The 72,089-nt window shown below is 38.0% G+C and overlaps 1 protein-coding gene and 1 long non-coding RNA gene across 3 annotated transcripts; both read left to right on the top strand.

Annotated features, from left to right (window-relative positions):
* Positions 1-2,457: 2,457 nt before the first annotated feature.
* On the top strand, positions 2,458-6,424 carry tdgf1.3.L (teratocarcinoma-derived growth factor 1, member 3 L homeolog). Of its 2 annotated transcripts, none has more exons than XM_018235219.2 (6): positions 2,458-2,634; positions 2,967-3,019; positions 3,336-3,494; positions 4,160-4,274; positions 4,858-4,961; positions 5,352-6,424. In XM_018235219.2, exons 1-6 carry the CDS (start codon positions 2,621-2,623, stop codon positions 5,474-5,476), a joined length of 570 nt encoding a protein of 189 aa, XP_018090708.1. In that variant the 5' UTR covers positions 2,458-2,620; the 3' UTR covers positions 5,477-6,424.
* A 12,074-nt stretch (positions 6,425-18,498) lies between these two features.
* Positions 18,499-36,151, top strand: LOC121394243. Its single transcript, XR_005961578.1, has 3 exons — positions 18,499-19,598; positions 19,715-19,972; positions 36,012-36,151. It is a non-coding gene; the product is annotated as an uncharacterized LOC121394243 (long non-coding RNA).
* The last annotated feature ends 35,938 nt before the right edge of the window (positions 36,152-72,089 follow it).

Genomic DNA, 72,089 nt, shown 5'->3' with positions numbered 1-72,089 from the left:
GATTTTCTCCCCTTAAATGGGCTGTTCACCTTCCAAACACTTTTTTCAGTTCAGTTGTTTTCAGATTGTTCCCCAGAAATAAGACCTTTTTCAATTACTTTCCATTATTTATTTTTTTTACTGTTTTTCCAAAATCTAAGTTCAAAGTTGATGTTCCTGTCTGTGGTGTTTGCGTCTGGCAGCTCATTAATTTGGGTGCAGACTCTAAACTCCATTTCTCAGCAGCATCTCTGGAGTATAAGCAACTATTGTATCAATTCTAACAGCTGCCTTTAATAAAACTCAGAGATTCTGCTCAGCAGGGACAAAGATAAGAAATGTATCATCTAAATGTATCCATTTAGAACAGTTTACAGGGTCGGCGACCCCCCCTCCCAGAGCTGCTTTAGAAGGTGAAAATTTATACTTATACAGTGACACATGGAAAATAGAAAGTAATTGGAAAAAGTTGTTAATTCTGTTGATCTATCTAAAACAACTAGTTGTTTGAAGGTGAAAAACCCCTTTTAATATATAAATAAATGAATAAAAGTTCAGAAAGATGAATATCAAGCCAATGCAGTGCTTAAAGCTGGACTAGGGTTGGTCTAGGCATATTACATGCCAAGCAAAATTCAGTGGTTGCACAGTTACCCCTATGGACTGTGAGACTGCATGTAAGTTCTATACCATGGGCTTGATAAGTACAAGGATTGTAAAACACAGGAGGACATTAAGTACAAGACATCTGCACCTTTGAAAGATAAGAGTCAGATGTAAAAAAAATCTATCTTATGGCTATTTCTATTATTTACACTCAGGGGTGACTTTAACAGAACCATGTTCGTGGGTACAGTATGTAACAGGGTCTGGTAGGCAGCAGTCTGTTATTATAAACATAGGAATGCCCTAGAAAACAAGTGCTGAGAGATTCTGAACGTCACATTCATGAAGGTCTTTATGTTCTTTATGCACATTTTCTATTACAGAATCGTTTGGATGATGAAAGAATAAGTTGCAACACTCAATGTGAGCTCTCCGGCACAAAACTTTCAAGCTTTCAGAAGTATTAGCATGTCCTATATTGTACTGAATTAGTGACACTCCAGACTTCCTGAAATTGCTTCAATGTTTACCCTTAATTATTAAGATAAACTTTGTAAGCGCACTGAAAGCCTGGCCCTGACAAGGTTTCAAATAATCTGCATAATTCTTCTTATGTTGAAGATTTCATTAAATATCTTTATGTATACTTGACATTCTCTTTAATGTACTGAAAAACCAGCCAAAATACTAATCTTCAAACAAAATGGTAAATTTATAGTAAGTGAGGCTTAAGGATAACAGCTTACCTAGACACTCAGAGCATTATTTACAAAAAGGATTTGCACAATAGGGGGAATTTGAATTCCATGTGTGATATTAACCCTATATATACCTCTCAGAGAAACAACAATATTGATAAAGACATATTAAAGACATATAAAGAAATATTAAAGACATATAAAGACATATTATGACTAAAACGGTTAATTGCACTAAACTTTTAGAGCTCCGTTTTCTATTCTGAAGTCTCTTTTCTGATACAGTTATGGGACCTGTTATCCAGAATGCTCTAGACCAGGGCTAGATTTCCTGTGCGTGCACCCCTAGGCCACTTGGTCCTAGCACCCACCAGCCCGCACTCCCCACCCCCTCGAGAGTGTGTGCGCAAGCGCCAGAGCACTGGGGAGCTGCATGTTCCCAGTGCTCCTCAGAAAGCGCCTGTGAGGCATGCCGCCCCTAATATTTTGCTGCTCGCCACAAATCAGGGCCCACTTTGGACCATGGGTTTTCTGGATTTAAACATTATATAATAGGAATAGGCTGGTTCTGCTTCCAATAAGGATTCATTATATCTTAGTTTAGATCAATTACAGTGTACTGTTTTATTATCACAAAGAAAAGGGAAATTGTTTTAAAAAACTTGGATTATTTGGATAAAATGGAGTCTATAGGAGACGGCCGTCCCGTAATTCATAACCAAATCTTCAAATTTACATTAAGCAAAATAACTGTAAAATAAAAACAACTCAAGTAACTGTATAATTATTATGTTACTATTACTTGCAATATAATAATAATAGTAATTGGCAATTTTTCTCTAGTCTGAACAAATGAATAATTGGTTTATAATTCCGAAGTGACAGATTCCATATCTCCCAGCAATTAGCTATGTTGCATCATATTTATGGGAACCATAACTTTTCATGTAAACTAAGATTAAACAGAATAATGATAGAGGGTTCACATAATTCCAAATTCTTTGTTATATCTAGTTCTTCTCTAAAAAATTAGATGCTGGCTCATGAATAGAAGACTTGTATTTAGCATATGTAAAAGCCCACCAGGGTCCCTTTGCATAAAACTGTGGGTGTGTCAGGGAATGGAACAAAAAGGAACTATAAAGATGCAAATGATTGTTAAATACCTTGCACTTGGTAGGTGTGGCTCCTGAAGGTCTTTCCAGTATTCAAGTGTAACTAAGCAGAAACTAATTTAGTTTACTTGCTCTGTGGACCGACCGTTACACCTGGTTTTTGCTAAGGACACATTCAATACAAGAACTAAAAGTGGGAAACTGGGGCCTTTGCAGAAAACAATGCAGTTTTTAAGGTAAGGTGTTGCAGATTTGGTTAGTTTTTCTTAAAAACATGAATGTTTAGTGGCCTACAGTATTTTCCAAAAGTCTATACATTCTAGCTATTGTTTTTATTAATGTATTTGCTATGCTATAAAATTTATATATTGTTTTAAAGCCAGTATGTCTAACTTGCATCCCTCCAACTGCTATTGAACGTAATCTTTGGAAGCCATTGGCAGCTGCTGGGAACTGTAGTTCAGCAACAGTAGGAGAACTGCAAGTTGGGCTAGTTTAGACAATGCAATTGCATAATTTGAGTATACATTTCAGCTTTCCAACCAAATATATTTTTCTTGTTTTACAGATTTCTTGCCATCCTTATTTTCTCTGCTAAACATTTTATCAAGCATTGCAAAGGTAAGCACAAACAGATTTTTGGTATATCTTGGCAACAGATGGGCAGTAATTAGTTTCACCTGTAGTTATCCACTGATGGGGGTCAACTCTGCCAATTAGTTTAAAAGTCTAACCCTATAACTAACCCTAACCAAGACCTGTGACGTGCGAGTAGATTGGGTATCGTTTACAGCCCATGGTTAGTTTTAATTGTTTTCTATATGACTTGCCACACAGACCACAAATTACACAATAGACTGGCCTAATGGGGAAACAACTGGTCCAAAATGTATAGGGTAGGGGCAAATTAATTTTAACACCTCCTTTCTTTTAACAGGTGAAACTTGCATGGGACTGAACTGTAATGACCCAAGGTTATTGGAGGCAATTAAGAGCAACACAATCAATCAGCTCTTGCATGATACAATTAATGCCACCCATGGAAAGAGTCCAGCAAAATCCACTAAAACCTTGCCCTTCTTGGGTATCACAGACAGTAAGTAGATTATTAATGTTCATTGCCTTGCTGTTGTTGTCTAGTGCATGTGAAAGTTATAATTCGCAAGTATACAGAATTGTCTGTGTGTTCCATGAATTTGTGATAGATCTTGGATGGAATTCATGAAATATATTTCATTTAATTAGTATTCGAACTTGAAACCAAAAACATGCTAAGTTAATTAACTCTTGCTGAGTGTGAGCTTAGTGGTTCTGTGATAGGAAAAATGGATTCCTTGTCTGTGCTTAAATGGGATGTTCACTTTTAAAGTAAATTTTTAGTAGGTTATTGAATGGGCAATTCCAATTTTTCCAGTTTTCAAAAGGGGGTTACTGAGCCTATTTAAAAACATGCTATTCAGGCCCTCCCCTGTTTATATGTCAGACTCTAATTCAAATCAATGCATGGTTGCTAGGGTAATTTGGATCCTAGCAACCAGATTGCTAAAACTGCAACTGAGCTGCTGAATAAAAGGTATATAACCAAAAAGAATAAAAAAAGAGAACCAGTTGCAAACTGTCTTCAGAATATCACTCTGTACATTTTAAAGGTGAACAACCCATTTAAGTAATGGCCAATTTTAATTGTGATGCTACATTAACAAACCACTATACATTCATGCTTGGGTCTTTTTTATAAAAGTATATTGTTTTGTTTTTTAGGTAAGAAATTGAATAGAAAATGCTGTCAGAATGGAGGCACTTGTTTCTTGGGGACCTTTTGCATCTGCCCTAAGCAATTTACTGGTCGGCACTGTGAACATGAAAGGAGGCCAGCGTAAGTATATCATTGCCACCAAGGAAATGAATAGATGATGCTACTCTTAGCATCCACTGACACCTGCATTAGGGTGGCTGGGAGTAGTAGTAGTTTAACAGCTCTGCAGGTTTGACATCACTGGGTTTTTTTTTTCTTTAGATTTTGGACTTTTATTCTACCTTATTTTTGATTTCAGCATGGGACCCAAGGCATTTTGCATTAAAAAAATGATTTTAGATTCCAATGTCTGTATTTGATGAGGATATATGTTATATTGCCCTAAACTCAGAGGATACCACCGCAGGCCTTTGGCTATGATAGAATGCTGACTTAATATAGAAAGCACTATCAAGGGAATGGAGACAATTGGAAATAAATTGCAGATAGTTTAATTAGTGAAGTTAATCATTTGAACTTTTAATTGACTAATCATATAAGAAATATCATTAGTGGTGCCTGTGCTGTCTTACTCTTTAAAACCGGGCTTCTGAAAAGATTCTGTATCAAGCTGAAATTCTGTATGTTGTTCTCAGCATTCATTGCTTTGTAAGTCTTATTCAATTATTCTAGACTTTAGAATATTCCTTGTGTGTTTCAGAAGCTGCTCCGGTGTTCCCCATGGAGACTGGATCCGTCAGGGCTGCTTGCTGTGTAGATGTGTGTCTGGTGTCCTACACTGCTTCAAGCCCGAGTCTGAGGACTGTGGTAAGCACATATTTCTGTCCAGCCTAAAGCATCAGCCATAAATCTACTACAGGCATCAACTACTGTTATTCTTTTTCTTTTTTTTCCCTCAACTCCATAGCCATAAATTGCATGGGCTGTCTATGGCTTTTTTTATGCCTTCAAACTCTATTCATAGGGACATATTCTTTAGCTGTAAGTCTGTATGTGGTCTCTGGAAAACTAAAGAATTAACTTAGACTCCAGTATCCATGATAATGCATTCATTTGAATATGACCAGGAGAAGCCACCTTTTATTGTCATTGATAATAGGCTACACCAAACTAGCAGCACAGGGAAGTGAGTATCAGTTGGAAGTATCAGTACATTATGTATAATGTTGCTTTTGTTTCTTTCTCTCTTTCTTTTAGATGTTGTGCATGAAAAAAACATGAGATCGGGGGTCCCGAGAATGCAGCTCAGCTTAATCATCTATTGCTTCCTTACTGCAAACTTGTTTTACCACATAGTTTGGCATCTGAATATTGGACTTTAACAGAGTAACTTGAGTCTGCCAGTCAGGTTCAGATTGCAGACGTCTGTGTCTACACTGCACTTTCAATTTGTGAACCCATTTTGCCAGGATTATGCTTGAAGTATATGGCTATCTTCCACCCCTGGAATCCTGAAAATATGCAGAAACTATACAATGCCTTATTTCTATTGGTTGTTTCATAAAATAACTTTTTTTATAGGATGATGTGTATAGTGGCCAGAATGGGTTTACAGTACTTCCAAGCACTGGCGTTGGTTCAAAATAGCTACTGGGTTCTTGCTCTTTGCTGCATGTTGAGATCAGGAAGCTAGTCTTATACTTACCCAGTGCATTCTGTATATATGTAAATTTTATTAACTTATTAGACACGTTGTACATTAACAGCATCCTTCACAAACTTTTATTTTTTTTTAATTTTTTTATTAATTGACAAAGAGAACAAAGTATCTAGGAACATTTTACAAATATTGTCCTACTACATTGCATGTTGTGGTTCTTGTTTGTATGTTTGTCCTGATCTTCTACAATGTATCCCTAGCCATAAAACGATTTTGTGAGTGTGTGTGTGACTGCATCCCATTTTATTCATTATGCAAACACTTTGCAAATGATTGTGCAGCAATGTAAGTGCTAGCCTGTGGTCAACAGTGCTGAATGTAAATCTTTGGAGCGGTGATATCAGCATGCTTATGGAGGCTCAATAACCTTGGTCTTGCCCCTTTAAATTCTATTTTTCTACGGGCAAGTAAATCTAAACTGGTAAAGTACCTTCTTTTAAGGAAATGAATCACTGAATGTTATAATTCCAGTTTCAGGCCACAGACAATTAATGACAGCTCAGGGAATAATACAATTGCCCATGTTTGATGCACCTAATGTACTGTATGTATTACAGGGTGTCTGCTTGATGTTTGCAATGAAGACATTAAATACTGTACCTAAAAGAAATACTTTTTTTCTTGCAAAATAGTTCTTGCTTTTAACCTATAATCAGTTTGTGCTGAAGAGGCTTTAATGATTTGTTGCTCAAAAGGGAGCCCAACAAGGCAGGTGTTTAGTGTTGATAAAATTCCTCTATTTGGAGCAAGAGAAAAAAAATTGAATTTCAAGGAGTGTATAATAGGTTTTTTGCAACAAATGGCCATTGCTTTGACTGTATTTGACTATAAAATGCTTTCTTTTCCTTTCCCATTTTTATTTTCCTTCTCCTTTTTAAATCAAAGTTGACCTTTTGAGTCACCGGAAATTGCTGTTTACTTTTTTTCCATTGGGGATGCTGTCTAATAAATGTGCATGAAGCTTTGTTTTTATGCATCTGATCCCCAGTGGCTGCAGAAAGCTAATTTTTACTGTGATAATATTAACAATAATATGGCAGCATTTTTAGTGAAGTTAATTGTACAGATATACTATCCAGTTTTTAAAACCAGTAATATTTCATTGCCTCTTTAGACAAGATCTGTCATTTAGCTGTTAAAGGGATACTGTCATGGGAAAAAAAATGTTTTCAAAATGAATCGGTTAATAGTGCTGCTCCAGCAGAATTCTGCACTGAAATCCATTTCTCAAAAGAGCAAACAGATTTTTTTTATATTCAACTTTGAAATCTCACATGGGGCTAGACATTTTGTCAATTTCCCAGCTGCCCCTGGTCATGTGACTTTTGCCTGCACTTGAAGAGAGAAATGCTTTTTGGCAGGCTGCTGTTTTTCCTTCTCAATGTAACTGAATGTGTCTCTGTGGGACATGGGTTTTTACTATTGAGTGTTGTTCTTAGATCTACCAGGCAGCTGTTATCTTGTGTTAAGGTGGCCATACACGGGCAGATAAAGCTGCCGATATCGGTCGTTTGGACGGATTTGTCAGCTTATCTGCCCGTGTATGGGGGCTTCTGACGGGTCTTCCCGATCGATATCTGGCCACGATATTGATCAGGAAGGTTTGATTTTTCACCGACCGACCCGTCGGAGCCCCTTGGCGCATCGTAATTCGATTGTTCGCCATACGGCCGAACGTTCGAATTACCCCCGATATAGCCATGCCGTTAGTGGCATATCGGGAAAAGATCCGCTCGTTTGGCGATGTCGCCAAACGAGCGGATCTTTGAGTCTATGGCCACCTTTAGGGAGCTGTTATCTGGTTACCTTCCCATTGTTCTTTTGTTTGGCTGCTGGGGGAAAAAGGGAGGGGTGATATCACTCCAACTTGCAGTAAAGAGTGATTGAAGTTTATCAGAGCACAAGTCACATAACTTGGGGCAGCTGGGAAATTGACACGATGTCTAGCCCCATGTCAGATTTCAAAATTGAATATAAAAAAATCTGTTTGCTCTTTTGAGAAATGGATTTCAGTGCTGCATTCTGCTGGAGCAGCACTATTAATTGATTCATTTTGAAAAAAAAATTTTTCCCATGACAGTATCCCTTTAAGGTACTATGACTGAGCAACCTTCTCACCTGGAAAGCAGCATATGTAGATTGAAAAAACATTCAAAAAGGTTGCGTCTCTCTGGCATACAATATGGCTGTGCCATCCCAAGTATGGCTTTCTTCTACTTTGCTAGAGTAGTAGAAGCTGTGGGAACTGTTATCCAGAAACCCATTTACCCAAAAGCTCTGCTTTATGGGAAGGCCATCTCACAGACACCATTTTAATCAAATAATTCATATTTAAAAAAATAACCTCATCCTCTGTATTAATAGAACGATACCTCGTACTTGACCTTAACAAAGATATTTTTAATCCTTATTGGTTGCAAATGAACCTTATTGGGTTTAATGATTTTTCAGTAGATTTAAAGTATAGCAATCCAAATTAAGGAAAGACCCCGTATCCGGAGAACCCAAGGTCACAAGCATAAAGGCACTACCAGCAGAATAGCATTAGAAATTACCCCAAGCACATTCCCACACCTATCCGTTTTATTCCATATGGGGCTACACATATATCCAAACCACAGTCCTAAAAATGCTTTGTAGACAGACTCTGGCTGGAGGTGTATACATGGATTGTAGGATCTGATAATAGATGTGCTTCTCTCTGATGGACATGCCTGGAATAAATTCAAGTATTAAAAAAACATAAACTGGACTCCTTGCAACACATCACTACTGACAGTAATGTATGCTTATTATCGGTCTGCTGCTCTGTGCTATGGGTATAATATAAACAGTAAATAACACATTTAACTATACTGTATGTGTATATAATACACAAAAGCCATGAATATCCTGTAAATTATATTCTTATAAACGGTGAGTTCTGATGTCATCAGTTATAAACGGTGAGTTCTGATGTCATTTCTGTCACATGACTCATTGAAATTTGTGTATTATAATAAATAAAGTACCCCCGGTTGTAAAATATGTGGATATTAGAAGTTATCTCGGAGTTCCATGACCTGTATAAAAACACTCGGCCTTCGGCCTCGTGTTTTTATATGGTCATGAAACTCCTCGTTAACTTATAATATCCCTATATTTTACAAAAGGGGGTACTTTATTCACTATATAATCTACAGTCTAGTCATTTCCCTATGGGAAGAGACTTTAAATTATATCCTTATAAACGTCACATTCTGATGTCAGAACGTGCTGTTTATAACAGGGGGTCGCGGCGCATCCGAATTTGACACGGCCGTGCCCGAATTGGACGCCGTTGCGCCCGATTTGGACGCCGACCCATCCGACCCCCCCACCCGACATTTCACACAAAATGTAGATTATAATGCATAATGTACCCCCTACTGAAATTTATAAAGATATTAGAAGTCACCTTGGAGTTATGTGACCTGTATAAAGGCACTCGGCCTTCGGCCTTTTATATGGTCACATAACTGCTCGGTGTCATATCTTTATAAATTACAGTAGGGGGTACATTATCCACTATATATTTCAAAAGCTACTTTGCCCAGCTTACTGAGCTGTACAGTGCAAATGTGGCTACATTGCACTCAGTTGTACATTAATAGCACAGTTTTCACTCAGTGCAGGTATGGGCTCAGTAAATTGTACATATGCTATTTAATACTATATAAAGAGCCTGTTTTGCGCTTCCAATAAAATATTTCCCAATATGCTTTGCAAAAAAGGGGGTTGTGGGTGCGGAGGTGTATTAAGCTTTAAACCCACCCCCACCTTGACAAAGGTTACCCCCTAGAAGATTTGATTTATAAAACCCATATAAAATGCATTTGCCAATTCTTTTCCAAACAATGCGTAGGAGGTATGATTATAATAGACTGGTAGGGGTAAATATATCTGAGGGAGAATACTTGAAAATGTTATAGGTATAGGATTGTAATGGCAGAAAGCAACTAAAACACACAATTAAATGGCTTATACTGAAACTCTATTTTTTTTTCATTTGCTATTCTGCTTCATTTCTTTTTAACTTTTGTCTACCTTACTGATTACCATGCATCTCTTTAAAAAAAAAAAACAAGACTTCATTAAAATTAACAAAATAAATCTAGGGCCTTTTGTATAGGCAGCCTATGCTTTGTTTGCAGGGAGTCTCGCATATCCTGCCCTTAGTTCTAAGCTGTTGCTAACAATGGGGGAGCTGGCTTGCTTTACATTTAAAAAAAAATGCAGAACAGGCAGCAATGGAAAATGACTTTCTATTTAAGAAAAAAATAGACATCTGAACTAGAGCTGCAAGCATATTCATTCCAATTAACAGGAAGTTCTATGTATAGTCTCTTCTAGTGTACTTAAATCAATGGGTTTGGAAAGTAAAGCTAAGGCAAGCATTCATATGTGCATTTTGTTTATCTCTACAGAATTTGTACTGAAAGCTGTGCTTTAGAAAAGGTTACCGGTAGTCAGGCAATTCTAATACAAGAACTAATATGATAATTAAAAATGAGTTTAATGTTTTATTGTAACAGCAAGAAAATGAAAGGGCTTCACATACAGTACATATAAATAGGTATGGGATCCCTTTTTCCAGAAAGCTCTGTATTACAGGAAGGCCCTCTGCTATAAAGTCAGTTTTAATCGAATCATTCTAAACTTTAAAATTATTTAAAATTATTATTTATTTTTCTCTTTAATAAAACAATACCTTGTACATAATGGTAACTAAGCTGCATGAATCCATATTGGAGGCAAAATAATTATTTTTCTCCTATTACCTATTACCTTTGCACACTGGTACTCAAATACCAACTGAAAAATGATTATGTGTATTGTCATTTGTACTAATGAATATTTTCACCAGCCATGGATTTGCGGTGAAAGTGCACATTTCGCCATCTGCCAATTTTTTTGGAGAAACTGCGGCAAAAATTCACAGCTCAAAAATATGTCACGACAAAAAGGTCACCAAGACATAAATGTCACAGAGACAAAAAAGTTGCCATAAGAAAAAACGGCCATTGACTTTAATGCATTTTGGACAAATAAATCAGCGAGACAAAAAAAAGTTGCCAAAAGAAAATAAAAAACGCTCATTGAATTTAATGCATTTGGGCTGAGAAAAATTGTCATGCATAAAACAAAATTTGATGCCCATTGACTTGAATGCGTTTTTGGCAAAACGGGACAGATTCACTCATTAATTTACACCATGTACAGTAATAAAACATCTTACTGAAATTAAGTTATTTGGTGTTTTACCTTGAAGCAGGTCTCAAAAATTTGCAAAGCACTTTTAAAATTTGCAATCTAATAAACTGCTTAGGGAAAATTATTACATTGTGAAATGCATCTATTTAATTCTTGTTTTTGCACATTTTCATTCCTTGCAGTTTATTACATATTTCTCTTTAGAGCAGACCTGCAGCAGCTCCTGCTCTGTTTTTTCTGTAGTTTGTTTGGCCTGGATGTTATGCTATTAATGTCTTTTAGAAGGGCTTTTAAATTAAAAAAAAAAAAAGAAAAAGTTAAATTTGACTCCTAATTATTCCCTTCTCTTTGCCAACAATGTCATAATACTTCCAGCCAAGTATATAGTCTGTGCCTTCAGCTGTCATTCCTGTCAGCACGTGGCATGGCATTGCATATTCCAGTGTCAGAGGAGAAATATCCATCAACAAATGGGAGACACTATTGTTTCTGCAATTAATGATCTTATGATATGCCTTACACATTCATATATATAGAATGCAGTGACTGGCCGGTCTTTGTTTAAAAATAATTGAGTTAGTGAGTTCAGATTTGGGGGATATTTAGCCCTTTAGATTTTAATGAATAAAAGTAGGGCCTTAATAAAAAATAAAAAATCACATTACAGAGAGGCACAGAAGACTAAAATAACAATTGAAAGCTGTAGTCCATCAAATGTGGCCACATGAAAAGATGTAGGATGGAACATCAGAAATCTGTTGAAGCTTTGCTGCACTTATCATGCTCACTAGTGATTTTTGAATAAATGTTCAGCTGCAATAAAGGTGAGCTCTGACTTCATTGACAGCCATGCTCTTGTTGTTGAATATTTGAAGGGGACAAGCCCTTGCCGTGGGCACCCCATATGCAGCTATTTAAGAGATTATTTGGATTACTGTTTTGCATTAAAGTACGGAATCTGCTACAGTGACTGGGAATTTGCATTTACTTGAGTGCTAACCAAGTCACTAGGCAAGACTAGGGCTTATAGTCAGCACAGCAACACAATTTGAGATAGATGTAATATGGAAGCACACAGTAAAAACCCTTGAACTAGGTTTAAGTGGGTTGTCATCTTGCATTCCACAGCTACTTGTTATCCTTTGCTTTCTTGTTCCCTTCAAATCATCATCGTTATGCATGGTAATGATTTTGACTATTTCGCCTTTCAGTGACCCTAAAACAAGTGAACAGATGATGTGCCTTTACACACAAAGATATAAAACAGAAGCCTCCAACCATCTCTGGGATATACTTTCAAACATTTAATATTGCACATTAGAAGCCTTTATGAGGAATGGACGACTATCTGTTTATGCAGCTAGGGTGGCATATAAAAGTGATTTGAGCATGTTTATAAAAGTAAATGCACTGTAACCAGAGCAATTCCAAGCCATATTTATTGCTATTTTCTTCTACAACAGGTGAAGAAGAGAGAAATGGGACTTTTTAAATAACTAATGTTCGCACAAGATGTTGTTGGGGATGAAAAATGCTTCTTTTTCTGCAAACAAATAAAAGTATTAGCTGCATCAGCTGCGTCTTTGGATGTTTCGTGAGTGTATAAAATATTTTCAAATGAATTTTTGATTTCCCAGCCAAGTTTGACATTGAAAGTGAGTGGAAAAAATTCATGTAAAAAGCTGCATTGTAAAGATACATGGAAAAGCGTTTTCACCTGGCTGCTTCCATCATCTACAAGCTGCATTTCACAACATCCTGACACAGCTAACACCTCACACAATGAAATGATGTTTCTATCAGATCAAATTCCATGTGAGGAATGTGAGGAGTAGAATACTAAAAAGCAGCACAGGTCGGTGAAGCAGCTGCTTCACTCATTGCCTCTTATATGTGCAAGAATAACCATTTTGCCTAGGGGCATACGTACAGAGAACTGCTGGGGGTTGTGGACGATAAAAGCAGCCCAGTGGGCTTGTGATTAATAAGCAGTTTCAGAATATGCTTATAGAAAAGCTTACGTTCTCAAAGTTTAGTTAATATGATTTTGACGTGGAGCCCTATTTAGTTAAACCACATATATTGCCTAATGGTGTTAATAAAAGGGTTATTTGAATTAGAACTTAAACCACAAAAGAATAGCATCTCAGGATGTACATCCCCCTCCACTGCCCATGAATTTCCTGTAACCACCTGGTCTTGCTGGTATAAGGAATACCCCATGCTGGGCCAGAACTGAACAGATGAATTAAAATCAGCTGCACATATACAGTAGTTTGTCATACCAACAACTGATTTGCTGTCCGTAACCCTGTTTATAACTTGCTTAAAGAGACATGGATGGGGTTTAAAAATTTTTGTTGACCTGCTTTTTACCTTGTTCCAGTCTATAGAATAATGAAATATCATGCTCTAACCCCTGATAAGAATGTACCGAGTGATTGACCCATGCTTTTTAACTTTCTTTAGAGGCATTCTGCATTCCTTGCAGAACCTGACATCACCAGACAGTTGGTAACCATCCCATATGTAAGGTATGTTCAGTTGATAGCACACCACTTTTTTGCCTTTTCTTTTGCTATTTCTTTCCTAACTGCTAGAAAGATTGAGGATCATTTACATTTGCAAGCACAAGTGCAACAATTAAACTTGCATTGTTACCTTTTATAGAAGGTATTCGGGCCCATACAGGCTCCTAGCATTGTACTTTTGAGGAGCAACAAGGTACCCACAAAGGCAGCTCTGATGAATATTCCATGGGGCAAATTCACTAAGCACCGAAGCGCCGAACGCTAGCGTTAATTCGCTAGCGTTTGGCATTTTCATTACTGTGCAAATTCACTAACGAACGCTGGCGTAGTTTAGCTAGTGTTACTTCGCACCCTTACGCCAGGCGAATTTTCGCTAGCGACGTAACTACGCAAATTCACTAACTTGCGCAGTGTACTGAACGCTACCTTTTACGCTAGACTTCCTTCGCCACCTCAGACCTGGCGAAGCGCAATAGAGTAGATAGGGATTGTTTAAAAAAAAGTCAAATTTTTTTTCTAAGTCCCAAAAAACGCTGGCGTGTTTTTTACATTATGGGTGATAGGCTGAAAAAGATCGAAATTTTTTTTGGGGCTCCCCTCCTTCCCCCCTACATTTCCTGACTCATGGCAACTTACCTAGACAGTGGGCACATGTGTAGGGCAAAATAAAAATTTTATTTGATGATTTGAAGGTTTTCTTGGCATTTGTAGTGCTGATACGTATTCCTCCATTGAAATTTGGATTTGGCGCCGTATGCAAATTAGCCTTCGCTAGCGTGACTTCGCTTTACATAGCGAATCAACGCTAGCACAACTTCGCAACCTTACGCTACCCCTGAGCGCAACTTCGGATTTTAGTGAATTTGCGGAACGCTGGCGAAACTACGCCTGGCGAAGTGCGGCAAAGTGCGGCGAAGTTGCGCCTGGCGCAACTTCGAATCTTAGTGAATTTGCCCCCATAAGTGCACTGCCAGTCTGGATGTGGCAGTAGTTCAATGGTTGCACTAGTGCAGTGGTATCCAACTGGTGGCCCGCAAGCCACATCTGACCTTCGACCCACCCTTGTTTCAACCTCACATGAAAGTCTGCCTGCCGTGACTGCTTACTTGTGTAAGCTTTAAATGGTATTGTCACGATCGCCGCCTGGAGCAGGTCCTGGAGCTCCGGGCGGAGCGTCCTCTCCTGCCGGCGTTGCTCCCAAAATGGCGGCGCCCATGGCCGCCACGTGAGTAGCGGCGTCGGCGCGATGACGTCAGCGCTCCAACGTCGGCGCAAGGACGTCAATGACATCACAATGGCGCCAAATTCAAAATAAAAACGCCATCTAGACGCCAGAATGGCGCCCAAGTATAGGAATACTTTCCCTAAGTGTATCCTGGGTTTCCTGTGAGCTTAACTGCTAAATCTTGTTCCTGATACATATCCTGACCCTTTGCCTGGACTTTGGACTTTGCTGATTTCTGCCTACCTGTGAACTCTTGCCTGGATCCCGACTACTCTTTTGATTAGCCCTTTGGACACCGCGACCTTGCTCCCTCAAGAGGGCTTCCTCCTCGATCCTGACTACCTCCCTGGAGGGACCTCCCGGCTCCCTGACATTATACTTGGGCCATGGATCCTACTGAGGAAGCTACGCCTGATGTCGGACGAGCACTCCGCGGACTGGCATCCCGCATGGAGGAATATGAAGCCCAGCAGTACCGCATAGGACAGGCACTCGATACCCTTCTCTCCCGAGTGCCTCCAGCGCCTCCTGCTTCCCAAGCGGCTGTAAATCCTCCCATGGCGGACATCTCGTCTAGCACAGGTTTCTCATCTGGTGAGCCTCGTATTCCGCCTCCTCCTCGCTTCAGTGGGGACCCACAGGCCTGCAGAGGTTTCGCTACACAGTGCCAGATCCAGTTCGAGTTTCAACCCTCGCACTTCCCCAATGAACGTTCCAAGGTGGGGTATGTGATGTCTCGTTTGGTGGGCAAACCGCTTGAGTGGGCAACATCTCTTTGGAAGAAGAATTCTCCACTGACTTTTGATGCCAAGGCTTTTCTTCAAGCATTTCGTACTGTGTTTGATGTCCCGGGTCGGGTCACAAATGCCCCTTCTCGTCTTCTGCAACTCTGACAGGGAAACCGCAGTGTCAGTGACTATGCTATTGACTTTAGAACTTTGATGGCTGAGACTTCCTGGAATGACGATGCCTATAAGGCCGTATTCTATCAAGGTCTGTCTATTCGCGTTAAAGATGATCTTGTCTCCAGGGAGTTCCCTGATCTACTGGAAGATCTGATTGCACTATCCATTAAGGTGGACACTCGTCTCAGAGAGCATCAAGTAGAGAGGGAGCGTTGTAAACGATTTCAACCCTTGTTGGCGACTCGCTTCCAGAGACCTCTCTTGCAAACTCCAGCTGCTCAAGCTTCTCCTTCTCCTCCGGAGGAACCGATGCAAGTTGGAAGGGCTCGTCTCTCCGAACAAGAAAGACTCCGTAGACGAATGGCTGGCTTATGTCTGTATTGTGGCGGACAGTCTCATTTTGCGAACTCTTGTCCGGTGAAGCCCACGAGTTCTGTTCCCCGAGGTATATCTAGGGTAACTCATGTAGGGGGCACTACTCTGAAGTCTCAAGAGAACACTCACAGGTTTCTCCTTCCTTTACAGATTCGCCTAGCCACTAAGACCATTGTCGGCTCAGCTTTCATTGACTCTGGAGCTGCTGGGAACTTCATGGACGCTCTTTTCGCCAAACACATGGAAGTTCCCTTATTCCCATTGTCCACTTCGCTTCGTGTCACTGCCATTGACGACAGACCCCTGGAGGCTGAATTTATCTCTAAGACGACTGGGGAATTGCCTGTGCAGGTTGGGACGCTGCATAAAGAAAGACTATCGTTCCTAATTATTTCCTGCCCATCCGTTCCTGTTGTTTTGGGTCTCCCTTGCCTGCGCCTGCATAATCCCACCATTGATTGGTCCGCAGGACAGATTTCCCGTTGGAGCCCATTTTGCCAGCAGCATTGTCTTCCTGCTGAACCCCTCCAGAGGGTGACTATCTCTATGTCTGATCTGAAGACTCTACCCTCCTTCTACAGGGAATTCTCTGATGTATTCTGTAAGAAATCCGCAGAATTCCTTCCTCCACATCGACCATATGATTGTCCTGTCAATCTCCTGCCAGGAACCATGCCCCCTAGGGGTCGCACCTATCCTCTTTCTCCGGCTGAGACTTCCGCTATGAAAGACTATATTCAGGAAAATCTCCAGCGGGGGTTTATCTGCCCCTTTACTTCTCCTTCGTGGAAAAGAAGGATGGAGGCCTACGTCCTTGCATTGACTACCGGGGCCTTAATAAGATCACTGTTAAAAACCGGTACCCCTTGCCTTTGATTGCTGAACTCTTTGACCAATTGAAAGGGGCTAAGATTTTCACTAAATTAGATCTCCGTGGGGCGTACAACCTCATCCGCATCCGTGAAGGGGACGAGTGGAAGACGGCATTCAACACTCGGGATGGGCACTATGAATATCTCGTGATGCCCTTGTCAGGGAGCCGGGAGTTCCCTCTGGGGGAGTAGTCCGGATTTAGGAGGAAGCCCCTCAGGAGGGATCAGGATCGCTGTATCCAGGGATTCGGCAGAAGGGGTAATGGAGTACAGGCAACAGGTCACAAGGCAGGCAGAATACAAACAGAGTCCAAAGTCCAGGCAGGGGGTCAATAACAAGAGATCAAAACAGGAATATCTTCAGGGATAACAGGAATAGAAGCAGGAAACCCAGGAATCTTCTCAGGATGGAACGGGATCCTATTTTCGGGCGCCATCTTGGCGCCTCAGGCGTCCTTTTAAAGGGGTTTTTTGGCGCCCTTGCGTCGGCGTCAGCACGTCTGCGACCGACGCGCTGCGCCTGTGTCCGTCGCGCCGTTGTGACGTCTTCGCCCCTGCGCACTTGCGCGCAGGCGTCTCTGCGCCGGCGCTGCTACCCACGTGGCGGCCATGGGCGCCGCCATTTTGGGAGCGGCGTCGGAAGTGGTAGCTGCGCCGCCCGGAGCTCCTGGTCCTGCTCCGGGCGGCGATCGTGACAGCCCTTTGGCCTCTGTAATGCCCCCGCTGTCTTTCAGGAGCTCGTGAATGACATTTTCCGGGATCGCTTGGGAAAGTCTGTGGTCGTGTACCTGGATGACATCCTAATCTTCTCGAAAGACCTTGAATCTCATCGCTCTCCAGAAAGTTTTCCCTCCCGGCTCCCTGACAGGTATCACTACAGATATTAACTGACCTCTGCTTTATTTACAACTCAAATTCAGACTGTAAGCTCAGCACCAGATTTGCAAAAAAGGCGCCCCTAGGCGCGGGTGAATCTTGTTCCTCCTACCCCTGGCGCGGCTACCTGATGCGCGAATGCACACTACCACTACGCGCATCACTGATGCATGCACGTCCCTCCTACCCCAGCTTACATGAAAACGCACTGCTTGTTCCGCTGATTCCCACTGTAACTCCGCTCCGGGTGTCCTGCTGGAACCCAGAAATATAGATGCGGCTGGGCAGCATGCCGCCCTACAAATGTGCCATCTTAAACCCAGGCCTTTTTGGCCTTGCCACAAATCCGGACCTGTGTAAGCTCCTGTATAGTTCACATCTGTATCATCTCTATTGTTAACACCCCTAAAACCCTGTACTGTTCACCCCTCAGACCCAGACTGAACGTTCGGTACTCTGCCTGCCCTATGCTCCCTGTGTGTGCCATACTCTGCCTGCCCTATGCTACCTGTGGAACTTCAGCCTGGTAGGGTTTGTTCTGGGTGTGTAAGCATTTGAAAATTGTTGTTAGGGGCCCCTAAATTGTTTAATCATGTGCTGGGAGTGCTGTGCTATCCACAGGGGAGGAGGAGGAATGTGGATTTATGGGTATGTTTTAATATGACTTTTCACATATGAGTGACGAGTGATATCCCTGCAGTGAGCACCAACCATTTGGTTTTTTGGTGTGATACCAACATTAATGTGGATATGGCCTTAAAAGTTCTTGTGGTAACATTGCTGTGGATTAAAGTGGATGTGGGTTAATTGTGGAAGTGGTCAACACTGGCTTTGATTATTGGCCCTCCACCATGTAGACCAAAAAAATTCTGGCCCCCAGTACTACAAAAGTTGGACAGCACTACACTACTGACTTGCACCAAGTAAATTGATGGACACAAGGGTTACCCTGGAATTTGGGGAAAAAAGCTGCATTGTGGGTAAAAAAAACATGGCAATTTGCATCATTTTTAGATGAGGGCAGTGTTTAAGGGGCACGCAGGTCACTGGTAGTCTTTACTACAATGTTTAGCTCTTGGTCCTCAAGCTGTTGCTGTTTGGCTGTCATGTTGCAAGTTACAGTATAGTGCAAAAATAGCCTGATTAAGCATTTTTCCACATGCCTATTTTAAGTTATTTTTACTCACTTTAGAGGATCTACTCTTTCTCTATTGCCCTGAACTTTTCTCCAGCTTGACCCTATTAGGGAGACTATGGTTTTGGTTTGTATTAAAAAACACATTATATGAGGCTTGCTTAAAAACAAGAACGTTGGTTTACTCTTCCTTCCAACATTTGCTCACAAAAATAGATAATATATCATTATAATCTTCAGTGTATTGTGGGCGAAAACAGTGCCTTTATGCCCCAGGGCTTAGATGCATGATTTTATCATCACACCAACCCCAGCTGTCCCATTCCTTTGGGACAGTTAAGATATAAGAGGCTGAAAATGCAGAAGGGGTTGTCCTGGGCTGGGTTTGTGTGGCTTATGGCCATTGGCCAAGGGTGGCTACATTGGAGGCGTGACCAGAAAGTCTTTGTTCTTATATGATGTGGAGCAGTATATGTTAGATGCAAGCAACTAACCCTGTATCATGGTAGTTATAGCTCATGCTCAGCTATTATGGATCTCTCATTTTATTTTCTATTTACATAACACTTCCACAGTTTCTAAGTGCAGGTTGTAAAACTGTAATTTCAGGCTTTTGTTGGATTTTAACTGGCTGTGAGTATCCAAAATTGTTTAAAGCTTGTGCCTTGCTCTTTGCATTCTCTATAAGCATTGTATTTAGTCTCACTTATACACTTTTCCCTGGTAACAAAATCATGATGACATTGAAGACAGCTGTTTTGAAAAACTCCGGTTGCATACAAACGTTCAAGGGTAGGTCTGGCTCATCTACTAACAGTGGAATGGACCAAGTATGTTTCTTTAAAATAGTCCTTGTCATTCAATCTCCTGTAGACAGAGGTGGCAGATGAACTAAATAGAGGTCACTCCCACAGGCTTCGTTAGACATATAGCAGAGAAGAAAATCATTCCACCTTTCACATCTACTTAGCAGGCTCAGGAATTAAGCAGGAACAACCACTCAAAAAGTAAGATCAATATTTTAATACATCTCTGTAGAGCTAGATATACAATATACTGTGTATTGTTTCTGTTGAACCATGATAACTATAGAATTTCCACAGACCAAGGTAATGTTTAAGGAGCTTGGGCTTTGTTGGCATCTTACATTTTCTGATATAATGTTCATACTATTATATAAATGCCGGCACTTTATTAACAAGTTCTTTGACATTTTCTGTTTAGAGCAATCTTAATTAAGATGATACATAATTATGATAAAACAGATGTTGCACCTTACCTGACACCTTTAGTACTTGTTTACATAGATTTCATGTCTACACGTCAGGGTTTTAAAGTGTTTTTAGAAATAACATGGATTCACCAATTAAAAGAGTATCATCCTGTTGAAGAAGTGCCTACATTTCTACTTATATACTAATCGGTGTAATTTGTTTAAACATTGATGGAATTAGTGGGTTTCCTCTAATATAAGCTATAAAATACTGTATGTGTGAAACATCTACTATTTCTTGGAATAAAAGAAATTAACTATTCCTCCCCATCTGGGGTGACAATATCACCTTGTTTTTTGGTGTTTATAATGCCCCGTAGTACAAATGGTAAAATATTTGTTTTATTTTGGGCATTTTTTTTTGCTCTACAAATTTATTATATATCAAAATAGATGAAATTAGTGCTTTTGTGGGGTGGGGGGGGCATCAAAATAGGTTAAAATTGGCGGCATAGTGTTTTTTGCCCTTTAGAAAGTGCACATCACACAGAATCGCATCAGTCCAGGTGAATTTTAGTTTGTATTTATTATTATTTATTCACTCAGTATGAGTTTCAAGGTTTCAAAGATTTATTGTGTTCTATACATCATGACTCATTAAATAAGCTCATGCTGAGAGAGATTCAAGTATAATTACATCATTCACTTCCATAATTGAGTTAAATCAGTGTTGTACTAGGACTTTTCAAACAATATTAATGATAATGTGGGTTAATTTCCCTCAAAAGGTGACCTGATATTAGGTGAAGGTATGGTACACCACAGTACAGGGCTGATATAGCTTATCTTTAGATCAGTTATCCGTAAAACCCCAGGTCCCCAGCATTCTGATTAACAGGTCCAATACCTTTAATTGACCCTGAAGCTTCTTCTTGTAATGCTTTCTAATAAGAAATATATATGATAATAAGCTAAATGGTACAGTAAGTTCTTAATAGTTTTATGGCTAAATTATTGCATATTTTTCATGTAATAAAAATAGTAAGTTGGTGGGAGGAGCTGGGAGTTATAGTCTAACAACAGCTTGAGGGACACAGATTGGATATTGACAATATGCAGAGTTTCTCCCTGACGTTTGGGGCCCAGATATGTAGATTTCCCTTTTCTCTAACACCACCCCTGTAGATCATGATTCCGGGTGAAATCTAGTAGGATCAAATAACCTGTAAATGAGGAGGCATTTCAATTTATTAGTATAATCCACTGATTATGACATACGGTACATCACAACATTTGTATAAAGACTATTTCTGGATAATATATGAGACACAATTATTACAAAGTTATGGGACAGTCTTCAGCTACTCTCAGCAAATGACAGAGCATAGACATGTCAGATATGTAGCTAGTACAGGACCTTTTATACAGCACACCTGGCACCTGCGGTTTTCGGGATAATGGGTCTTTTAGTAATTTGGATCTCCATACCTTGTCTACTAAAAAAAAATTATTTAAACATTAAGTAAACCCAGCAGAATTGTTTACCTCCAGTAAAGATTAAGGAGGTTAATTATCAAAGTCCGATTTTATCTCAACATTTTCTGCTGCAAACTCTGAACAAATCTGATCGTTTTTTTACGCTTATTTATAATTACATTTTACCGAAAATTTGCTTTGCAGGAAAAAATCAGATTTTCAAGATTTTTTCAGATTTTTCACCTGAATGCTTTTTTGCCCGAAAACTCAGAAAACTTAGGGGCATTGCACGAAACCCAGCGCACATCAAAAAATCATTGGGACTTCTTCCATTGACTCATATACATCCTCGGCAGGTCTGAGATGCCTGATTTTCTAATTCTGAGTTTTTCATCCTCGGGGTTTAATAAAGATTTTTTTAAAAGTCTGATTTCATTAAAAAAAATCACAAATTATTTTGCATTCGGAGTTTAGTAAATAACCCCCTAATTGTATCTTATTTGGGATCAAGTACAAGCTACTGTTTTATTATTTCATAGAAAAAGGAAATCATTTTTAAAAATTTAAATTATTTGATTAAAATCGAGTCGATGGGAGCTTTCTGGATAACGGGTTTTCAGATAATGGATCTGTACCCTCTGTACAGTGCAAATAAATTTCTTGCATTCCAGCAGAAAGATAATGCACAATTATTCTAGTATGGTAACTGCATGTGATGTACACAGTAGAATCCATAGGCTGAGGTTACATATATACAGTATGCCTTATGCAACAGGTTCACAAACCCCAGAAAACACCTTAGTGTGGTGTGGTCCCTCAGAGGAGAACTAAAGCCTAACTAAAGAAGTAGCTAGAAATGTTGTACATTATGTTTTGTGCTTCTGTACCAGCCCAAGGCAACTACAGCCCTTTAGCAGTAAAGATCTGTGTCTCAAAATAATCCCCAGTAGTGATGGGCGAATTTGGGGCGTTTTGCCTGGCAAATAAATTCACCCATCACTAATCCCTAATCCCTAATAAATAGCTCCCCATCTTCTTTTCTGCTGATTCACTGCACACGCTCTGTGCTGCTGTCACTTACTGAGCTTAGGGACCCACTCATAATATACAGTAGACAATATAAGGCTGATAAGTAATTAATATAGATAATTACTACATGGAAGCACAGAAACCAGTGCAATTAGCATCATAATGTAATAATCAGACTTGTAGCATCATCTTATATTACAGACAACCCTCTTTTTTTGCTTGATAATTTGCTTCTCAGAGATCATTGAGCATGTGAGTGTCACAGACACTTTCCAAGATGGTGACCCCCTGTGACAAGTTTGAAGTCCTGGATCATTGCTGCTATTGACAAGCTGAAACTTTAGGCTGGTGCAATAAATTCACTATTTAAAATATGGCATTTTTATCCATATTCATTTTTATGGTTTAGTTCTCCTTTAAATATGACTGCAGTGCACCTGCACCTACTGAATGTCAGCTGCCTCATCAGTCTGTTACTAAAGGAATTCATGGCATCAGTTAGCCTTATATAAATTGTGTTCATGCATTCAGACATCAAAATGTGTCACTATTATCCCCCATACACACACCTGCATTGATGAAACATTGGCATTTCTTTATTATTCTAAAACTACAATGGAAAAACATTCTTTTACACTGCATTTTTCAAACATCAACTGCTTTTTATGCCAGCTATTCGATTGCCTAAAATCAATACACAGATTGATAAATGGGCCAGGATTTTACAGAGGGGTGTCTGGAATTCAGATGGTGTGGTTTATTTTATATTCATTTATACGCAGCTTGATACATATGCCCCTAAACTGCAAGTTAATTTCAATAACAGGTATTAACTATTGATTAATATCATTATTACTTGTTTAGAAAGGAACGGACCAATATACTTAGCACAAGACACAGAGAGCAAGTGCTTAGGAGCTTAAAGGGTGGTTCTCTTTTACATTAGCTTTAAGTATGTTATAGAATGGCTAATTCAAAGCAACCTTTCAATTGTTCTTCATTTTTTCTTTTTTATACTTTTTGAAGCATCTGCCATCTTCTTCTGTCTCTTTCCAGCTATCAAATAGGGGTCACTCATATAAAAACAAATTCTCTGTAAGGCTACACATGTATAAATAGGGGCAAATTTTTTCGCTTTGTTTTTCCGTGGAAATGACGCCCATAGACTTGTATGGCAGCGTGCGGCAAAAAAATTTAGCAGCGCAACAAATTTTTTTTGGACACCCATAGACTTTAATGGGCGTCACAAGTCACCGGCGGCAAATTTTTGCCAAAACGGCTCAAATTTGCCAATCCCTTAATTATGTGCTCTCCTATTCATATTCCTGTCTTTTATTCAAATCAATGCATGGTTGCTAGGGTAATTTGGACCCTCGCAGCCAGATTGCTAAAACTACAAACTGGAGAGCTGCTGAATTAAAAGCTAAATAACTTAAAAAACACAAATAATAAAAAATGAAAACCAATTGCAAATTGTCTCAGAATATCACTCTCTACATCATATTAAAACATGGCAGATGCCAGTTGTGCTATTCCACTAACATAAGTATTGCCGCTCTTTACTGATCTGTATGAATTCCATGGCTAAAGTGAAAAATGCTGTGCCTCACGATTAGGGATGTCGCGGACTGTTTGCCGGCGAACTTGTTCGCGCGAACATCGGCTGTTCGCGTCCGCCGCAAGTTCGCGAACGTCGCGCGACGTTCGCCAATAGGCGTTCGCGTCAAAATCGTTCGACCATTCGACCATTCGATCGGTAAAATCGAACGATTTTCGTTCGATTCGAACGAAAATCGTTCGATCGAACGATTAAAATCCTTCGATCGTTCGAATCGAACGATTTTCGGATGTTCGAAGTTCGCGAACTGTTCGCGAACTGTTCGCATTTTTTGCCGGTGTTCGCGAACGGCGTTCGCGAACACATTATCGGCGGTTCGCTACATCCCTACTCACGATCATGCTCATTGAATTACATATTTGCTCTGATAAATTTTCATTATTTTAATTAGTAAGTACATTTCAGATTGATATTTTGTTTCTGAAATACAAATCCCATCATCAACCAGCAGCACCCAGTACATGCTGGAAGTTCTAGTCCAACAACAGGCTTGCTGTTCCTTATTGAGAAGAAAAAGAAGCCAGCAGTAATGCCTTTTTTTTTTATAAATAACAGGTTTACTGGGAGGCAAAAAGAGTGTTATTTTGAAATGCACCTCCTTCACAAGTGTGGCTGTTCACACGGCACATTTCTATTATATAAGCTTTGTGATAACATTCACAAAAAAACATTCAAGTCATTCTGATTTATGCATAAAAAACAAGAAGAAAAAAATCATCACGTTCTATGTGATGCTTAGTCTTCTGGTTGTAAAAATGTCTACTGTATTTACAGCCAAATGACCAGGCAACTGGCGACAGACATAAATTTGATTTACACTGAGACATTTAATGGCCTCACAAGATACTACTCCCCAGCTGGCATGCCTCAGAAGGCAAATCTCCAGAAATTTTACACTCGGCACTCTACATAGTATACAGCTCAGCCATAGGATGTGATCTTTTACAGTCACGTTAGCAGTAAACCCAAGTCCTTAAACAACACCAGTGGCCCTATCAGCATTAGGTAATGTTGCAGCAGAGGCCATTTAAATAAAAGGGCAAATGACTTAATATTCACAGCTCTGATGGATTGCCAATCAATTTCACAGCCCTTTTGCTTTGCGGTGCATTGCCTTTTATATTGTGGAAGTAAAGAAAGCAAATGAAATTACACAACTTGATCTTTATGCTCCACCGTTCATTTTTTTCAAGAAATGAATGCATTTGTTTGAATAAAACTTGAAATGAGACATTAGACAAAAGATGTTATTTTTTTTAGATGTATCTGCAGTTAAGTCATAGTTTTCATTTGCAAACAATGCAGTGTTTATATTTGTATTCTGCACTAATGCCCGCACCATATGCCATACTTATAGTTTTCACAGTTGGCTAAGTATACATTAACGAGTTTTAATTACTAACTTACAGTAAGTGGATTGGTTTCATTGGGTTCTAACTAGGAGCAGGTTGCTAAGATGCAATATAAAGCGGTGATAATGAAATCAGCTCACATTAGGAAATATATGCTTAGAACTTATGCAATGTCACCCAATAAGCTCAAGGATCTACAGTATGTTTTGTTGAAGCTGTAAGTAAATTCTTTGAGGTTTTTGCTACATTTTTTATATAAATAAGAAGAATCTCTTCTATATTGAACTACATTCTTCTGCCAACAAAGGAGTAGTAACTTTGGGCCTTTGGAGCTTTGGCAACATTTGACATTGGCAGATAAACGAAAATATCTCCCAGTAATTGCAAGGATGGGAAGGGTGAAAGCTGTCCCTTTCTGCTCACACTCTGTTGCACACACACACATTTATATATATATATAATCAAAAAGAAAACCGCACCAACAGTATGAAATAAACAAAAAGGTTTTATTTGATCAAATAAAACCTTTTTGTTTATTTCATATGAAGACCTGTTGGTGCGGTTTTCTTTTTGATTATTACTATTGCTGTCTTTAACCAGCACACAGGCATTGCTTTTTGTTTGTCTGTGTGCACCATGTCTAAGCTTACTATATATATATATATATATATATATATATATATATATATATATATATATATATATATATATATATATATATATATGATGTATCTTATATTATAGTTATCAGGTCCGGACTGAGAATTAAAATAGGCCCTGGCATTTCAGGTACACAAAGGCCCAATCAGCCCACAAAGAGGCCCAGACAGCCCCCACCAGCCCACTAAATACTGACTTTCTATGGCACCTTACAGCAGCCCCTCTGGCATTTGCCAGAACCCACAGATTGCCAGTCCGGGCCTGATAGTTATAATTGCTCAAAATTGCTCAATTGCTGAAAAATCAGGTAAGGCAGAAAAATTCTTTGCAGATTTACAGCGGTGAGCTGTTCCAAGTTTTTTGTCAATGCAGTGAATGCACTTGAAGGAGTGATAGGCCTATATATATATATATATATATATATATATATATATATATATATATATATATATATATATATATATATATATATACTGTATATATATATATATACACACACATCATATACATATATATATATATATATATATATATACACAGATCATATATATCTATATATATCTATATATCTATATATCTATATATATATATATATCCACCATTAAGGTCCGCACTCGTCGTTAAGGACTGAACTCGGGTGCTGTGTGTAGATCGTGAAATCCAAAAGTCCAAAGGTTTACACGCACACCGATGTTGATATAAATGTTACTTTATTAGGAAGTACTTTAGGGAGTAAGTAAGTTTTAAATTTTGTAACTGGAACACATCCTGTTAGAGGGAAAAGCATCTTGAGAAAGGTTCTAGATTCCGAACCGAAACGTTGATGCAATAAATTAATGACTTCCTAATAAAGTAACATTTATATCAACATCGGTGTGCGTGTAAACCTTTGGACTTTTATATATATATATATATATATATATATATATATATATATATATATATATATATATATATATATATATACATACATACAGTATATGGATGACACAGGATGACAACATCCTTATGCCTCATCTATGTGCTGTTATTTTTTATTGTGGGCCAGGCTTATTGATCATGTGGCAAGTATTGGACTCCTAAATTCAGTTCTCAATCCAGATTCTAATCTGCTCAATGGATAAAACAAAGGTTACGCATTCCATCCCTACTATCCAACACATTCCAGACTTCTGACACTGTAGTCCCTCACTAACAATTTATTGCACAGCAAACTAGGTGCAGTGTCCAAATGGTAACTCCCAGGAAGACCTTCCTCGATCAATACTAAAGGTGCTTGTTACTGTTTAGCAACAACGACTAGTGATTCGCCCATCGCTAACACTAAGTTGTGTGTGCCAAAGCTTGCAGTATGCCAGTAAATTGTATTATACAATCTGGTTGCAGTCCATATCTCAAGAACTATCTAAAAACTATTTTGGGGGTCATTTATCAACAATGGGCAAATTTGTCAGCGAGCAGTAACCCACAAAACACTTCTGCATTCATTGTTCTACCTGCAGCTGGCTGCAAAAAGCTGACCACTGATTGGTTGCTACGGGTTACTACACACATGAAAATGTGCCCAGTGTTGATAAATGAGTCCCACTAATATCTCTACTTTAAGAGATTTATAATGACTTTTAAAGGGATACTGTCATGGGAAAACATGTTGTTTTCAAAATGCATCAGTTAATAGTGCTGCTCCAGCAGACTTCTGCACTGAAATCCAATTTTCAAAAGAGCAAACAGATTTTGTTATATTCAATTATGAAATCTGACATGGGGCTAGGCATGATATTGTCAATTTCCCAGCTGCCCCCAGTCATGTGACTTGTGCTCTGAAAAACTTCAGTCACTCTTTACTTCTGTACTGCAAGTTGGAGTGATAAATAATGAAATCAATCATGAAATAATGAGTGATAAATTTATGAAATCAAGTGAAAAAAAGTTTTGGAAGTGGACCAACCCCTTTAAGTGCTTTATTACACTTCTTTGTAATAAATTATCTCATAAGCTTAAACCAATATATTTAATGGTTAGCAAACTGGCGTTGTTTTGGAGAAAAGTTTTTACTTAAGTTTTTAAAAACTGGTTATTGTGTCGCAGGGTTGATCCGACACGACACGACTGTCAGATGCAGACGCATCGGATCACTGCTGCGACTTCATCCGACATTTCCATTACGTACCTTACTTCTGTCGCATCCGATGTGTGACACCTGCATTTTTGCGCAGCGCGTCGGATCGCATGGAAATCGCCCATGTAGTCCTACCCTTATTCCCACAATGCAGTAAGGGGCTGATGCACTTGACTTGCATTTCACCTGGCATAATTGTGTCTCATTTGCCGAAACTGTGCACACATTTTGTTGCACACAGACACAATTGCACGAAAGCCACCTGCTGTAATCTTGGGTTAGGCACTTGTGCTGCGCCTATTGACTGTTCAAGAGGTGGCAGCAGCTCCAGGGTTCTCCTGTGTCATTAGGAACAGCTCAGCAATGAGTTGCCTATTGATCATAAGGCAAGAAGGATGGAGCAGCACCAAGATAAACGCTAGAGAAGTGCAAGAAGTAGATTTTGACACAAATACCTAATGAAAGTGGCTCTAGATAGAGCAGGAAGCACTCACTGACCTTTGAAGGACACACTGCTGTGCTGCTAAGTGTATCCGTTTCCGAAGCTTGTACATTCCAACAAGAAAATCCTCAATCAAGGAGCACCAGCGATGTTATGGTTTTAACACTGCTGGTGCTCCATGATTGAGGATTTTCTCACTAGTTAGATGTAAAATAATGAAATAGAAATATTTGTTTCATAAGAAAAGAAAAAAACATGTCAAACCTGGCAAAATACTTTTTGGAAACTTTAAGCATCATTTATCGCTGTTTTTGCACTGAAACGGAAAATATACAAAAAAAAAATACAGAACAAATGGTAATTTGGACCCTTACACAAAAGGATACACTCAAAATTCACTGCACGTCACTGTCTTTGCTGAAGTGGTTAAAGTTAATTCCTTCCAATAATAAGTATTGAATTACAGCAAATAATAATTAAATGTAAACCATGACAATCATTAACAGTGACATTTTTCATGCAGGTCAGTTTCAGCATTATAACATAAAACAGATTAATCATTCTGTTAGCCCAATTAAGCCATGTATCTCTACAATGTCTCTTTCTAATTAGACCCTTCTGCGTGTTTTAAAGGTCAACCCAGAAAAGTAAACATGCACTTTTCAAACATTAAGAATATAAAATGCTGTAATTTTACATGTCTGGTGGAACAGTTACAAGGCTCTGTGACAGGGTCATCGCAACCTAGAAATACTTTATCTTTGAGAAAAATGTAGATTTTTTCCGCTTTGAGTTTAGTGTTTTAAAGTAGGAGTCTAGAAGACTAAGGGACAGTCTGAATTAAGAGTTTTTAACCGTTATTTGCAGGCTTTTTTTTTTTGAGGCAAAAATTGGAGATTCACATTGCAGTTTCCAAAACTTGAATTTAGCAAATACGTTGAAAATGAATGGTAGAATGTGATTTCACATTCAGTTCCCATAGACTTATACAGTATAAAAACTAAAGAATTATCAGGAAGTCTCTAGCATAGTCAAATAAAGTAATATATATCAATGCAAAACCATGCCAATTTTGGGTACTAGCTTGACGATATATTTTGACCTTTGAGCTCCTGAAATTTTGATAAATAGAAAAAAGACCTAGTACTGGGGAAGAAATTTGCCCCTGTAGCTTCATCTCCTCTCATTCTCATCTGACAGCATTATTGTGTGACCACCCATGTGCTGTCTGTTATCAGTAAATAATGCAATGATTGCATTCAAGTCAGAACTCTGTTAAAAGTTTGTTAAGTTTTTAAAACTCTAAATACAGGTATGAAATCCGTTATCCGGAAACCCATTATCCATAAAGCTCCGAATTACGGAAAGATTGTCTCCCATGGACTCCATTTTATCCAAATAATCCAATTTTTTTTTAAATGGTTTCCTTTTTCTCTGTAATAATAAAGTAGTACCATGTACTTGATCCAAACTAAGATATAATTCATCTTTATTGGAAACAAAACCAGCCCAAAGGTTTATCCAAATTACATAAAGATCCCTTATCTGGAAAACCCCAGGTCCCGAGCATTCTGGATCCCATACCTGTACTTCTCTTTCTTAATCTGACACTAGTATAATATTGTTTTTGAAACAATATGATGTAGAGATCTTCCAGATGATTTTTATTTTATTTATACGTTACACTACATTTACACTATATTGGTATGCAACACATGGCAGTTTCATCCTTGCTAAATGTTTTTGGAAAGTAGGGGCAATCAAAACAGTAGGTATATGGCTCACTGTCAGCGGAATCAACCTCAAGAGTGAGGGTTTTTTAGCAACAATCACTGTGCTATAGCAGTCAGAGAGAAGGATCCAACAGAGAAAATCCAATAGCTACCCATGAAAGTAAATGTCAGCCTCAGAGTGCCCTCAATAATAATTGCTCCCATTTGTCACTGAAATTTTGATGAATACTTTTTTCTAAGTCGAGACTAGAGACAATTACAGTCTTGACTTCTAAATCATTTCGGTATTTGGAGCAAAAGTTCTTTGTTCCAAAAAAAAAACCAACATCTAAGATAAAGCATAACCAACAAGGAAAAGTGTGTTTTAATTTTCACCAGCATTTTCAAAGCGCTTATGCTACCATAATGGAAGTCTATATGACGCTTCTTCAATTGGTACAGATTTTATTTCCCTGGCTTGTAAATTCTATTACACTGGAAATAAATGTTTCATACAGTTTGGTCATTTTCAACTGAATCATTGGTTAGTGTGTAAGCTGTCTCTAACAACTATTTGGCCAATCCGATGTGGGGGTAAATGTACTGTAAAATTGGACCAACCAATGATTTTGGCCCAGTTCAATGACTCTATGCATATATGGGGCATTGACTAACCTGGAAGAGCATGGGTTGTTATTTGTTAGCTTTACAGGCAAAGCATATCTATCAGTGCCAAAATTATAACAATAACCAGAAATAAAAAAAGCTGTGTAATACTGTAAGTAGACAGATACATTGCCATTATAAATACTAGATCATTTATACACCGGTAAAATAATTGTCTATGTATTTATGCTATATATCGATGGGCGAATCTGTGCCGTTGCGCTTCGACGAAAAATTTGCAAAATGCAATGAAGTTAATGGACATCAAAATAATTTTGATGCACAGCAATTTTGACGTGGGACAATTTTTATATGGGCGACTGTTTTGTCCAAATGCATTAAAGTCAATGGGCGTCAGAATAATTTTGACGCACGTAAATTTTTTGCGTGTGACAATTTTGACGCGTGACAATTGTTTAATTTTAGCTGCAGTTTCATGACTTTATTCGCTGGCGGAAAAATGCGGAAATTCACTGCAAATTTGTGCCTGTATAATTTATTCGCCGATCACTAATGCTATAGAATTTTAAGCCATTAAAAAAGGCTTATAAAAACTGCAAATTCACGACATCTCTTTTTCGTTCTATGTGTGGTCAAAAATATATAATACAAGGACATGTATTTAAAACATTTAATTCAGTATTAATAGATTGTTTTCCATATTAGTAGTCAACATTTATGTATTATTTTTAGAAAATGGATAAGAAAAATCTCAACGGCCGCCGTGAGATAATGACCCATGATGCTGATGGCTTGAAATATTTTTGGGAGAAAAAAATAGAAAAGCAAACAACAGATTACAAGTGTGAACATGAGCGGAAAAATAAAAGTGCCCTTTCAAAGTGAGTATAATGCCAGCTTAGTGTTAATGATGTGACAAAGACTATTGAAGGTTGCGAAGAAACTATTTTCATGTAGTGAAACTATAATGATTGATCAGTGCTTCAATTAAACATCCAAATAAATGATGACAGACTAGATGGATGAACACAGTGTATAATGCATCCATTGTATAACTGCTTAAGTTGTGAAATTTTTTAGATGCGTTTGTTATTCATTTGCTAAAAAGAAATTGTATTGTCAGCTCACTGAAGATTGATGCAGCCTCGATACACATTTTGAACATTATAAAGCATGCGCTGATGCACTTAAAGAACCTAAAGAACGAATTGGTTGCCTCAGAAGCATGATTAGGTTGGCTTACAGCAATGCTAGCTGAGTAGTGGCTCATATAGTTGCTAAATGAGATGACTGTATGTGCAGCTGCCAAATGCCTTTAAAGACTCTTCCATGCCAGCTTCACAGACCAGCAACGCTTCTCCTACTGTATATAGATTTCTTCTGCTTTAGTAGTATATTTGCCGTACAGTCTAGTAATCACATGATGGTAGTAGTACTCAACCACATTGCATTATAATTACATTTATTTCATAATTGTTTTTTATTGTTATATTGTGAGTCATTCTGCAATTTATATATATATAATACACAAAAGCCATGAATATCTTGTAAATTATATCCTTATAAACGGTGAGTTCTGATGTCATCAGTTATAAACGGTGAGTTCTGATGTCATTTCTGTCACATGACTCACCGAAATTTGTGTATTATAATAAATAAAGTACCCCCAGTTGCAAAATATGAGGATATTAGAAGTTACCTTGGAGTTCCATGACCTGTATAAAAACACTCGGCCTTCGGCCTCGTGTTTTTATATGGTCATGAAACTCCTCGGTAACTTATAATATCCTTATATTTTACAAAAGGGGGTACTTTATTCACTATATATATATATATATATATATATATATATATATATATATATATATATATATATATATATATATATATATATATATATATATACTGTATACATGACTGACACAGGGTACATTGAACAAGGCAATAAATGAGAACGAGCATGGCTCTTATAAATAATTTAAGTATGGTTCCTTCATAGAGCAGCAACATTTTCCACAGCACAGTTCATTACAGTTTCATATAGAACAATACAACAGAAAGAAATTAAAAACATGTAGACAAGGAATCAGATTTTCCCACTTATGATAGTCTAAAGAGGATTATAGACATACAGTATATAAAGTATAGGTTAATATCTTTATTTAAAATTGAATTATAGAAACTCAATGATGATTGGTCACTGCCATGATTCTTAATGAAGTGGTTTAAAAAAAATCAATAAATGCCAGTCATTCAGTATGCAGGTATATAGCAGAGCTTATACTGCTAGGGACTACCATATTTACTGAATCATTATCTGGGAGAAAAGTGTGTTTTATACAATAAAACAATGCTGCTTGTTTAACTCAGCCTATCAACTTACATTTTCTTTATAAATACAGAACATGATGAATACATGTGATGCAGTGCTGTGGTCTTTTCCTAATCACTGTAAATAGTGAGCTTGGAGCAAAATTTAAATATAATGCAAACATATCACTTTTATTTCTCAACCAGTCCAGGGAAAATAAATAAATATGTATATGTAATAAATAAATATTCATGTGGCAAATACTGCTTTCAGTTTCCAATACATTTACGGTACAAATAAAAGTAAAGGCAAAGATAAATTTTGGTCCTGTATTAACAATATATATGTCAAAGCTGCTTAGAATTTAACTTTTATTATTCAATAAGCTTTTTTTTTTCATTGTTTGGGTGTGGTTCCCTTTTTAACATAATAAATGTCATGTCATAAGCATTACTATAACATGATGTAATTTATTAAAATAGTAGATTTGCTTTAGATAAGAATTTGCTTAGTGTGTTGTAATGTGTCTGGCTTTATCACATTGCTACAGTTTTCCTCATTGTCACGCTGTAGTATAAGCCAATTGATTTGCTCATATCCAGAGTCAATAATCACTATCTCTATAGCATTTCTGCATAGATTATACAAACATATTCATAACGTTCCCTACTTATTTTGACTTCCTTCTTAAATGTGATCAGATCATATAGCTCATAAACATGAGGATAACCAGCTGCTACTTTCATGATGTAGAGTGATATAGTATTACTAAGTGAACTACTATAAAATTACACAGTAATGGGATAGGTTACATAGTTAGATAGTTAAGATGGGTTGTAAAAAGACCAAAGTCTATCAAGTTTAACCTCTCCAAATGAACCTTATTGCACATATTGTATGTACACATACTTACACCCACCTATCTATACACTCACATATACAACACAATATTATACTTGTTCAATAAATATATTGAAGTCACAGGCATTATTAAAATCTGCCATCACAACATCACCCCGCAGGGCATTCCACAACCTCAGTGCCCTTATTGTGAAGAACTACCTACACTGCTTCAAATGAAAGTTTGCTCCTCTAGTCTAGATGGGTGGCCTCTGGTGCGTTGAACATGCGTGCGTTATTGTCCTGCAAGACCGTACTTTATTTGCAAGTACTTTAGTAGCCACTAAATGACACTGTCTGAAATAAGACAACTTTTTATCTATAAAAATACCCAGATCCTTCTCAATTAAGGATACCCCCAACACACTACTCTTTAGTGTATAACTCCCTTTCATATTATTTCTACGTGACTGAATAATTTTCAAAATTTCACAGTTTCAAAATTTTGTCAAATCATGCATGGATCTTATAGTTTTGCATAATTTAGTATCATTAGCAAAAATATAAACAGTACTTTCAATGCCCACCTCCAGGTCATTAATAAACAAGTTAAAAAGCAAAGGTCCAAGGACAGGTTCCTGTGGTAATTCACTTACAACACTGGTCCAATTAGAAAAATTTCAATTTGTCACCGCTCTTTGTGAGCTATCCTTCAGCCAGTTTTCTATCCAAGTACAAATACTATTCCTTATTTCTTAATTTAACCATTCTTCTATGTAGGACTATATAAAATGCTATAGTAAAGTCTAAGTAGATTACATCCATTGTCATCCCAGAGACGAGTGTTCTGCTCACTTCTTCATAAAAGGTATCTTATCCCTTATTACCCCTTCCAAAACTTTCCTTTTTGAATAGCAGCACCACATTTTTAATTCACCAATACCTATGCACAATTTAGACCTCAATGAATTTCATCCTGAGTCACACATGAATCAATAGTTATTATTGGAAATAGATTTATTTAAAAGGAAGCCTTCATTAGCCTGTTCCTTAGACAGATGAAAAATAACAGTTTAGAATTTCTGCTTTTTCCCTGCTCTCATCAACCAACTGACCTCCCTCTGATAAAAGGGGCCCACAAACCTGCTGGTTTCTCAAAACATTATTATGCATAAGGTCTTTGCTTTTTTGACTTTATATCCCCTTTAATAGCAAATGTATGTACACCAAGGACTACTGTTTACAGTTTGATTTTCAGTTACTTAAGTTACAAGTGGACACCTCAGACATCAGAGTATTTGTAAGATGGAGAGTTGAAAAACTGACCAATTCTTTGACAAATTTGTGTATGTGGTCAGCTTAACTTTATGGTTAAACTAGTTAGATCTCAAGTGTATTCTTTGATTTTAGTGTGTTATGTTCCAGAAAGAAAATCTTTTCCACACTGACAAATAGAATTCAAACCATATGTTATCAATATATATCCCTTCTAAACCAAATTAGAGTTGATGACTTTTTTTAGAAACTTATTTTCTAGTAAAACATCCAATTGGGAACCAGACTTTGCCCTTTGGAAAAACACTAACATCTAAATCTGCTGGTATTTACTAGCAAATTATAATGTTTTACACAATTTTCTTGTCACAGGCTACGGGAAGAATGGACACAGAGGCTGGAATCCAGGATCAGACTGCTACAGTCTTTCCATGAGGACCAAAAGAAGCAGCTTTGTGGAGGATCAAAGGAAGCCCAACAGCACAATGCAAACACTGCAGCCTAAAATCCACATTTACAAATGCTAATCTTGACTTTTAAATAAATATTTTGTGCCTGAAAAATAAATTTTTTAAATTATAGTGAGCCTATAAAAATGCAATAATCCGAAGTCTTTCAGATTGCTGTTTAATCCTAATAATCATCGACTTCTGGTTAAAATGTGCAGTTTAGTCATGGTTTATTGCATTATGCTTTATTTTAGAGCAGTAAAAGGTAAATTGAAGGTGTAATCTTAAAAACATGGAGTGAAAGAGAAGATATGACACTTAAAAGAAGGGGAGATCATGTAATAACAAGGAACAATAGAGTTATCTAGCAACCAATAAGCAGGTGTCATTTACTGGTCTGCAGTTTAAAAACAAAAATCTGATCAGATGTTTTGGGTTTATTCCCATGTTATTACATTGACACTAGTCTAATCAGTGGTATGCAAAAGAAAATATATCAGCAGTAGGGTGCAGTGCAAAAAAGGTAGCAGATAAGTAAGTAGCAGATGGGTAATTAGCAACTGGTAGGTATTTGAGGATGTGCCATTTTTGTTGATACAGAGAAGTGATTATTGGAGCAATCACTAAAACGGGTAATGGATCCATGTACATTATATCATTTGCTTATACACTTGTTAATTTACAGACTTAGCAAGTTTGCCTGTGGAAATGCAGAATGTTATACAGAAAAATTAAACGAAATGAAACAAAACCGTATATTTTTTACTAAAGCAGTATAAATCTAGTATAGAAAAGGAATACATTACAATTTAGCAAGTTTTTACTGCTTAGACCAGGGGTGTCCAAACTTTTGGCTTGCCGGGCCACATTGGAAAAAGAAAATTTGTCTGGGGCCACACATAAAATACACTTTTAATTGTAAAAGTAAAGGAAATACACAGAAAAGAACTACAATGCCAGTTGGATAACCAGATAGAGCTATACACTGGAATATGGGACACCTGGATAATAAATAGACGTATTATTATATTATTATTACTAACTGGGCAATGGGCAGAGACCCCCCTCCTGCTATTTCCTCTGGAACCAAGAGTTTCAAGCTGGGCCGCATTCATATGCATCCTGGGCCGCATGTGGCCCTCGGGCCACAGTTTGGACACCCCTGGCTTAGACTGTAAGATACTCTGTGCAAGGAACACCTTCATAATTTGAATGAATGAAACTATATTTCGCTGTGCTTTATTAAATACATTGTATATTTTAACCTGCTGCTCCTTCTTGGAAAGCATTGTGTACTCTAACAGAATAAATACATTCATAAATTGTTTTGCTTGACAGTTTGCTGATAGTGATTGGTGTTATACGAAGAGGATTCAGTATACATTGGACTACCATGAATGCAAGGATTATTTGTTTGGTATAAGCCTTATACTGTAGGAGAAGCATGGTATTTAAAGGAATAGGGTCTTAAAGATACACACCCTTTAATTAAGAGCAGAGGTTGCAATAAGGGAGCAAGGCTGCTCTGTTACTCACCGATTGCTCACTGCTGCTGAACCAGCAAACTAGAACAAAGGGGCTGATTCTTATGAATAAAGGGGTGGTTCACCTTTATGTACATTTTTAGTATATTATAGAATGACTAATTCTAAACAACTTTTCAACTGACCTTGATTTTTTCTTTTTTTATAGTTTTTGAATTATTTAACTTCTTTTTCTGACTCTTTCCAGCTTTCAAATGGGGTCTCTGACCCCTTCTAAAAACAAATGCTCTGTGCACAGTGCTTGTAGGAACATCGGAGTACTTAACATCTGCCCTGGGCTTCAGAGTACTGTGTGTTTGCTTCTTCACACTCTATTCTGGGAATCCTGTTTTTAATTTTTACAATATCAACCCTTCCCCCCACAGATTAAAGAACTAAAAATAATTATATAAAAAATAAACACCATATAATAGAAAATGTATGGCTATTGGCTTGGAATACATGTTCTGGTGATGTTTTCTTCAAAGTCTTACATCATGTTGCAAAGTTCTTATGGAATATGAAATAGGCAGAACGTTCAAGGCATTATAGAAAAGGCACGTTTAGTTATACATTGTAAATCCTGTATTTAATCTTACACTTTCAAATGTAAAACAATGGTTTAGGAAATTTTCTTAAATGATTCAAAGGTTTGATTAGATGAGATATATTTAAATGTCTGTAAATAAAATGATGTCAAGGTTAAAATTTGGGAAAAAACACATGAAATAACTATTATTTTGTACAAAATATATGATTTAACATCAGCATGTGTATATGCACAAAATATATGATTTAACATAAGTAGCTTACTGCAGCATTGCTCTGGTTATGGCAAAGATTAAATGATGAACCTATTCTTCCCAAGCAAGCCTATTAATAAGGTGTGCTTTGTCCTTTTGTCATTAATAACCAAATAAAGCATGACTAAATTGTGTTGAAAGATGAATTTTGTGACCATAAATTATTTTCCACCTCAAAAAATCCCTTAGAGTAGGAGAAAATAAAGAGTGATGCTCTAAGCTCTTTGTGCCAGTATGCTCTGTTGCTCATTGTTCTTGTTCTGTAGATTGTATCCCTGGCCCCACTGGCACAGAAGGATATGGATGGGATGCTGCACAAGAGTTATAACTATGCACATTGTAAGCTGAAACTTTTCCACTTCTGTGCAGTTTGCAAAAAAAATTCAAGGAGAAACATCTGGCCTTCCAGTGATATAAAAATGCAGTATTAACTAATTTCTAGGTTCTCGATATATTTATCATTAAAGATTCTTTAACAAGCTTGAAAAGGACCTTATTCCTGTAAATCTAGTTTTCTATGGGAAAACTCAGCCAGCAATGTTATTGAATATTGCCTTTACCTTGGTTGTTTGCTCATAATTCAATAGTCCCTTTTTTGATTGGGTAGAATTGGGATTATTTTCATAACAGCATGTTTATAAAGAGATAAAACAGAGAGTTCAATCTTGGAAAGGTCTAATGAGTGATTTTCCTACAACAGCAGATCATAGGGCCAGTTTCAATACACAGCACTCCAACTGTAAAGCTTGAGATTAACAGCCTTTGATATTATGCTTGTCCAAGAAGTCATCCAAGCTTCTCTTAAAGGCATTAATAGAATCAGTCATCACAACATCACAGAGCAGGGCATTCCACAACCTTACTGCCCTCTCTGTGAGGAACCATATCTGTTTCAAATGAAACATCAGTTCCTAAAGTGTAAAGAGGAGGTTTTTCTTGTTCTTTGTTCATTTCTTTTTAAAAAAAAAATCCACCACTACATGTCCTCTAATGTACTTGTAAAGAGTAACAATGTCCACTTACAAGCTCCTTTTCTCCTTTTCTTTAACTTCTCTAAAGTTTGGCTCCCCCAGTGTATTCACTTGCCCCAGGCCAGTGCTCCTGTTAGCAGAAAACTGCATCAGCTCGAGTTTCTTCTCAGCAAGCACCACAGATCTCTCCATCTGCATATTCTTTCTTTGCTATCCCGGGACTGACACATGCAGAAGTAGAGTGAAAAGGCCAGCATTTTGGTTAAAGGTTGACTTTTCACTCTACTGCAAACGTGCAACCGAGTGACGAAAGTAGGAGGAGTGCTCTGTGGTGCTAGCAGGAGGAACCTGGGCCAGGGCAGGAGGTAGGAGCACCAACCTAGGGTATCAAGTAAGTGAATACAATCACTGGGATGGTGCCTAACTCCCCCCACCCCAGAGATTTTTACCCTTCTTTTTCTCCTTCAATTCTACTGTTACTCTGGCTGGTAATTCATGGGCAGAGATAGTTGTCGCTGCATTTGTTAATGCATTGGTTGCTGTGGGGGTGCATTTACTCGCAGTCAACAAAAGTACAAGTGCAAGATTGATTTATTGGTTTCTCTCTCTGGTTGCAAGCAACAACCAATTAGACTGAACTGCCTATAACTAAGAAAAGAGAACATTTGAACATGGTGTAACTATGGAGGAAGACAAGACAATGGCTTTAGGGTACCTGGGAGGAACCAGTAGGGACCCATAAAGCACAACAACATTGCACCTCCATCCCACAGCATTACTATGAGATGTATTTGGGATTATGGTTAAGTACAGCAAAAGAAGGAAGAGCAAATGGCTGTATATACCTTTAAATGTGTAAATAAAGTAATCTTTGCATGTGTATTTCATGAGTGCCTGCTCACATACACTTTCACTCAGGGTGCAAGAGTTGGCAGGGCACAAGATCATTTTTAGCTGGGGCACCAAATGACATTAAGACATGCACCTACATTTTGTGGTTTTTTAAATAAATCCCTTCAGTGGTAAGTATAAAAATAAGTTGGCTATGTGTTCCAAAAGGATCCATACAAGTGAATACTGGACAGTGCAAAATATTAGTCAATAAACTGCTATTTCCAAGAGGATTTCTTTTCTTTTCTGAAGGATACCCATGGTGCAGGACAGATATTAGGAATCCAAATAGATAATGGGTATGTCTGCATAGCTGGGATAATCTCCAACTTCTTAGCCTACTCACATTAACCTGCCACCACAAAAGAGATGTTGATTTATATTGCCTTTCTAGCCAGCACAGGCAGAAGGACATTTACAAATGCTATGCTTTTTTTGGCAACCAGACATGGCTGCATGGCAAGTGCATCTGAAGATCTGATCCAGACAGAAGTGATGCAGTTGTCTGGTTGTACATTACAATTTACTGCAATCTATGAACATAAAGCTTCTCTTCTTTTAACAACTCAACTGCCGCACAACAAAAAAAAGTCTGTTTCTGGGTAATCTGACAGATATAGAGCCTAAATGTTTAAGCAATGTAGAGTGTTATTTTTTGTTATTTTTTTTTTATGTGGAACTTATCTTATAGGCACTATGTGATCCCAAAAAAAGTGTTTGTTAATCATTTTGCACAGTAATGAAACTGTAATATTAAAATATTTTCATTATCAGCTATGGGGATTTTACTACATTCTCATATATCAAATAGAAAGAGTGATGATCTAAATAAAGGTTATTTTAGTAAATTATTCTGACCCACACATTTTTGTAATAACAAGCCTCAGCATTCCAGTTTCAATATTTTCCTTGCAATTGCTATTTAGTCCACTTGAGATGCTTGCAAGGTAATTTATATTTAAGTGGCATTCGCTTTCTTTTATTTTACATTAGTCTAGAGAGACGAGCACTATATTCACAGTAACAAGACAGATTTAATTGCCTAACTAGTGGAACCCAGCAGCTTTTTTGCAGTATTGCCAATGAATGTGATGTAACTGATATTTCCATAATAATAAATATTAAGGGCAGCACACATTCCTGCTTGTTTAAGTACTAAAACTGAGTTTGGAGTGAGGAAATCTTAATGTGTGAACTGAGTTCAGTGTCAATATATATATTATAGAGTTAGATTAAAACAATGCAGTCACCTTAAAGGAGAACTAAAGCTTAACTAAAGAAGCAGGGCAGAAATACCAGCCCAAGGGAACCACAGCCTCTTAGCAGTAAATATCTGTGCCCCCAAAGATTTCCCAGTAGCTCCCCATCTTATTTTCTCTTGATTCACTGCACATGCTCTGTGCTGCTGTCACTTATTGAGCTTAGGGCCAGGCAAACAATATACTGAACATATAGAATATAAATGTCTAATTTATGGCTGAGGCTAATAAGTACTGACTTGGTAAATGGCAGCTTAAAAACCAGCAAAATAAGAATCAGAATTCTATAGTCAGCCCTGTAGCCTCAGTTTATATGACTTCCCAAAAACTGCACAGAGCACACTGAGAACACTGAGAACAAAATCCAATATGGGAGACCTCATACCAACTGCATGTACATTAGTGATGTGCGGGTTGACCCATAACCCATGGTGACCGTGTGTTGACACCAGGTTGGGCGGGTTCAGGTTGAAAATTTGCCGACGATTGCAGGTTAGGGTTGGGAACCAGAGACACACACAGTAGTACAGAGTACAGAGTCAGAAGATGTGGGTACAGGTCTGATGCTGGTCCTGTGACAGCAATAGTTTGTGGGGTGGGGATTATGGTTTTCTTGGTTAGGATCAGGTGTGGGTTGAGTTTTTCCTGACCCGCACATCACTAATGTATATAGAATATGTTCTCACAACTAGATGCTAAGGGGTGAATTTTTGCCAGCGTCAGCTTCCCCCCCATCGCACTACTTTGCCAGGTGCAAATACACTACAGATACGCTAATTCACCGAAATGCGAAGTTTCGTCCCGGGCATCAAACACTGGCAACTTTTCGCTAGCGTTACTTTGGCTGTGTGAGTATTTCATAGCAAAGATGCGCTAACATTCATTTGTGCCTTGCGAAACTTTGCTAGTGATCTTGCACTTAGGTCAATTTGCATAGGGCAGGCAATTTAAAGTTGTATGGAGGTCTTTATTATAAATTTTGGTGCAAATGCTTGAAGTTACCACATCTTCATTAAAAATGTCCAGGGAACCTTACTAAAGACAAGAGAGTTAGGGGCAGATGTATGAAGGGTCGAATATCGAGGGTTAATTAACCCTCGATATTCGACTAGGAACTAAAATCGTTCGACTTCGAATATCAAAGTCGAACGATTTAGCGCAAATCCTGCGATCGAACGATCGAAGGATTATTCCTTCGATCGAACGATTAAATCCTTCGAATCGAACGATTCGAAGGATTTTAATCCAACGATCGAAGGAATATCGTTCGATCAAAAAATCTCAGGCAAGCCTATGGGGACCTTCCCCATAGGCTAACATTGACTTCGGTAGCTTTTAGCTGCCGAAGTAGGGGGTCGAAGTTTTTCTTAAAGAGACAGTACTTCGACTATCGAATGGTCGAATAGTCGAACGATTTTTAGTTCGAATCGTTCGATTCGTAGTCGTAGTCGAAGGTCGAAGTAGCCCATTCGATGGTCGAAGTAGCCCAAAAAACACTTCGAAATTCGAAGTTTTTTTAATTCGAATCCTTCACTCGAGCTTCATGAATCGGCCCCTTAATATAATGCCCTACACATGAGCCCACTGTAAAATGAATGTCCCATAAAAAATGTCTGGGAAAAAACGGTTCTCCAAAAAAAGACTTTTGCAGACAATCTGAAAAAAAGGAAAAGACTCCAGCGTTTTTTGAACTTTAATGCATTTTTGGCTCACTAATCTAGCTGCTTTATAGCACTTCGCCTGGTCTGAATAGGTGAAGGCAACTCTGGCGAAAGAGGTAGCGTTTAGACTGCGAATGACCGCTAGGGCCAGTCTGTTTTGCTAGCGAATTGGCACCTGTGCCTGTTAGTAAATTGGCGATGTCCCTGCAGCTGTCAACGCTGGTGAAAAGTCGCTAGCTTTAGCCACTTCACTCTTTAGTAAATCTGCCACTAAGCTTCACTTATATTGACTAGGTTGCCGATTCACTAACTTCGAGTGAAGGATTCGATGGTAAAAAACGTTGAATTTCGAAGTTTTTTTTGGGATACTTCGACCATCGAACGGGCTACTTCGACCTTCGACTACGACTACGACTTCGAAACGAAGGATTCGAAGTAAAAATCATTTGACTATTCGACCATTCAATAGTCGAAGTACTGTCTCTTTAAAAAAAACTTCGACCCCCTAGTTCGCCATCTAAAAGCTACCGAAGTCAATGTTAGCCTATGGGGAAGGTCCCCATAGGCTTGGCTAACTTTTATTGATCGAAGGATATTCCTTCGATCGTTGGATTTAAATCATTTGAATCGTTTGATTCGAAGGATTTAATCGTTCGATCGAAGGAATTATCCTTCGAACGTTCGATTGAACTATCTGCGCTAAATCCTTCGACTTCGATATTCGAAGTCGAAGGATTTTAGTTCCTAGTCGAATATCGAGGGTTAATTAACCCTCGATATTCGACCCTTAGTGAATCGGCCCCTTAATGTTGTGCATCTGGTTCTTTAGTCTCCTAGATATATTATTAATGGCTGACGTATAAAAATAACAGTACTGTTCAAGAGACCTCTGGCCATCCAGATTGTTTGCACACACTATGAGTTCAGTTTATTAAAGGTTGAAAAATGAGAAAATATCTTTTCATCAGCTAATGAAAAAAATGTATTATTGGTTTCTGACACATTCCATCTGTAGGCGTTATCACCAGAGGGTTAAAAAGGTAAAAGCAATGTATAATGGGCAAGAAATGCATTATGAGTACCCACAGTTAAATGAATTCATCTGATGTGGTTTGTTCTCTGGTTTTATAAAATATATGATTTTCCTCAATGTCTCCAGCTCTGGAATTTTTATACCATTTCAATTACCTCCATCTATTTTCCAAAAGAACTTTAAATGACAATTTTCTGTGTAAGATGCTGACTGGTATGCAGGCATATTGGATTTGCTGTTGGAGTGCTGTTTTACATCAGAATCAATCTTCTTAAATCTCTTTCAGTATGCTGCTGGTGCTCATTTATACGCTGTAGAAAATACGTACTAATGCAAATACATTTTCTAATTTCTCAGTGTTCTATCTTGCAAGAAAAAGTAGATATTACTATACTATATTATTGACTTTCAGTTTATTTTTATTATAAGGTTTTAGCTCTTAAACATGACCAAAAAGAGGATTCATCCACCGCTATATAGCAAAAAAAAAGGATTAGTATATGCTCATGAAATGTAAAGGAAGGCTTTCTTAGCTGCAGTTCCAATCCCAGCACTAGCCCCCAGTGACTGTTGTGATGAGCCCTCAATCAACATGCTTTTACATTAGATACTGTGATACTGTCTCCAGGCGGTAACAGAATGGCAAAATGCCTAAATATTCTTCTTTCTGCAGCTGGCATGTCCTAAAATCGTGCACAGAGAGGCTGGTATGTCAGTATGTAAAACAAGGGAGGTAAGTGGAATTTCTATTTCTAGGAACCATTGTTTATCACATTGAAACCAAAGCGTAATATAGGTTCTTGGTGCCTGTACTTCTTTGTTGTCAAAGTTTAGGGAAAATATAAACTATATACATGCAGATTGGTATCAGTTTTTGGGTCAGCTTTACTGAGCAAACTTTCCTTTCTCTTGGAAACTAAGGTACAAGCCTAGCTTACTATATCTCCCGTCATTAATAGACTTCATCCACCTTATCTAGTCTTAGGTGGTCTACTATACCAGTTTTTTTTTTTAAATTCTGGAGATTCATCCATCAGAATGACCTTTCTATTATACACTGTCATAGTGTTCTCCAAGTTTTCCATGAACTGGGCTGTTTAATCAATGTACCATATATTGAGGAGGCAGTTCATATAAAAATGATGATGTAAAAGATATCTATGTCACCTCTAATAAACCTGGCCCAGTAAAATCCCCCACCTCTAGTTCCAGAGATTCCATCTTCTTTTAATCACCAATAATTATAGCAGTGATTGAATCACCTGCTACATGTCTGAAAGTGCTGTTAGGTGCTCTACACCCTCAATAATCACCCAAAAATGTAAACTTGGCATGTGAGGACATTAATGTCAATGGGGAGTGTCATGATGTATGAAGTGGGAGCAAGTATGCAATAGTTCTCATTAAACAATATATTGGCCCTCTTTCTTTGCTCATCTATAAGTAAGATTATTATGGGGGAAAAAACACTTCATAAGTGCAGATGTCACACAATTTTAAAAAGACACAAGCTAGTTAATGCTATCATTGCATCTAGATCACTATAGTATCATCAACACATTTTATTATTACTAATTTTACAATTTGTGCTTTAGCTAAGCACATCATATTTTTTTGCATCCATCATCAAAAGATAAATCAAATGAGATATTCCAGCTGTTCCGCAGTGTGCAGCCTGTTCCCACAAGGTTTGTTTGGTGTTTATCCAAGAATTATATAGGTGCTTCTAGGAACAATTTAGAGGCAACACCATTTAGCATAAAGACCCAGTAATCCAGAACTAAAGCCTCTCACACTTTGCTGATGAAATATGAATGCTTCTGTGCTAGTGATGACAGATAGTCAATTTTTCCATGACTAATAACCAGGCTGTAATAAGCAACGCACTGACACTTGTCTGGAATGTCCCCTTCAACTCTAGGAGAGTGCAGCCAAGTTCAGAAATCTTTACACCTCCAACCACGTGATAGGAATTCATAGCTTCCTTCTGAAATGTGTAATCCTAACCAAAATGGATATTCCATTCGCCCTAAATCATTGTGTGCCATATTTGCCATGCTCCAGAATATAAAAAGGACTAAATAATATATATTTCTCTAGTGATCTTTATAAAACCAAGTGATTATAGGTGGATATAAATGTAAGAAATTCCCATTTGTATTTTTTTTAACATTGTGGTACATGGCAAGCATAGTACGCACAGGTATAGTACCTGTTATCCACAATGCTAGGGCCTGGGGTTTTTTTTTTTGGATAACTGATCTTTTCATAATTTGGATCTTCATACCTTAAGTCTACTAAAAAAATCATGTAAAAATGAAATAAATCCAAATAGGCTGGTTTTGCTTCCAATAAGGATTAATTGTATCCTAGTACAAGGTACTGTTTTAGTATTACAGAGAAAAGGAATCATTTTTAAAAATTTGGATTATTTGGATAAAATTGGGTCTATAGGAGATGGCCTTTCCATAATTCAGAATAATGGTTTTCCAGATAATGGATCCTATACCTGTATAATGTTAATGTCATAATACTGTATATGGAATATGTACTATCTAGTGTGAGATGGGTCCACTTTCCTTCATCATGTAAATGCCACTGTATTCTAAGACATGGGACTGTCTATTCTGCTTTTTAGCTAGAAATAGATACACTTAAACGAACTGTAAGCTGTTCTACCAAGTTAAACTCTAAAATCTAGAAGAACAATGAATATAGTGGTTATAACTTTCCTGTTCACTGCAAATACCTTGCATTTGTTTAACAACCCTTAGTTATAATGCCCTTTATCCATTTAAACATATAAATGTATTAATAAAAACTCAAATCTTTGGATCAAAAAGTGTTTTATAGAGTTTGTGGTTTCATCTTTAATCACTAGAAATATCATTGAAATTCTTCATGCAACAAACATGATTACAGCATGCTGCTGTCGTTGCAGTTGGCTGTTGCTAAAACCTTAGCATCAGAAATTTCATAACTGCTTGCACTGCAGAGATTGATAAGTTCCTGCATTACACAATTTATTTTCTTTTTTCTTTTTTTCAGCCCCCAGAAATGTCATTAAACATTATTTTTATTATTTGTGATGCATTAAACACATTTTCCTGCAATATCTACTAATATAGCTATGCAGAGGTTCATTACTAAGAAAAAGTGTAGAAGATATAGAAATATTCTCTGTTTGAATACATTATTCTTCATTTATAGAGTACACTAAATATTGCAATGCTGTACTAAAGGGTTTATAAGGGCTTATAATATAGGCGAAGATACTTGAGAAACAAGATATTAGGGATGCACCGAATCCAGGATTTGGTTTGGGATTCAGCCAGGATTTGGCCTTTTTCAGAAGGATTCGTATTCGGCCAAATCCTTCTGCCCAGCCGAACCGAATCCTAATTTGCATGATTTTTTGTCACAAAACAAAGAAGTAAAAAATGTTTTCCCCTTCCCAGCCCTGATTTGCATATGCAAATTAGGATTCGGATTCGGTATTCAGCCGAATCTTTCGTGAAGAATTCATGGGTAAGGCCAAATCCAACATAGTGGATTCGGTGCATCCCTTCAAGATATAAATGATGTAGCTGGAGAAATATTAAATGGGCGTCCATTTTATTCCGAAATTTTTTGACGCCGGCGAATTTTCGCCAGTGAATTTTCGCAGGCGTTTCACGAATTTTATGCGCAAGTGGCGAATCGCGCAAATTCACTGCAAATTCGCGCCTGGCGCATAAATTCGCCCATCACTACTCCTCATGTGACAGTACCCTAAGGGTTAGTGTATAGACTTGGTAGAAGAGGTGAGTTTTGATATATATACAACTCTACAGAGTAGGGGGATGTTTGATGCTGTGTGGAAATTAAATCCAAGGAAGGGAGATGCTCTGGTGAAGGCCTGTAAGTATGAATGTGAGAAACTTACTAGAGCGAAGGAAAGTCTATGGTGATTGGAAAACCAAAGTGGTCAGTTTAGTGAGTTCTCCACAGAATGCATGATGCATACCATTGACGGTGTTCCTGTTGACTTTGTATTGGTTATTGCTAATTTAGGATTTCCCTCTTATTTTATTTCACACAACAGTGTGATTCACTGTGGTGTAAGATCATCTGTATTTTCTGATTAACTTAGTTTGACTCACTATTGGTGAGTGTAACTCAGTCAGAGCTGGGCCAGACCCAGCAGGCACCCGACTGATCCGACTGAGCGCGCGCATGCGTGAACTGGTACTCCTGCACGCATGTGCGAGTTGATGCTGGCGCGCATCGCTGTGCGTGCATGCGCAGAAGTGTGAATCGCTGTGCACGCATGCGCAGAAGCGCAATTACACGGGAAAAGATGCGACTGGACAATGGGGTAGGCGACAGAGCAGGTACATGCCTGGCATCCCCCCAGCTTTGCGCCCTAGGCACGTGCCTACTCTGCCTACCCCTTGGCCCGACCCTGAACTCAAGTCTTTTTTTGATAAAAGTAAACATTTCTATAAATGTAATTGTTTTCATGTATTATTGATGTACAATTGTATTCTGTAACTCTGATATCATTAAGAGGAGCTTGGATGATTGCTTTGACATGCATAATATCAAAGGCTATTGTGATACCATAATCTACAATTAGTATAGATATCGGTATATAAAGTTTATATATGTGAGTGTATACATAGGTCTGTATAAGTATGTGTATATATGTGTACTGGGGTTTGTTTATTTTTATTGAATTATATTAAATGTTACTTGAGCATTTCTGGGGGGTAGCTTCTGATATCACTGTTGTTTAATCCATGCTTGCTATTTCTATATTACTGGCAACTAGTGATGGGCGAATTTATTCGCCAGGCGCAAATTCGCGGCGAATTTGCGCGTTTCGCCGCCAGCGAATAAATTTGCGAAACGCCCGCGAAAATTCGCGGCAAAAATTCGCCGGCGTCAAAAAACGGGCGCCGGCGTCAAAAACGAGACGCCAGCGCCGTTTCGCGAATTTTTCGCCGTTTCGCGAAATTCGCGAATTTTTCGGCGAAGCGAAACGGCGCAAATTCGCCCATCACTACTGGCAACAAGTTAATAGACATATTTTTAATAAATAGCATGATGGATAGAAACATGTGTATAAAACACATTTGATAGTATTGTCTAATAAATTGAGGGATCTATCAGCATCAAGAGACAAGAGAGGTCCCCATCCTGAGCAGCCACAGAAAAGAAGCCAGAGAAGATAGGCAAATAATTTGAACACTTTGCAAGAAACATGCAAACCTCTGTTAGTGTGATAATGTTACTAACTTACTTCCCTTACTAACTAACTTACTTCCCTAACTTACTAACCACATCCAAATATCCAGCATTTTCATATTGGAAAAACACCATCATGAAAGAAACAAGCAGTGTCTATACACTAAACAGTTGAATACAGTGAACAGTAGGGAGATTTGGGGTGTGTGACAACCATAGAAAATTAAGACATTACTCTGCAACAGGCAAAAGCACTTTAATGAAGAATTGTGTTATGTGAGAGGTAATAAATTAGCAAAAAAGGTTGAAATCAAAGTGTGAGTACATTTCAAGGCAAGAACCTATAATTAAGCAAAGGTAATAAATACCAAAGGCAAAATTATAATGCATTTATATATACAAGCACACATTTAACTGTGCTTCCACTGACAGGCACAAAAGGAGAATTTAGTGATATGCAATGTGAGCCAAAACACTTCAGGAACAGGAAAGACAGGCAGAGATAATTTTGTGTAATGACAGTATAACATGAAATTATCAGGTACAGGACAGACAAGCAGGAATAATTTAATTTAGAAACAGAGTGAGCCAAAACCATCCAGGAGAGAGCCAGACAGGCATAATAAGTGTGAATTAGCCATCAAGCCAACCCATACTTAAACTTATAACCTATCCTGTTTCTTTTAATGTGAAAATGGGCTAAAGCTTGCTAAAATATTATATGCTTTGTTTTACTTTTTAAGAATTTTATCTTATTGATAAATGGTTTATATCATATAAACTCATTTTTGAATTTACTGTATAAAAATGTTCATATTTTTCATTTTAAAGTGAAGAACAGCTGAGTGTATATTATGAATTAATGCTTGATACACCTTTTCATAGCTATTAAAGCTCATCAACATCATTGGGTCCAGTTCGAGTTTCAGAATTCCACCGCTTTTCTGTTGTAGGGGTACAAGAGAACTGCTGCAAACATTTGAAAAACTTAAAAAGAGTTCATGTAAAAGTCAATGAGAGTTGTCCTAGACAACTGATGTTTTTCGGATTTCAACTTTTTAAAAATTTTTTTGAGGATTAGTAGACGGATTAAAAATGATTAACAGAATATGAATTGAAAGCATTAAAATAATTTTTTCACAGTTTAATTTGATCATGTTTTTCAACATGCGAGTTTGGTAAAATTTTGAGTTTATTCAAATTTAAAAAAATCTAAAGATCACAAATTTGAATTTTGATAAATACGCCTCTAACAGGTGTGTTAAATATCTCAACATTTACAAAGGGGCACAAGTTTTATATCTGTGTTCTTGCATTGCTCATGCCAATTGGATGGTAAAAACTTGCTAGTGAATGCCATATTGCAGGGATTCTGGGGAAAATACGCTGTAAAATGTACTGGTACATTATATAGAGAATATGATGACATGCAGATATAAAAGCATAAATGCTGTCAAGGGGACTAGTATTCTAGCTTTTTTTATGTCTGCTGTCGGAAGAAAGCAACCGTCTCATTGTAAGAGAAAATAATTACTCAGTAGCAGACCTAAAAAAATATATATTGAAAATTTCCATTGTTTTAAGTTATTTCCTTTTGTGGAACATATTATGCACTGAAATAGATTATAGCTAGTGATGGGCCAATTTGGGGCGTTTCGTCAAAAAATGAGCGAAACAGCGTCCATTTTTTTTAACCTGGCGACTTTTCGAAGGCAAATTTTCACAGCGGTTTCATGAATATATTCGCCAGCAGCGGCGAATCACGGGAATTCACCGTGAATTCGCGCCTGGCAAATAAATTCGCCCATCGCTAACTATAGCGTGAATATGTCAGGCTTTATCATTCACACAAATTTTTCCGAATTCAGAGAGCCTATTACAAGTGCTGCTTATATGGACCTTATTCCCATACACACATTTATGAAGGAACTTCAACTGCCAAAGTAGATTAATATTTAATGAAATATTTACATGTCACTCCAATAAAAATTTTAGGGACAATTTGTGATCACAAAAAAATCCCTTGTAGCTATATCAACTGAACAAAGTGGATTGCAGACAGAAGAAGCAGGAGATATCCTTGCTCTGTGCCAAGCCGTCTAACTTTAAAATGTCTATACAATGATATATACTTTGGTTAAGTAATATACTGCAATTATATATCTCCTTACTTAACAATAAGAAACAATAGGCTGATATATTTTCTGTACTGTGCATCTCTGGAGGCATACAATGTATGGATTTTAGGTCCTGGAAAAGTGTGAACTTGTAGTGCTATAATGATATACTTGTATGGCTGTAATAGATATATTATTACACAATTTAAATTCATTTAATACTGCTTGTGTATGCATTTTGATTCCACAATACTCCACAAGTTCATTATATTATAGCTAGAGTAGTTAAAACAATTATTATTTTGGAATTGCCTGCTCAACCTTTTGCTTGATGTTTCGTTTTTTGTTTTTTCAAGGGTTATGGTACATAGCAGAAAAGGCAGTATGATGCTCTCCCTTTATTACATACAGTATCATAACATTTAAGAAGCTTGTTCAAAGACACTGGGACTGACAGCCTCTAATTGCATTGTTTCCTTCAATGACTCCCTCAGAACGACTGGTTGCAATGAAATGTAAGCATGGAGGTTAGTTTGTTGTAATTGTCAAATCGACCGACGGCAGAAGTAGTTGTGCAGCTGGCAAATATTGCTGACTAGATGGTATTTGAAAATGCAGATGGGCTGTTAAAAACATCTCATCACTGTTAAGCGAGGTGCTTTGACAAAGTTTGTATTTGACTAAACCATTAAAGTCGGGTCAAAAATTCAACTGCCTGCTGTGTTTTCCACTCCTAAATGCATCCGAATTCTTATTGTTTATCTACCTCTTCCAATGTGCTGAAAAACCGAGCTGTTTTTTTCACACTCCGCTTGTGCTCTTAGATACTCATTATATGAATAATAAGAGAGATAATAGTTTTAAGATATGCAAATGAGATTGGGTAACCTTTAATTTCCCATTATAAAGTTCAGGGTGACAAGGGATGCAAGAGACACAAATAAAAAAGATAATTACTTTGTGACACATCTACCGAAATTATCTGCTGACATAAAATGATCCAGAGAACAGATGAGACCTAGAAAAGGTCATCATTAGCGCACTCTTAATCGCTACATAAACAGTACCTTGCTACAGTCTAGAAAGTAAACAGGTACAGTGTGTTATTTTCCTTTGGTAAGAAAATGAGTTTACAGTTCAACAGAAAAAACAATTTTTAATACTTATTTCAGGAAAGACGCATTAAGAGAAGTCTTGTTTTCACAAATACTGTAGCTGTGCATGTCTTGGGGATTGTTCAGGATATCAAACTGGGAGGCTTAGCTGTTAATTCCATAGGATTAAAACATGACTCCTGCTTGGCATGATATACAGTGACGCCACTTTTTTTTCTTAGAAGGCATCATGTTTGCATTATAAATAAATAATGACATAAGACCATACTCTTAAAGCTAATGAGCATGTTTCTGTATTGACATTTATTGAACTGCAATCACATTTAGATCCATTACTCCGACATTCGCTTGTGATACCTTTCTAGTGACGACCCCTCAGATGCACTGCATAGCGGGATGATTGACTCTGCCACTAAAAATTACAAAACAAGTTAACTAAAGTATAACTAATCTGATACAATAAAAGGGGATTAAAGAACCCATTAGTTATAAAACATTCTCAGGAAGCAATGACAATTAGGGGCAGATTTACTAAGCTCGAGTGAATTTTCGAAGTCCAAAAAGTTCAAATTTCGAAGTAATTTTTTGGATACTTCGACCATCGAATAGGATATTACGACTTCGAATTTACTTCGACTTCGATTCGAAGTAAAAATCGTTTGAATATTCGACCATTCGATAGTCGAAGTACTGTCTCTTTAAAAATCCTTCAATTTCAATACTTCGCCAAATTAAAGCTACTGTATTGCTATATGGCCTATGGGGACCTTCCAGTGCTTTTTTTTTAAGTATTTGGCATCGAATAAAAATCCTTCGAGTTTGATTCAAAGGATTTAATCGTTCAATCGCACGATTTTATTTGATCGATCGAATGCTATTTTAGCGCTAAATCCTTCAAATTCTATATTCGGATTCGAAGGATTTCAATTCGATGGACGAATTTCGAGGCTTTTAACCCCTCGAAATTCGACCCTTGATAAATCTGCCCCTTGATGTTTTGTGAACATAAAGCAAAACTCTTTAACTTTTTGTCTTTTCAGAAGGGATCCCTTCAGTTCTATATGCAGCGCTGCTTTTTATTTTAAATGTTTTTAACCTCACTTGTTTAATATGGCATGGTGGTGAATAAAAATCGCTTTTTATTTTATCTTTGATATATAGTTATCTATATTATTTGCAAATCGTTCCAGACACTTGTAGTTTGGGGAAGAGTCCCTTGTGTTTCTTTGTTTATATATATCGTCAATTTAGTGGACACCCAAACACCTGTAGTCTGGTATAATTTTTCTTGAGCCTTTTTGAGCCATTCTTGTAAATAAAAGCTCATTAAAGGAGAACTAAAGCCTGACTATAGAAGTAAGCTATAAATGTTATACATTGTGTTTAAGGCTTCTGTACCAGCCTGAGGCAATCACCGCCTTTTAGCAGTAAAGATCTGTGTCTCCAAAGATGCCCCATTAGCTCCCCATCTTCTTTTCTGCTGATTCACTGCACATGCTCTGTGCTGCTGTCACTTACTGAACTTAGGGACCAACTCAAAATATACAGACTGTACACATAGAATATAAATGTCACAATATAAGGCTGAATAGTAATTAATACAGATAATTACTACATGGCAGCACAGAAACCAGTGCAATTAGCATCAGCATTTAATAATCAGCCCTGTAGCATCAGCTTATATTACAGGCCAACCTCATTTTCTGCTTGATAATTTGCAACAACCCCTAAGCTTAGCTTCTCAACAGCTGCTAAGAGTCCACTGAGCATGCCAGTGTCACAGACACTTTCCAAGATGGTGACCTCCTGGATCATTGCTGCTATTGAGAAGCTGAAACTTTAGGTTGGTGCAATAAGTTATTAATATTAAATATGGCATTTAGCCATATTCATTTTTAGGGTTTAGTGTTCCTTTACTTAACTGTAATAGTGCATCTCAAAGTTATACCCTAATGTTTTTTGTTGGTGCACAGCCCATAGAGTTTTGGCACAAATGCACAGGTGTATACAACCAATCACACAGATTCAAGTAAAAAATATACATACCAGCTGTTATTCACACAGGCAATATCAGCTGTCATTCAGTCTGTATTGACATCAGAAAATGTCACACATTGGTCACACATACACATATGGGCACATTTAGGGTTGACTGTACTAATGGGACACCAGGAAAAAAACCTGCTGACCCAGGCCCACCCACCCCCAATAAAAGCAGACATTTAAGAAGGAGGTAGGTAATAGCTATGCAGTAAGTGGCATTGCAGGAGCGGGGTTGGATGGAGGGTCCTTGAAGTCGCAGCCACGGTGGTCCCTGGACACCCCAGTTCAACCCTTGGCATATTAGGCCAACGTGTAGCCCAGTACTGCTCTGGGTGTGCCAGTGACACCATGCATGTGCCTCTGTAGCCAAGTAATTGACCAGTATAGAGTTTCTATTTTGCCTGATTTGCCAATTTTGTTGATTACATGATGATATATTGTCTCTTTAACACTTTAAAATGTAGTGACCCTTGTGTGTTCCAGGCCCAGACTGGCAATCTGTGGGTTCTGGCAAATACCAGAGGGGCTGCTATAAGGTGCCATAGAAAGTCAGTATTTAGTGGGCTGGTTGGGGCTGTTTGGGCCTCTATGTACCTGAAATCCCAGGGCCTATTTTGATTCTCAGTCCAGACCTGGTGTGATCATTGCTGTAATGTATAGCTCAGCATGTGCAAATATCAATATATAAGTAAAAATATACATGCATACAATCATAAATGTCAGGAGCTCATGGTGAGATGGGTATGTGGCCAGTTTCACTTTTTGCACTGACCTATTATTTTGTTGATAACTAGCTTCACAGTTAAAAGACAAACCCCAGAATTCCCCACAAACTATGCATGATACAATATAGCACACAGGACTGATCATTTTCAAACACCAACACAGCTTTCATCTAAAACAAATGACTTTGCTAAAATCATATGAAAGGAAATATCTTCTCACCTGAGCTTTACCTAACATATGGGGTTTCTTCCCTCTCTCTGTATAAGTTCTTCTATGCTGGAACCTGATTCCCTTTGACAAATAGTCTCTTAAGACACTGAGCTTTACTTCTCAATTCTTTTTCATTTTGGCCTCAGTCACTTCAGACCAAATCACATTAGCCATCAGCACTTTGGTGCAATATTATTTTTCAAATTTATTTCAAGTAGAACAGCAACACATGCCTCTAAGTAGTGTATGTGCAATTCCTTAGGGAAAATAGAACCTGGGAAATAAAATAACAAAGTAGAGGAGCTCCTGCAGGAAATTCTTTATATGGATCTTTATTTTCTTTGGACTGCACTGTTTAGCAGAATCTTTGGAGGGTCCTGGCTAGTGAATCTGTCCTGTTTTGCTTCAACAAAAAATTTGCGAAACTGCGTAAAAAATCCACAAAACCGTGAAAAATTCACAAAACGCATCAAAGTCAATGAGCATCAAAATGATTTTGACGCGTGACAATTTCGACATGAGCCACAACTCTTTTGTCCAAATGCATTCAAGTCAACGGGCGTCTGAATAATTTTGACGCACGACAGTTTTTATGCGTGCATCAATTTTTACACACACAACTTCCAAATGCATTCAAGTCAATGGGTGTCCGAGTAATTTTGAGGTTCGACAATTGACTAGCGTCAGTTTTTTTGTGTTGCAGCGAATTTTGCATCAGTGTCGCGAAACTGCTTTCTCTTTCGTTACGCCAGTGGCTGCTGTAGCAGTGCTCTGTAGCAATGGCTGCAAATATAATAAACCCAATCCAAAATGTAAATTTTTAGCCTAATATTTTATCAGACTTTTGCTCTCCTTTAATACTCTGTTTGAGACTTTGTTATTAGCTCCATTGCCCAAAGGTATCAGGTGACATATTTCTGGACCTACAGATAAGGCTAGAGAATTATGTTTTTACTGATAGAATGTAATTGGAGAATTATATACAGTCATTCTGCAGTTAGCACATTGCAGCCAGAAAAGAAAAAAATGGGTTTGATCTTGACTTCACAAAAAACTTTATTTTTACATTAACCAATTAACCTAAATGAGTTTTTTTTTTACTTAAAGGGCAGCTATACCTTATTATTTTATTTTCCATATGTAATGCCTAATAGAATGTGGTGAATGTATAGTTATGTTTGCCTTTATTTGTGTTCTACTGGCTTCTAAGAAGGTGCTACTGGTTCACCTTTTTAGATTTTTAGTCTTATCCAAATTGCAATTGTTTTAGATTGGGACACCACTGTCCCTCCTGTCACCCCATATAACCCCCCACTCCCTACTGTGTTATCATCCTCTTGCAAGAACCTAAGTCACTAAGGGGTACAGGTGGTCTAAATTAACCTGAATGAGATTTTTTTTTTACTTAAAGGGCAGCTATACCTTATTATTTTATTTTCCATCTGTAATTCCTAATACATTGAGGTGAATGTTTTATTATGTGTGCCCTTATTTTTGTTCCACTGGCTTCTAAGAAGGTGTTACTGGCTCACCTTTTTAGATTTTTAGTCTTATACAAATTGAAATTGTTTTAGATTGGGAGACTACAACCCCCTTGTCACCCCATATAACGCCCACCCCTACTGTGTTATCATCCTCTTGCAAGTCACTAAGGGGTACAGGTGGTCTAAATTCATTAGGGTGTAATAAATACAGGGGCCATAGCCAGCAGTTCACAAGCACTGACTTGTGAAATACATTAATTTTTTATTCATTTTTATTTTGGTTATTGTGAAACTTTTGTGATAACAGTGTGTCCTCTTCTTTCACAAGACCCTGCAATAAATATAATAAATATCTGCAAAATGCAAGCAGCACTATGATGGATAGGAAATGACATAAGTGAGTACTGTTCCCTCATTAACTCAATGAAACAAGGTTCTGTACTATACGCTAGGCACTGCTATAAATGTCACACAAAACATATGATGAATTTCTTGTTACTGTTAACATAGAAGCCTTGCTACATTCATGCCGTAACTTCAGTATATGCAGTAGTTTACAAAGCAGTGTCAATCATGATAATTACTCGTATATTACTCGTATAATAAAGTGGTCTTTTGTAAATTGTCTTTTCCCATATAGCCATGCATGAGTGGTAGTAAGCAGAATGTATAAATGGGTTTATGTTTATAGAAGAAAAGGACAGATTTCTGCACAGAATTATTTAAATACTTTCTACATTTATCAGGAATGTCACTATCATTTTAATACACTATCCTTTGCTAGTCTTACTTTTCAAATATGTCCCCCTGCCTCCTCAGATTTACAGATTCTGCCCTCACTGTAACAGCATTTAACCTTAGGCTTGGATGGCAGGACGAATGGCTGGAACTAGGCATAGACTTGGTGGTCCATGCCTTAACTGTATTTGCTGCTCCTCGATCATGAGGGGCAATACGGCCAATCATCCTACTAAAGGTACTCCTATAAAGTTAAAAGATTTTTTTAACCTGTGATACCAAATATGTTGTGTACATGTTGAAATGTCCATGTGGCATGGCATATTTAGGACAAACTATCAGGCCGGTGAAGGTGCGAATTAAAGAACACAAGAATAATGTTAGGAATTTTAAAACTGATACAGCCACTGATACACCTGTCTCTAGACATTTTTACACTCAAGGCCATCATTTAAGTCAACTTAGATGGCTGGTACTTGAAAACATAGTTCATGTCAAAAGAGGTGGAGATATGAAAACATTTCTTGGACAATGGGAGACATATTGGATTAAAAGAATGAATGCTTCAGGTTCAGGTTATAATGATTATTGGAGCTTATCTCCTTTCTTGTAGCTAAATGACTGATACATGTATCCTCTTCTTTCACAGATATTGAGTACTGCCCTGATATAGAATACATAGTTGCGAGCAGCGACTCTAGAAAATGTCTAAGGGTAAGATTTACTGATAAATGTGAGCAATTTGTAACAATGTAGATTGATTGGGCAGTCGCAACAAGGTAGGCTCTTTTATGAGCAGTTCCTTCATGTGTTCATTTTATCGTTTTTATCTGTATGTTTAGTTTGATTTTACCTTACCGTTGGGAATTCCCTGGAACAAGCACACAATTATTTATACACAATCTTGGCACAATGGATGGACTTGGAGGATACCACATTCCATGATCACAATAATAAGAACTTTTAAAGTTTTTTATGGACTTTTTCGTAACTTTAACTTTATACATACCTTAAAGGGTTAAAGTGATTTTGTTAAGAGTCAACTGCGTTAACCCATGATACTAAGGGTTAAATGTGATTTACAACATTAATTAAGAGGTGGGACTTCCTGTGTGGATCTTTAAAGCTATTTCTCACTGTGATTTGTACAAACTTGAAAAAGAGCCCTTGCTGTCTGAAACATGTTGTTTGGATGCACAATAAAACACTAATTTGCAGGTAATCTGCTCTTTGCCTTCGATTCCCATATTTTTCAATTGAACTTATTCCAGTGGTTGCCTGATGGAACACCAGAGTGAATCAAGGGTTTTCAACAACGCCTGGCTTCCTGTGTGTTACCCTGAGAGTGAAGTATGTGTGTATTTGTATGTTTTTAAAGGGGAACATCCGGCTTCCAAACCAAAATTTGATAAAGAGGCCCACATAACACAGAAACCCCTAATAGATACATCACAGTTACCTGTTTCTTCAAAAAGTATGAATAAATGCCATTTTCTATGCTGGAATCCAGCTGTTTAACAGTTCTTCTCTTTCTGCATCATTTGAAATCCTGGCAGGGAAGGAGGGACTAAACACTGATGTTACAAATTGTAACAACTTCTCCACAGCTTACAGACAGCATGCAGGAACTACATAACCCATAATGCATTGCATTGTGTGATGTTCTGTTCCTTATTGAGATCATGCATGCAGGGAATTGTGGGACTTGGAGGATGCAGGCTGAGGACAGCTGGCTCTTTATACAAAGTAACAGTAGTCAGCCAGCTCAGCAAAGTAGTCAGAGAGATCAGAAGGAGAGCAGAGGGCTAGGCTTAGGGAACGGTCAGAAACCATTAAAAATCCTGAAAAGTCTGCATATTTTTTAAATGATGTATATTGCAAAGTTGCTTGGAATTATGTTTACTTTTCATAAAGCTTAAGTTATGTTTGTGTGGAGTTCCCCTTTTAATAATGTTGTTAAAAAAAAAAATTGAGATACAGTTGTGCTGTTTGGTAACATGGTACCCACACAAAAAAGCCTTAGCAAGAATTTACACATCACTGCAGGGAATATTGCCTGTAATCCCTGCTATTCCCATGGGTACCTGTCAAGTTTTATATTTATTTTTAAGTGAGTTGGTTTCTATCACCACTCCAATATAGGTGATTTATTCAAGTCCATGGGGGGGGCTGCTCCAGGGCACTTGGAAAATCATTTTCAGTCTACTTGTGCCATTAACTGAAGTCTGGCTCTGTCCGTTTTACCCAGCTCCGTCATACATAACGAAAAAATAAAGAGAAACTGATAACGCAATAATGTCTAGTTGTAGAAATTTTCTCTAAAAATGGGTTAAGTGTATGGAATTGAAGCATAATGGCCATCAGTTAGAAAACATACACATTTGAGATAATGACAGAGCAACATACAAAGGTGACTTACTTTAAGGACCATTGTAATTTCCCATATGACAGTAGCTGCAATTTTTCAACAATACTACAAGCCCATGATAAAAATAGGCTCCAATTGGAGTAATTGAAGTCTGTTATATCCTACACAGAAGAAGGAGAGCAAGAGAATTTAAATGTTAACAGGAGCACCGTTATAACAGCATAATGGTAAAAATAGGCTTTAAATGATGTGCTTTTTCTCAGGTAACATACACACGTGACTTGTTGTTTCTAAGCAATGCATACTTCCTAAAATATTTTTTGGAAAAGGTTATATTTATAATTATGAATAAAGAGAACATAGAAGGGTTAGCATTAGTACAAAAGAAGAGCAAGAGCTGGATAGCCAAACAAGATTTCTTCTACTGTTATAGCATGAAATCTTTTACAAAAATATAGTAAATAGTAAAATTATGGGTTATATTATCCATAAACACATCATCCAGAATGCTCCAAATTACAGAACGGCATTTCCCATAGTGTCCTAGTTAAACAAGTTTTAATTCATTTCTTACAGATGTGCCTTTCTCTGTAAAAAACAGAACCTTCTACTTTATGGTAAATAAACTATAAGTATGGGAAACTCCAGAAGGCTCCAAATTACAGGAAGTCTGTTTCATATAGACTCAATTTTATCCAAATAATTTTAAAAATAATCATTTCCTTTTTGTCTGTAATAAAAAAACAGTACCTTGTACTTGATCCCAACTAAGATATAATAAATATTTATTGGACGCAGAATCAGCCTATTGGGCTTATTTAATGTTTACATGATTTTCCAGTAGACTTAAGATATGAAGATCCAAATTACATAAAGATCCAATACAGAGCCGGGCCAAGCCGGGCAGGCGCCCTAGGCAGCCTGCCCGGCTGCCGCGCCGGCTAGTTGCACGCTTCTGCGCATGCGCGAAGAGACGCTTCAGCGCAGAGATGCTTCAGCGCAGATACGCTTCTGCGCATGCGCGAATAGACGCATGCGTTCGCGTATGCGCACAGATGGGCGGTCGGCAGAGAAGGGACCGGACTAGGGGTAGGAGTAAGTACGTGCCTGGCGCCCCTCCACCTTTGCGCCCTAGGCACGTGCCTACTCTGCCTACCCCTAGTTCCGGCCCTGATCCAATATCTGGAAAACCCCAGGTCCTGAGCATTCTGGATAACACGGTCACGATCGGCACCCAAAATCCAGAACCAATGCTAGGTTCCCTGGTCTCGGGTCTTGCTTCCACCTTTAACAGCCGCCTTTCACCTCGGGAGGAGCCCTCGGCTAATTAGATGCCGCCAGGTCTTATAAAGAGAGGAGCCAAGCGAAGGGTTCTGGACAAGCAGAGGGGACGATCGTTAGCAAGGTATTTTGGGCAGAAGATTACAGAACAGGGAGCAGACAGGAAGCGTAGTCAAAACCAGGCCAGGTCGTTGCAGGCAGGATACAAGCGGAGTCAAACAGACAAGGGTCAAAACCAGGCTATCAATCAAGAAGAGTCAGACAGGCACAGGTCGGAATACAGATTTCAGAATAGTCGGTTACCAGGCAGGGTCAGGATCACGGAAGTCAGATTAGTCAGGCAGGCAGGGGTCAAAACAGGAATCAGATGTAAGACAAAAGCAGGAACGCACCCAGGAACTCACAAAGACGAACCAAGTAACGGGCAATGAACACAGCACTGAAGTCCCTTTAAATCTAGTTTGACGTCACACGCCAGTGTCACTGCGCCTTTAAAAAGAGACGTGGGCCACGCTTGCCCCTAGGAACCCGGCAGCAGCGAGGATCAGCGTGGCGGGCGTCCCCGCCGAGGGTGCACCGCTAGACCACCAGGGTGAATAGATACTGGTTAAACAATTTGTTTACTTTGTATATTTTCACCAGGGTGAGTAGTTGTAACAAACACGTCCCATACCTGTCCCATAAATCCATGTTGGTGTCAAAACTACGTTTTTTTAATAGGTTTTATTACACATAATAATTATAATAATAATAATAATAATAATAATAATAATAAAACATCATCACAAAAATAAGATTTTTTTTACTTTAATAGGTCTATTTGTATTTCTGACCTTTCTATATAATGGAATTGCAAATTTTCCATAACTGTATTTCAAATTTATGTAATGACCTAATAAATCTGTTATATGTGCATCAACAACCCAGTGACCCTTGCCAGACCTTGCCAGACTGCCAGAGAACATGCAAAGCAAACATTCATTGTGATATCATTAATGTTCCTGGTGAATAAACTGGAAAATCATTAATTACATGTTTGAAAACAGTAGTTGCTATGCAGTCTGTTAGCTCTAACAAGAATACCTTTTCAAAACATGATAATATAATTATGCAAAGAATTATCTAATACTGGATATGTTTATAAATATACAATATATACATTCAACAAATGAAGGAAAGAGTCAGTATGCTCCGTTCCACCATTAGAGCGGCCCTTGATCCCAAACCAAAGAAGGAAGCCAAGAATGATGTTAGGCAAGACATTTCTAAGCAACCAGTGGCACAACTTGGCTTCAAGACAAACATCCAGCTTCCTCTTTTAAATGTATGCCCATTGATTGTGTTTCAGATTTACCGAGAGGTCGGAACATTGATTGTATTTTAACATGATGCTGTATTAATTCTATGGTAACGTTTAATAAGCACATGATCACTTTATCGTTACTAATTTAACTGCTATTTTAAGTCCAAAATAAAAGGTCACTCATATAAACATCTACACTTTTTTGTACCCCAAGGGGCCGTACATCCTGATGACGGTCCCTTGAGGTCCCGAAATGCGCAGATGTTTATATTATTCAGTAAAGGACTTCTAACAACAAGGAAAGGCAAAAAAATAAAATCCCATTTTTACTTTCTTTACTGAAAAAGAAACCTATCTCCAATATACTTTAATTAAAAGAGAGAAGGGAAACAATCATACTTATGAACAGCAGGGGGAGCTCCCGTCTTCCTTACCAGCCATGCAGAACTCAAGCAGCTGTGTTTATGATGATCCCTAAGCAGCCCAGACCACACTGAGCATGTGCAGGGTCAGGGTCAGGCAAAGATGTTTAACAAAGTTGCAAGATGACAGTCCCCTGTGGCCAACTTTGAAAGCATAAATTTTGTTTTATTAGACTTTGTGGTGCAATAAGTTCATGCTTATGTTTAGTATACAAAATACAGCCTTTCTAGCCTTATTCTATATGTGTGTATATATATATATATATATATATATATATATATATATATATATATATATATATATATATATATATATATATATATATATATCCTATATAATAAAGTTGAAGTGTCTCTGCTTAATTATACATTTTACAAAGGGACTAAGTTTTACCTGCAACTTACTAGCTGCTTTCAAAGTAAAACTCCCAAACTTGAAAGCAGCTAGTAAGTTGCAGGTAAAACTTAGTCCCTTTGTAAAATGTATAATTAAGCAATTGAATTCTTTATGAATCAGAGGAAAATTGAGCGTAGGACTGGTCAGATATGGGATGACTTTGACGTAGTTGGCCAGCTTAAATATATTGCAATATATGGACAAACAATCCCAGTTTTGTTTAAGGGGTAAGGCATTTTTTAGTAGCAGTATGCACAAAATGTCTCTGTCTTATATATATTGATAATGGGTTGAGTGCAGAGGACCTCTTGTAGTTGACTATATATATATATATATATATATATATATATATATATATATATATATATATATATATATATATATATACAAATTCTGCAAAGAACCAGCACTCCCATATGTAAAAAGTAGTTTTTTTATTTCTGTTGCATTCCAACGTTTCGGTCCCTATTGGGACCTTTCCTTGAGAAAGGTCCCAATAGGGACCGAAACGTTGGAATGCAACAGAAATAAAAAAACTACTTTTTACATATGGGAGTGCTGGTTCTTTGCAGAATTTGAATATATACATTTTAACCGTGCACCCCAGCAGAAGAAAACTCCATTGGAGTGCATCAGAGTGCGGATACTCATTGGAACCGATATATATATATATATATATATATATATATATATATATATATATATATATATGTGTCACGTTGGCTGTACTTGTGTTTTTGAATACACTCATTTTGAACCTTTACGATAAATCTCAGTGTTGCTGATCTTTTTTGTACTATTTAAAAGATTTACAGTGCACCAGAGGCTAGCACTAGAGCAGTGTGCTGCCTTTGGCTTATATACATTCAACAAAATATATATCATATATATATATATGTGTATGATAATATGATTAAATTTCCAGTAGCAGTAAGTGGCTTATTAAATTTGCTGCAAAGTACACAGTTATGATACTTGTATCATTGTTCTATTTTTTAAAACACTGTAAAATATGTTAATGCTCTAAAATTGAAGGATAATAATACTATACTGTACATGATTAGCAATTTTAATGAATATTTAGCTTGATTAAGGTGACGGAGTCTATGTGAATGCTGATGCATTCACTCAGAGAGTTGCAATACTCTATCCCTTCTCCATAGATTGTATTGTAATGTTCACAGGAGGAGAACAATACTTTGGGGTGGTGAGCAAGAAAGACCTTGCTCTGTACAATACATTCATTCAGGCATTGTTTGGATACTGAAAGAACTGGAGCTGATATAAAACAACAAGAAACACTACAGGGTCTATTTAATGATCTAAGTAAAAAAATTGGCCATTTTTGTTCAATTGTCTTGTTTCATCTATGTCAACTAGTTATCGAAATGCCAGAATGTTTAATGCACTTCTCTTTGGTCCATTTTGAAATGTTTCTGTAAATGAGGTTACTGTATAATAATAGGCAATTCTATGTTTTGTTTTGTTTTAAATTCCAAAACCCATTGATATATATTATTAAAAAAAAATATATATAGAGAGAGAGAGAGAGAGAGAATAGAGGATCCGCACTCTCCTTTTTCGTTCCAAACAGGGGTGCTTCGCCAATGAGGCAAGTTGAGGCTATTGCCTCAGGCGGCAGTGGCCCACTAGGTACCAGGGGCAGCAAAAATGCTTCTTCTGGTACTTTAAGAGCGAATTTCCGGGGCAGGGGGGACAGCAGCAACTGCTGCTGCCTCAGGCGCCGGAGGGGCCAGGATCGCCCCTGGTTCCAAAATATAACAATTTTTATTTCTCACATCACAATCCGACGTTTCGGTCCCTCCAGGGGACCTTTCTCAAGGATGATCCTTGAGAAAAGTCCCCAGGAGCGACCGAAACGTTGGATTGTGATGTGAGAAATAAGAATTGTTATATTTTGGAACAAAAAAGGAGAGTGCGGATCCTCTATTCTCTATACCTCAAACATTGATCGAGTACCTCCAACCAACTAGCGTCAGAGGTGCGGGCACTCCAGGAAAAGTATATATATCTATGTATGTGTGTATGTATGTATGCTTGGGTGTCCGCACTTTGTCGCAGGCGAGGTGCATGATCAATTTGAATGATACAATCGATGCAGGGATCAGCACACTCTAGTAAAGGTGAATTAAAATATTTTTATTTGTAACACAGCATTGTCCAACGTTTCAGTCCCACCTTGATAAAGGTCATTGGACAATGCTGTGTTACAAATAAAAACACTTTAATTCACCTTTACTAGAGTGTGCTGATCCCTGCATCTATTATATATATATATATTATATATATATTGGACAGAATGGAATGCACAACCATTAGTATGCAGAAACCTGGGTGCTAATCTGAGAAGTATGTAGACAAAAGGCTGATGATGCATCAGACCCCCCCCCCTGCAAAAAAAATCGTTGAAGAGGTCGAAAGCACACAGCATCCTCCTCCTCAATAAGTCGGCCCGCTTGCACAGCTTCCCGACCCACTCCCCAGCCGCTCATGCAGCAGTATGTAGGATAATGGCTGGGATGGGTGATTTCTAAAAACTACTGAGGAAGCAGACCCAAGGTCCAGACCCACCTTTCCCCAGGCACCCCACGACTGTGGGGTCTGCTTCCTTTATAGTTATGCTATTGAATACATGCCACATACCAAGACCCTACATTTTAAATACATCTGAAAATGTGTTTTTAGAGCTTTAGTATTTCCTAAAATAGTAAAGAGATTGCGAGACACATGTACACTTCCCAGCACACTCTTACTTTACTTCTCTTCCTATATTAGTGCATAGTCCTGCGCACTCCCTAGCACTTTGTAACTTTGGAGTGCTCTCACAACGCCCCTTTGTGTTTCTTTGTCACTTCAACCTGCAACTTTGCTGCCTGTGCTCACCTCTGTCCTATTCAGCATGCCTCTGTGTCAATACCAAGTCATGTTCTGACAGCTGTGTGTGCACAGTGTATACATGGCACCAAAGCACATTTAAACTGATCCTGTCCCTATGCTCCTGTGCCAAGCTGGCATCTGTCTACACCACATTCTAATTTGTTACTTATGCGCTACCTTTTGATTTGACCCCTTGTCTGTTATTTGAACTTGCCCTGACCTTCTTCTTGGACCTGGATTATGCTCTTACCACCTGTTCTTATCCTGACTTGACATTGACCTCCCCCCAATCTGATCTTTTTCACATGCAGCCTGGAGTTCCTGTATCCCGTGTGGTTGTACTGCTGCTTCTGTAGTCAGATGATCCAAAGTGTAAGTAGCTTCACTACAGTTGCTGCCACATATACCTGGTGAAAGACAATCTGAAGCATGTAGATTTGTTTTGATCACAGCAAAACACCAATCACTGTCTCTGAAAAAATGTATAGTTAAGGTGTTACCCAAACCTAATAATTGAATGTAAGACCATACTTCAACCACCACAGAAGTTTTAATCTACCCACCTCACCAGCCCCCTCCGCCCACAAAAAAAAATCTTTATCAGGGCCCAGAGTGCACAGCAACCCCCACCTGAATGGCCCCCCTCCCTGCCACTTGCCCTAGGTGAGTGGTTGGGGCAATGAGTATTTTATACAGCAGACCTCGTGGTTTGCCCCCCCCCAATCACCAGTAGGGTCTGCTACCTCTATAATTACACCACAGAATACACCTAGTTATTAAATCATATCTAACAGAGAACTGCCCAGACCACATTTCCTTTGAATTAAAAAGTTGGCATTAACAAGGGGAAGTTAGGAGATGATTTTAATGTGCCTCCATAGTCTACAAACAAATCAATTTAGAATACATGTATTTATTAAACAATGTGGATTATGCTGATAACCAAATCCAGATCTTCCATAAAAAATGTAGTCTTGTGTAACAAGTTGTTTTTTTCTCTGTACCCAATGACTAAAAAATGTTGCATATTGTACCAAGTACAACGACTTCTGTAACCGACATATCGGTAACAATAAACGACAAATCTCTCTCACTTCAGTATCACGTGTTCTGTGACTAGATGTCTTTGGGCTTGGTTATCTTCAGCGTTTCCCACTTCTCTCTTTTCGACTTTCTGATTCCACCCTTCTTCACTGCAGGTACCATGATGTATGTTCATTCTATTTACTTTCTGCACTTCTACAATAAGTGGCAGGTTTATAAAGGGTCGAATTGAAAAATTAGAATCTGATTCAAATCGTTTCAATGCATCAGAGTTTGAAAAATTTGATTTTAATAATACATTTCGAAATTCGACCTTTGATAAATGTGCCTCCCCGTCTTATCTACAGTCTGCTATAAATGCTGTTGCCAGACTCACTCCCCTCAGCATCAACTGTGCACTGAATTTTGCCCCCCCTCCCCATTGCCCTTACCTTAACTTGCGTCAAAGAGGGTCCGGGGTGTGGGTCACATTGGTAGTGCAATTGTGATCTCCTGTTCTAATAGAGCCGAATTACCGATTTAAAACCCAGAAATTAGGCTTAATGTTACCAGGAGCGGCTGCATTCCTTCCCATGTAACTTGCAGGGCAAGGACACCTGAGTCAAGGATCTCTGCGTCCATAGCTTCCAAAATCCATTTTAAATATATAATATTGTAAAACCTTTTACCCACCTAACTTATATACTGTTTTGTGTCTCCCTACACATGCTTTGCATTCTTTGTATCCTGAACACCACTTCTGGAACTATATATGTGCTATAAAGCATTGCATGTAGAACCTACACACCCTGTAAAAACTCATATCATACTAAGGTAATGGAGCACACAGCACTTTCTCCACTGGCGTAAAATTGATGGAGGAGAAAGCACCTATGCAATTCAATCTGTGAAAATGTTGGATTTTTGAGCTGAAATCTTCTCCATGTGCACACTGTCAGGCGGATGCTATGCCTGTCAGAGCTGATTCTGCAACACAAGATTCTATGGGCGCCATTACTCTAACATCACTTTCCGTGTTCTCACCCCACTCACTCCAAGGCTGCTGAGGGGGAAAAATATTTTTCCAGACATATCCATGGATCCACTTCTTCATCTATACAGTAGAAACACAATGCAATACTGTAAAATGTTGTGAGGAAGGCTTTCTAGCCTCCTCCATTCTTTTTCTCCTAGTCTGCACAGTCTGTTTTTGAAAGAAAAGTATAATATATAAATATTTATATAGATTGTACATAGATTGTCTGTTTCTACTGATATGTTTGTATGCCGTGCTGCATGGGCTACTTAGAACTGCGTTGCCTGTATATTTGTTAGGTGTCTAGACTACAGAACAATAGGCCAGACAGTAACTTATGTTGTACATATCACTGACTGTAGAACAGCTGTGGATGAACTAAAAAAGGACATAGAAAACATGTGTTTAAAAATGTATTATCAGTGGCAGAAAAAGTCACATTTAGCACTCATTTTTTTTAAATGAAATATGTGCCAGTCAAAATCATTTATCATTCACATAAAATGCACTTTTGCAGGAAAATAAAACCCATTAAGTTGGTCATCTCTATTCTTCGGTTGCCTTGAATTTGGTAATTCCTGACATATTTCATTGCTCTCAGAAAAGAACAATGGTTAAGACAGTAGCATTCCAATCAAAAGTGGAAAATATACGTTCTTCATAATTAACGATCGCTTCCTGTTGCTGTGCCTTATATTACTATAATGTCTTTTAGTCCATGACGTTGCACTATTCCTGTGAAATATATGGAGAAAAATACAAATAGTAGAATCACTATAGCAGTTCCTTATATGCATAACTAGAAATATGTAGAGAAGGAACAAAACTTTCCCCTGTGACAATCTCTTTGCAGAACAATAAACATAATAATACATTAAGAGTAACATAAAGTGCATCCGCAGTGCTACAGAAACTACATGCAGTGATGCTCTTAGAGTGAAAGATTTTTTTAGCGTAATTAAAAAGGGGTTCGTGGGTGAGATGCTGCTGTCCCCACACTTCCCTACCTGGCGCTCGTTGTATAGGGTAGGGGGCAAGAAATGACGCTGCACTCCCCTTGTACCGCGCTGGTGATGACGTCATGCCAAGTGACGCACGCGAATGAGAAGCAGGTAAGGCCTCTCTCCCTGCAGTCACGGCATGCCTCGCTAGGCGCTGCACCACTGCAGAAACTTGAATTCAGTGAGTGCTGCCAATGAGGAAATCCCATATGCACTTGTGTGCTTTTTTTACTCTTTGGAAGCATTTGCACCAGGCAAACTCCCCACAACTCTGCAATGTGGCTGGAATTATGGGGGGAAATGCATTCTGGGTAAAAACTCTGCCATTGGCTTATGAAATTCACTATGTATGTAAATGAGCCCTCCTGTCTTTTACACTTGCACTTTTAATTCCTTATACTGGAAGCCAGAGTCAGACTCGTGACAAGTTGAATCGTGCGACTTTTCCAAATTGTCGCCCGAAAACCACACATTTTTCGGATTTTCAAACAAAAACCAGTGTCATAATGTCCAAAACCTATGAAGATCATGAAGGCAAGAAACATCTTCCAATTGTAAAAGGGACATCTGCCATTGACTTCTACATACTTTCTGAATATTTTTGGACTTTTAGCACCTTTGGAGCATAATAAATCTCAAAAAATAAAAAAAATTTCCTCTAAAAAAACAGATTTTTCCCCTTAAAAACTCAACCAGAAAAATGTGAGGCTTATTAAATAGGGCCCTCAATTTGTTCACTGCAAAAATCCGAAAATCTGAAAATCCCTGAATGAATGGCCAATCCTTGCCTTAGCATTATAAGGAAAAGATTTGTTCTCATATGCCCATTGCTCTTGCAATGACCAGCTTAAAATGATTATATAATAAAGGGTTAAGTCGGTTATAGAAATATGTGTTTATAAATGTACAAGGATACATTTTTAAAACATGATAATAAAGCTGTGACCGACCTTCATCCACAAGTTAGCCTTTGAGTCTTTAATTGGGCAAGTCAAAAAAAGGGGGGGGGGATTGTTTTTCTTCCCTGCAGTCACCCTGCTTCAGACTGGCAGGGTGCATCTGTGCTTTGCAAAATAATGTGCAAGTAGCAGATTTGGACACATTTTCCTTTACTGATGGGAGTCAGTTGCAGCTAGTCTACAGTATATACTCTATAGTAACTAAGCATTTTTACTATGGTGTTATTGTAAATAGTGGTAAAATTAAAACTTTACTTTTAATTCCATAATTTAAAAGCATGAGTAATCATGCCACTATTTGCCTTCAAAGTATAAAGAAAATCTGCTGAATTCAAATTAAAAAGAAATCCCAGTGTGGAATAACAGCAAGAGAGAAGTCTAACTGCTATCTTAATCAATTCTGACTCACAGCTGCTAGCCATATGGTGTTAGGTAATGAAGAAAAACCCATAGCTGCTCCACTACATGGGATATAGTATATAATCTTGGGACATGGAGTTTCCTGCATAAGGGATCTTTCCATAATGTGAAGTTCTATGCCTTATGGCTACTAAATAACTTCTATAAGTACATACAAACCAGTAGGATTGCTTTTCCATCAACATGGATTTATGCTAGTTTTCTAAACATTAAGCATACAAAACTTAATAAGGTTACAGAGAATAAGCAAAACAGTAAGAACTGTTTAAGTAGGACTAGTGATGGGCGAATTTGCGCCGTTTTGCCAAAAAATTTGCGGAATTCGCAAAACGGCGAAAAATTAGCAAAACGGCGCCGGCATCTCGTTTTTGACACCGGCATCTGTTTTTGATGCCGACTTCCATTTTTTTTTTTGATGCCGAATTCGCAACTGGCGAATAAATTCGCCCATCACTAAGTAGGACACTATGGGAAATGTTAGCTTTTAGTATAATAGATCCCGTACCTATACCTGTATCTAGAAAAGAGGATGCTAGCACTAATAACTGACAACTGCAATCCAAAGGGCCCCAGGCAGAGAAGATACAAATGGAGGGTATAAGAGGAAAAAGTGTCTTTCATTTTGTGGGCACACAAAATATTAATCCAAATCTCATACTCATTTGCCCTGTAACTTTACTACTACGCTGGTCAGGGCTGTCATCAGGGGAGTACAGGGGGGACTGTTCACAGGGTGCCAGTCAAATTTTGACACACAGGGGGGACCCGAACAAATAGAAATATTTCATAACTTATCGTAACTTGCGTAAAACCGTATATAAACTTCAGTGATTAGCTTACATAATGGGGCAAATTCACTAAGATGCGAAGTTGCGCCAGGCGCAACTTCGCTGCACTTCGCCGCACTTCGCCGCACTTCGCCGCACTTCGCCGCACTTCGCCAGGCGTAGTTTCGCCAGCGGTTCGCAAATTCACTAAAATCCGAAGTTGCGCACAGGGGTAGCGTTAGGTTGCGGAGTTGCGCTAGCGTTGTTTCGCTATATAAAGCGAAGTTGCGCTAGCGAAGGCTAATTTGCATACGGCGCGAAAT

Source organism: Xenopus laevis, chromosome 1L (assembly GCF_017654675.1).
Source record: "Xenopus laevis strain J_2021 chromosome 1L, Xenopus_laevis_v10.1, whole genome shotgun sequence".
Lineage (NCBI taxonomy): Eukaryota > Metazoa > Chordata > Amphibia > Anura > Pipidae > Xenopus > Xenopus laevis.
This window is presented reverse-complemented; position numbering and strand designations above follow the sequence as displayed.

Coding starts and splice junctions, on each gene's coding strand:
- tdgf1.3.L (XM_018235219.2), top strand. Junction 4,275..4,857: donor GAACATGAAAGGAGGCCAGC/GTAAGTATATCA, acceptor GTGTTTCAGAAG/CTGCTCCGGTGTTCCCCATG. Junction 4,962..5,351: donor GCCCGAGTCTGAGGACTGTG/GTAAGCACATAT, acceptor TCTTTCTTTTAG/ATGTTGTGCATGAAAAAAAC.